The sequence below is a fragment of the Musca autumnalis genome, unplaced genomic scaffold, assembly GCF_047663935.1.
Source record: "Musca autumnalis isolate F117 unplaced genomic scaffold, ASM4766393v1 scaffold_2, whole genome shotgun sequence".
Taxonomy (NCBI): domain Eukaryota; kingdom Metazoa; phylum Arthropoda; class Insecta; order Diptera; family Muscidae; genus Musca; species Musca autumnalis.
In genome coordinates, this window is record NW_027411755.1 from 198235448 (window position 1) to 198307536 (window position 72089).

A 72089-nucleotide genomic window follows, 5' to 3' on the forward strand; every position below is an offset into this window, starting at 1 on the left:
TGGTTTTGAAGACTGCCATGAATGTAGCATCATATTCGAGGGTGTTTATATAATGGTGGTCCCAAACAATCTTTAAAAAATCCAAGTCTATTTTTGGCCCATAGGGTCCTCCAAAAAAATTTTAAAAAATCCAAGTCTATTTTTGGCCCATAGGGTCCTCCAAAAAAATTTTAAAAAATCCAAGTCTATTTTTGGCCCATAGGGTCCCCCAAAAAAATTTTAAAAAATCCAAGTCAATTTTTAAAAAATCCACGTTTATTTTGATAATTGGGTCTTGCTAAAAATCTTTAAAAAATCCACGTTTATTTTGATAATTGGGTCTTGCTAAAAATCTTTAAAAAATCCACGTTTATTTTGATAATTGGGTCTTGCTAAAAATCTTTAAAAAATCCACGTTTATTTTGCTCATTGGGTCTTGCTAAAAATCTTTAAAAAATCCACGTTTATTTTGATAATTGGGTCTTGCTAAAAATCTTTAAAAAATCCACGTTTATTTTGATAATTGGGTCTTGCTAAAAATCTTTAAAAAATCCACGTTTATTTTGATAATTGGGTCTTGCTAAAAATCTTTAAAAAATCCACGTTTATTTTGATAATTGGGTCTTGCTAAAAATCTTTAAAAAATCCACGTTTATTTTGATAATTGGGTCTTGCTAAAAATCTTTAAAAAATCCACGTTTATTTTGATAATTGGGTCTTGCTAAAAATCTTTAAAAAATCCACGTTTATTTTGATAATTGGGTCTTGCTAAAAATCTTTAAAAAATCCACGTTTATTTTGATAATTGGGTCTTGCTAAAAATCTTTAAAAAATCCACGTTTATTTTGATAATTGGGTCTTGCTAAAAATCTTTAAAAAATCCACGTTTATTTTGATAATTGGGTCTTGCTAAAAATCTTTAAAAAATCCACGTTTATTTTGATAATTGGGTCTTGCTAAAAATCTTTAAAAAATCCACGTTTATTTTGATAATTGGGTCTTGCTAAAAATCTTTAAAAAATCCACGTTTATTTTGATAATTGGGTCTTGCTAAAAATCTTTAAAAAATCCACGTTTATTTTGATAATTGGGTCTTGCTAAAAATCTTTAAAAAATCCACGTTTATTTTGATAATTGGGTCTTGCTAAAAATCTTTAAAAAATCCACGTTTATTTTGATAATTGGGTCTTGCTAAAAATCTTTAAAAAATCCACGTTTATTTTGCTCATTGGGTCTTGCTAAAAATCTTTAAAAAATCCACGTTTATTTTGCTCATTGGGTCTTGCTAAAAATCTTTAAAAAATCCACGTTTATTTTGCTCATTGGGTCTTGCTAAAAATCTTTAAAAAATCCACGTTTATTTTGCTCATTGGGTCTTGCTAAAAATCTTTAAAAAATCCACGTTTATTTTGATAATTGGGTCTTGCTAAAAATCTTTAAAAAATCCACGTTTATTTTGCTCATTGGGTCTTGCTAAAAATCTTTAAAAAATCCACGTTTATTTTGCTAATTGGGTCTTTCCAAAAATCTTTAAAAAATCCACGTTTATTTTGCTCATTGGGTCTTGCTAAAAATCTTTAAAAAATCCACGTTTATTTTGCTAATTGGGTTTTGCTAAAAATCTTTAAAAAATCTACGTTTATTTTGCTCATTGGGTCTTGCTAAAAATCTTTAAAAAATCCACGTTTATTTTGCTCATTGGGTCTTGCTAAAAATCTTTAAAAAATCCACGTTTATTTTGCTCATTGTGTCTTGCTAAAAATCTTTAAAAAATCCACGTTTATTTTGCTCATTGGGTCTTGCTAAAAATCTTTAAAAAATCCACGTTTATTTTGCTCATTGGGTCTTGCTAAAAATCTTTAAAAAATCCACGTTTATTTTGCTCATTGGGTCTTGCTAAAAATCTTTAAAAAATCCACGTTTATTTTGCTCATTGGGTCTTGCTAAAAATCTTTAAAAAATCCACGATTATTTTGCTCATTGGGTCTTGCTAAAAATCTTTAAAAAAATCCACGTTTATTTTGATAATTGGGTCTTGCTAAAAATCTTTAAAAAATCCACGTTTATTTTGATAATTGGGTCTTGCTAAAAATCTTTAAAAAATCCACGTTTATTTTGATAATTGGGTCTTGCTAAAAATCTTTAAAAAATCCACGTTTATTTTGATAATTGGGTCTTGCTAAAAATCTTTAAAAAATCCACGTTTATTTTGATAATTGGGTCTTGCTAAAAATCTTTAAAAAATCCACGTTTATTTTGATAATTGGGTCTTGCTAAAAATCTTTAAAAAATCCACGTTTATTTTGATAATTGGGTCTTGCTAAAAATCTTTAAAAAATCCACGTTTATTTTGATAATTGGGTCTTGCTAAAAATCTTTAAAAAATCCACGTTTATTTTGATAATTGGGTCTTGCTAAAAATCTTTAAAAAATCCACGTTTATTTTGATAATTGGGTCTTGCTAAAAATCTTTAAAAAATCCACGTTTATTTTGCTCATTGGGTCTTGCTAAAAATCTTTAAAAAATCCACGTTTATTTTGCTCATTGGGTCTTGCTAAAAATCTTTAAAAAATCCACGTTTATTTTGATAATTGGGTCTTGCTAAAAATCTTTAAAAAATCCACGTTTATTTTGATAATTGGGTCTTGCTAAAAATCTTTAAAAAATCCACGTTTATTTTGATAATTGGGTCTTGCTAAAAATCTTTAAAAAATCCACGTTTATTTTGATAATTGGGTCTTGCTAAAAATCTTTAAAAAATCCACGTTTATTTTGATAATTGGGTCTTGCTAAAAATCTTTAAAAAATCCACGTTTATTTTGATAATTGGGTCTTGCTAAAAATCTTTAAAAAATCCACGTTTATTTTGATAATTGGGTCTTGCTAAAAATCTTTAAAAAATCCACGTTTATTTTGCTCATTGTGTCTTGCTAAAAATCTTTAAAAAATCCACGTTTATTTTGCTCATTGGGTCTTGCTAAAAATCTTTAAAAAATCCACGATTATTTTGCTCATTGGGTCTTGCTAAAAATCTTTAAAAAATCCACGATTATTTTGCTCATTGGGTCTTGCTAAAAATCTTTAAAAAATCCACGTTTATTTTGCTCATTGGGTCTTGCTAAAAATCTTTAAAAAATCCACGTTTATTTTGCTCATTGGGTCTTGCTAAAAATCTTTAAAAAATCCACGTTTATTTTGCTCATTGGGTCTTGCTAAAAATCTTTAAAAAATCCACGTTTATTTTGCTCATTGGGTCTTGCTAAAAATCTTTAAAAAATCCACGTTTATTTTGCTCATTGGGTCTTGCTAAAAATCTTTAAAAAATCCACGTTTATTTTGCTCATTGGGTCTTGCTAAAAATCTTTAAAAAATCCACGTTTATTTTGCTCATTGGGTCTTGCTAAAAATCTTTAAAAAATCCACGTTTATTTTGCTCATTGGGTCTTGCTAAAAATCTTTAAAAAATCCACGTTTATTTTGATAATTGGGTCTTGCTAAAAATCTTTAAAAAATCCACGTTTATTTTGATAATTGGGTCTTGCTAAAAATCTTTAAAAAATCCACGTTTATTTTGATAATTGGGTCTTGCTAAAAATCTTTAAAAAATCCACGTTTATTTTGATAATTGGGTCTTGCTAAAAATCTTTAAAAAATCCACGTTTATTTTGATAATTGGGTCTTGCTAAAAATCTTTAAAAAATCCACGTTTATTTTGATAATTGGGTCTTGCTAAAAATCTTTAAAAAATCCACGTTTATTTTGATAATTGGGTCTTGCTAAAAATCTTTAAAAAATCCACGTTTATTTTGATAATTGGGTCTTGCTAAAAATCTTTAAAAAATCCACGTTTATTTTGATAATTGGGTCTTGCTAAAAATCTTTAAAAAATCCACGTTTATTTTGATAATTGGGTCTTGCTAAAAATCTTTAAAAAATCCACGTTTATTTTGATAATTGGGTCTTGCTAAAAATCTTTAAAAAATCCACGTTTATTTTGCTCATTGGGTCTTGCTAAAAATCTTTAAAAAAACCAGGTTTATTTTGATAATTGGGTCTTGCTAAAAATCTTTAAAAAATCCACGTTTATTTTGATAATTGGGTCTTGCTAAAAATCTTTAAAAAATCCACGTTTATTTTGATAATTGGGTCTTGCTAAAAATCTTTAAAAAATCCACGTTTATTTTGCTCATTGGGTCTTGCTAAAAATCTTTAAAAAATCCACGTTTATTTTGCTCATTGGGTCTTGCTAAAAATCTTTAAAAAATCCACGTTTATTTTGCTCATTGGGTCTTGCTAAAAATCTTTAAAAAATCCACGTTTATTTTGATAATTGGGTCTTGCTAAAAATCTTTAAAAAATCCACGTTTATTTTGATAATTGGGTCTTGCTAAAAATCTTTAAAAAATCCACGTTTATTTTGATAATTGGGTCTTGCTAAAAATCTTTAAAAAATCCACGTTTATTTTGATAATTGGGTCTTGCTAAAAATCTTTAAAAAATCCACGTTTATTTTGATAATTGGGTCTTGCTAAAAATCTTTAAAAAATCCACGTTTATTTTGATAATTGGGTCTTGCTAAAAATCTTTAAAAAATCCACGTTTATTTTGATAATTGGGTCTTGCTAAAAATCTTTAAAAAATCCACGTTTATTTTGATAATTGGGTCTTGCTAAAAATCTTTAAAAAATCCACGTTTATTTTGATAATTGGGTCTTGCTAAAAATCTTTAAAAAATCCACGTTTATTTTGATAATTGGGTCTTGCTAAAAATCTTTAAAAAATCCACGTTTATTTTGATAATTGGGTCTTGCTAAAAATCTTTAAAAAATCCACGTTTATTTTGATAATTGGGTCTTGCTAAAAATCTTTAAAAAATCCACGTTTATTTTGATAATTGGGTCTTGCTAAAAATCTTTAAAAAATCCACGTTTATTTTGATAATTGGGTCTTGCTAAAAATCTTTAAAAAATCCACGTTTATTTTGATAATTGGGTCTTGCTAAAAATCTTTAAAAAATCCACGTTTATTTTGATAATTGGGTCTTGCTAAAAATCTTTAAAAAATCCACGTTTATTTTGATAATTGGGTCTTGCTAAAAATCTTTAAAAAATCCACGTTTATTTTGATAATTGGGTCTTGCTAAAAATCTTTAAAAAATCCACGTTTATTTTGATAATTGGGTCTTGCTAAAAATCTTTAAAAAATCCACGTTTATTTTGATAATTGGGTCTTGCTAAAAATCTTTAAAAAATCCACGTTTATTTTGATAATTGGGTCTTGCTAAAAATCTTTAAAAAATCCACGTTTATTTTGATAATTGGGTCTTGCTAAAAATCTTTAAAAAATCCACGTTTATTTTGATAATTGGGTCTTGCTAAAAATCTTTAAAAAATCCACGTTTATTTTGATAATTGGGTCTTGCTAAAAATCTTTAAAAAATCCACGTTTATTTTGATAATTGGGTCTTGCTAAAAATCTTTAAAAAATCCACGTTTATTTTGATAATTGGGTCTTGCTAAAAATCTTTAAAAAATCCACGTTTATTTTGATAATTGGGTCTTGCTAAAAATCTTTAAAAAATCCACGTTTATTTTGATAATTGGGTCTTGCTAAAAATCTTTAAAAAATCCACGTTTATTTTGATAATTGGGTCTTGCTAAAAATCTTTAAAAAATCCACGTTTATTTTGATAATTGGGTCTTGCTAAAAATCTTTAAAAAATCCACGTTTATTTTGATAATTGGGTCTTGCTAAAAATCTTTAAAAAATCCACGTTTATTTTGATAATTGGGTCTTGCTAAAAATCTTTAAAAAATCCACGTTTATTTTGATAATTGGGTCTTGCTAAAAATCTTTAAAAAATCCACGTTTATTTTGATAATTGGGTCTTGCTAAAAATCTTTAAAAAATCCACGTTTATTTTGATAATTGGGTCTTGCTAAAAATCTTTAAAAAATCCACGTTTATTTTGATAATTGGGTCTTGCTAAAAATCTTTAAAAAATCCACGTTTATTTTGATAATTGGGTCTTGCTAAAAATCTTTAAAAAATCCACGTTTATTTTGATAATTGGGTCTTGCTAAAAATCTTTAAAAAATCCACGTTTATTTTGATAATTGGGTCTTGCTAAAAATCTTTAAAAAATCCACGTTTATTTTGATAATTGGGTCTTGCTAAAAATCTTTAAAAAATCCACGTTTATTTTGATAATTGGGTCTTGCTAAAAATCTTTAAAAAATCCACGTTTATTTTGCTCATTGGGTCTTGCTAAAAATCTTTAAAAAATCCACGTTTATTTTGATAATTGGGTCTTGCTAAAAATCTTTAAAAAATCCACGTTTATTTTGCTCATTGGGTCTTGCTAAAAATCTTTAAAAAATCCACGTTTATTTTGCTAATTGGGTTTTGCTAAAAATCTTTAAAAAATCTACGTTTATTTTGCTCATTGGGTCTTGCTAAAAATCTTTAAAAAATCCACGTTTATTTTGCTCATTGGGTCTTGCTAAAAATCTTTAAAAAATCCACGTTTATTTTGCTCATTGGGTCTTGCTAAAAATCTTTAAAAAATCCACGTTTATTTTGCTCATTGGGTCTTGCTAAAAATCTTTAAAAAATCCACGTTTATTTTGCTAATTGGGTTTTGCTAAAAATCTTTAAAAAATCTACGTTTATTTTGCTCATTGGGTCTTGCTAAAAATCTTTAAAAAATCCACGTTTATTTTGCTCATTGGGTCTTCCTTCCTAAAAACTTTAAAAGAATCCGTGGTTTTTGTCCTCCTCGACCTGGCTATTGTAATTATATATTTTTTATTTTCATTTTTTTCATACTACCTACCCTCGTTCTTATTTTCCTCAAAACAATGATTATAGAAGAACTTTGCTCACAAATCATTCTACCACGGTACGGTGACAGCAGCGATCCAGCCATTGTTCTTTGTTCGACCATAAAAAGGGCTATGTTAATGTGTTGAACTTATTTTGAATTCTGTTCTTATTATGTTGTTTCCCTTTAGCCGTCATACTAAAAGACGTTCTGGTAATGCTGATCGCCTGGTCGAAAATGTTTTATTAAAATCTGTGCTACATGATGATGTCATCATTAAAACGAAAATGGACGGACGACATGGCATCACAACAAATGTTGCCTGATGTCTCTCCTCATTTTGTTGGATTTGTAGACAGATGTAGAAATTTTAAGGAGTGACAGAATGAAGCAAATACTACTGGCAAAGTTTAAATATGCTGACGCCTTGTCTTCTGTTTGTTGCATACAACAAATGTTTCCCCTTCATCACCCAATGTTTTAAGGAGAACATTAAGAAGTTTAAAAATGTGTTGAAACGTTTTTATTTTGTGTCAACTTTATAAGTAATAATTAGTGGGAAGTTATTAATGAGTGAAATGAGTGAGTATTTTGTTAAGCGGAAAAGACTTTCTTTCTTCGTGTGAGCCTAGTAATTAATGATGTTTTGTTACATTATTAATTAAGAATTTTGACAAACTAAGTAATTAATTTTAATAATATATATAAAAATGGTGTAAAAAATGTATAGTAATTCATAAAATGAGAACGGCTAGGCCGATTTCTGTAAATTTTTTTGTCAGTTATTCGTATTTTCGAGGAGAAGGTCTTTACGGAAGAAAATTTTGGAAAATCTCTCTGGAAAAGTCGGAAAATTAGAAAAATCGAAAACTGAGTTTTTGTATGAAATTTTATTCCTTAATAGCGAGACGAAGTTCGCCGGGTCCGCTAGTTTTAACTATTTATAACCCTAAACCACAAAGTGGAAAGAAAGTGTATTTATTATAAGTTTGCTTTTCCGATAATTTATGTAACACCGAGAAATATTAGTCGTAGACCCCCTTTGTGGTACACCACAATTCATACCACGACGAGATAAAGCGATTTAGCGATGTGTGTCCGTCCGTCCATTGAACATTGTAATCAAAGTACCGTTCGGCACGAACATAGGGAGATCAGCTTCAGACCAGAATAGACACATATTGTTATTGGTGATGATCGTGAAATATTTAGGGGGTGAAATGGACCAACAACTTTTTTTCGATTTTGTAGCGGCTCTGTAGGTCGTAATGATAGTCTAAACGGTACGAAATTTTAATTAAGGTTTAGGTTTATGACAAAGAAGATGGTTGTAAATTAACATGATGATCTGATAATATTTAGCGGGTTAAATGGACCAAAACTTTTGTGTGACAATTAGTAAATTATTTAGTGAAATGACTGGAAAATATGTTAAACCCAGTCTAGTGTATACAGGGATCCCTCAATTTTAATTGTGGGTAGTGTAACTATAATCACGCAAGAGGTCGCAGTTATAATTCAATGCTGACAAGTGTTTACACGAGGTAATATTTTTGGTCAAGGATTATGCGAATAATTTGTGATAATGATCGGATAGTCTTTAGCGTGCCCATAAATTTTGTGGGAAAAATATCCAAGTGGGCGGACAAATTCGGACAAATTACGAAAACCGAACTTGAAAACCAACTCTTGACCTCACTTTATAATAAAGCTTATGCAATTCTTCATATCGACATATTTGAATTTAATGTTGTTCATAATTTGCATTTCCTGTTAAAACATATTTTCCATTTTATCACTTTTCAATTTCCCCTCAAATAAATAAGTTGTTCTATTCTATAATTTTGAATAAAATATTTTAAAACTATTAACAAACGGATTGATAAATTAGATTAATCACCAAAAAAACATTACTCGCGTACCATTTTAAGAAATATTTTCTGAACTTTTGTCGGGGAGGTATCGGAAGTAGTGGACATATAAGCACCACCTTGAGTATAGATAATTGCAAAGAAATCAAAAGGATTTGAGAGGTGGTCCTAAATTTTTTGAAATTTTGTCCTGATGTATGTCTCGTAAAAATATCATGATATGCAAAGTATGGACCAAATCGGTTACTGCCTTCGAGAGTTATCGTGCGCACCATTATAGCGAAAAGTTTTGAACTGTTATGAGGGAGGTACCCAAACCACTTTACCGATATGACCCATCTTAGAACTTGCTTTAAGTTTGCGCAAAATATTACGTCTGCCAAAATTTTTGAGCCTTAGCTTGTTTTTACAGGTTTCGGGCCATTTTATCAGAAAGTATTAACTTGCCCCTGAGAAAATTTGTACCGTCGTAATGGGGGCAGCAAATACAAGTTGTTAAAACAAAAATTAAAACGATTCGAGAGCAGCACTTTTCCGCATTTTTGTGTAACCGAAAGGGTGGACCGATATAGTCCATATTAGAACTTGATCTATGCCTGGTAGAAATATTACGTAAAAGTGTATGGACCAAATCTGTTAGCTCCTGCAAGAGTTATCGTGCGGGAGGTATCCGAGGGAGTAGACCAACATGGCCCATGTTTAAACTTAAATTATGTATGGGCAAAATATTACGAAAGCAAAAATTTTTGACCAAATCGGTTAATCCGTTCTAGATTTATCGTGCGCTCCATCCAGCCAGACAGAGGGACGGACATTGCTAAATCGATTCCAAATTGTCTGAAACGGATTTCGTTCAAACATACTTGGGGTTTAAAACAATTATTTCGATGAGGCACTTTTTATCCATATGAAAGTGTATATTAGGGTTATCATATCCCTGTATCATATTTTGATGAGTTTTTACCTAAGATTAGATAAAATCTTAATTATAAGGTGATTCGATAAAACAAACTTTTGACAAACTTTTGAAGTCACTATAAGCAGATATATAATTGAAAGTAAACTTTGGAGCCACACGACTTAACTAAAATTGCATTACCTTTCGTTTCTCACTAGATTTATCATCACATCACTTCATATATATCATATTATATCATATATAATTTTATTTCATATATCCTATCCATTAAAAATAGTTCGTGCGGGACCGTTTTCAATACTTAAAGGGAATAAAAGTGGTTTGTGTGTAGCCTTTTTTAATACATACTTAAATAGAATAAACGTTATTTTAGTCATTAATAGGCAAAAGTTCATTCATTCTTGCTACAGGAAATCATTTTTGAGAAAAAATATAAATACATACCCTCGTTAGCATAAATACTGAAGGTATAATCATGATAGAGGAATTCCCATTTTTTTTAATTGATGCAAATTACGATGTTGTTTTAAAGTTTTTATGCTATACTTTATTAAAAGTAATGTAATACCTCGAAATATTGATCTCATTCATTGATCGAATCAGTTAAATTCACCAAAAGCTATTTCTAAGGGCCTGTTTCTCTAAGACGATTCGAATTCAAATTCGTTATAAAAACACAAAAATGAATCAAATGTTTTTCAAAAAAAAAAAAAAAAAAAACAGAAGTTTGGTAGTAAGTAGTTCGTACGAATTTGTATTCGAATCGTCTTAGTGAAACAGGCCATAAACACATACAGTGGTGGCCAATACATTTGCAACAAAATTACACGTTTTAGGAAATTTTATTTAAAATATTTTTTTGAAAGTAAAATTAAGTATTTTTTTTGCAATTATTTATAGTTCATTGTCTCAAATATAAGAATATACAAAGTTTTGACATGTTATACAACAAAAAATTTAAAAAATATGAAAATACATAACACGCCAAATCCGATGCAAAAATCTTCAATATTTTGTAAAATATAATTTTTTTGTATGATTCAATTCATTTGTATTTGTTTTGGGAAGATTAAAAGAGAATAAAACTTCCAAACGGATATCAGTCAAACGTACTTATTCGGGGGAGTGGCAGGTCGTACGGGAGAATCATGGATATGGGACCAAGGGTCAAAAATTTCAAAACTAATGGAAATTTCTTCACATTTTAGTTATCAATTTAATAAAATTCAAGGTTTAGAGTGCAGTTGCATCATTTATTTGCAAAAGCCAGAAATCTGGGTCCTGAAAAACATATGATCGTAGGGATTTGGTCCATATCAGAATGATGGATACTGATGTATTGAAGTTATAACGTGCGGTATCATTTTTTAAAATTTTTTGTTGTATAACATGTCAAAATTTTTTATATTCTTATATTTGAGACAATGAACTATAAATAATTGGAAAAAAATACTTAATTTTCCGTTCAAAAAAATATTTTAAATAAAAATTCCTAAAACGTGCAATTTTGTTGCAAATGTATTGGCCACCACTGTAGGTACATAAAAAATTCCAAAAAATACATAATAGACTTTTATAAAAAAACTGAAAGAAATAATTTATAAAAAGTCACACTTTTAAAAAGAAAAATTATATAGAAACATCCTTGAACGCTTCTCCTTAGTTGTGAAATAAAACACATTTTCCTCAAAGCTGAAATCATCAGCAGGAAATCGGCATCTGAAATCAAATGATTATATAATTTGAAGCATTGTGGCGTTTTTTTATTGGGATAGCGTTTGCAATTTTGTTTTTTCAAAATAGTCTGGCTTAATCCCATTGTTGTTGTTTTAATATTTTAAAACAACTATTTTATTAGTGGAAAAGATTTGGCATTGCTCGCCAAGGGGTAAGGCAGGGAATACTATAGACACATACAAGTGGAAGAGGTTTGAATTGTTTTCGCAGACACTTTCGTCGGAGTTGTATGAGGTTGCCAAGGAAAAACTTCTCATTGAACTTTTTTCTTTGCTTACCTTTATACTTCGAGCTGACGATTGATGTTTGGGTATAAAAAGTTTCTTGTTGAAAATAACTTCGGTGGAGAATATCCACAAACAAGAAACAAGGGAACTGATGAGATCCAGTGGCGTGGATCGAAACTATAGTATTCCCTGCCTTACCCCTTGGCGAGCAATGCCAAATCTTTTCCACTAATAAAATAGTTGTTTTAAAATATTAAAACAACAACAATGGGATTAAGCCAGACTATTTTGAAAAAACAAAAATGATTATATAATGTAACAAATAGGTACATCCATATTTCAAATATACATACATATGTATATGAAAAATGTATTGATGTAATTACCGATATTCAATGCGATTTCTTCCTTGTCCAATAAAATATTTCCATTCACTTTTTTGATTCAATTATAAAATGTATTGGACATTTAATTTACTAAAAAGCACAATTTCTTTAAGAAAATACAAAACACTGATTTATTCATTCACTTTACCGTCTTTACTAAACGATTGTATTTAGAAAACTGAATAAAAAAGAACTACATAATTAAATATCATTTTTTTCCTCTTCGCTTCCTACGTTGGTTAACAAAAACAAATCACGAAACTGGTGTGTACCGCATACACACCACCAAAGCTTCGGCGTCTCCTATTACACCATACACACAGCTCTTTATTACAAAACTGCATTCTGACGCCGCGAGAGCCCTATTGTTACTCTCTTTGACAAAAATCCTCTCTCCACCCATAAAAAATATGTTCTAACATAAAAAATATGTTGGTACCCAAACAAATAAAATTGAGATATATTACACAATGTTGCAAACATATATTTGTTTGGACACCACTTCAGGGGAAGTGGTGTAGTGTATCAGATGGTCGGCCCTGTCCGACTATAGCCCTCTTTTACTATTTTTAGAGATGTTGATAACCCTATTAACAGAACTAGTCATGGAAATCTCATCTCAAAGTTTAGCACGACGATGACCTTCCGAAGCCTCAATTGGATATAAAAAATCTGTAGCGACAAAGAAGTTGGTGAATAATACAGTACCATTGCTATAGTATTTCCTAGTATCTACTCAAGGCATATTCATATTAGATAAATTTAAAATATAATAAAAATGTATATAATATATCTATATAAATTTGCCTTGTACCTACTTTTGTTTTTACAAGTTTTACCACTTTTACACATTTTGCGTTCCCGTATACAAAATTTATATGAAAATCGTTTACGACTTTTACAACTTTTAACACTTTATAAAGTACGGGAACAGGCCATTTATTTTTAATTTTGAAGTTTTTTTAGAGACCAATTTTTCAATTTTTTTTCCTAACTTTTTTACTTCGCATTCCGTAATAAATGGCATCCCTTAATCACAGCATAGCAGATATCCGTGAGAAGGCCCACTATGATCGTCAATATTATAGCACAAAGGGTAACAAACCACCACGTTTTGATAATCTAAATCCCAAGAGGATTCAAGAACTTTTTGACAAACGTCCTTCCTTTGCCTTTGTAAAGGACATTGCATTGGAACGCTTACACCAAACAATTTCAGAACAATTGGAATTTCTCACCAATATTGATTATTGTAGGGAGTATGACCTAACAGAAGTAGAAAAAATATCACACAATGTTTTCAGTTGGTCAAAAGAGGACTTTTTGAAACGACGACAATTGGAAAATTGTATTTGGGTTGATGTTTTGCTCATGGAAAGTACGTTAACATGTTTGGAAAAACAAAAAACCAAGGCCGATATAAAGGAGATAAAGGACTTCATTGATTTAATCTTCAAAAGTGCCAATAATAAAGATTCAGACGGTTTATGGAAGTATTTACGGTAAGAACCGTTTTTTTTCCTTAGAAAAAAAAAAACAGCAAAAAAGTTTTTATATTCAAGAGACATCCAATTTTATCACAACTTACCGGAATCACTTACAACTGAGAGAGAGAAATTATTGAAGACATTAAAACAAACCCAGGATCGCGTCATAGTTGAAAATGTCAATGACCACTTGGAGAAACAACAGAAACGTTTAATGGCCCTTGAGGATGTTTTCATGAATTCCGATGGTATTTCAATTATAATATTCCTTGCTTTATTGGAAATTAAACGACTTGTTTTATTGCCTTTAGTTTGGGATCCCATTGAGGTTCGTTATGAACTGAAATGGCAACAATCCATGGTGAAACAGAATCAATATCGCATCGATCACCTGGTCGCTGAGTACACTGATGAAATTGAAAAACTCAAAGAGAAGATATTAACGGAAAAACATTGTGGCGATAGCATTATGGATACCTACTACTCTTTGGTGGAGGTAAGAAGTGAGATCTAAAGATAGAACCAGTGGGGTCTTCTAAAAATTAATATAAATAGATACTACTGAAGCTGTCGAAAATTAGAAGTATTTTGCAGATAAAAGTTAAGTGCGGTTTTTGTAGACACAAGACCAATGAAGTCTTCTCCAGATAGAAGATCAGTTAGGTCTCCTTTATATGAAAGAGTACAGGGGTTTTCAATAATAAAAGACCAGTAAATTATTCTCTATCTATCCCCGTGAAGTCTTCTCTAGATAGAAAATTAGTGAGGTCTTCTGTATATCAAGATAGAAGGCTAGTGAAGTGATAGAAAACCAAAATAACGAAAATTGCGATGAGCCGTTCTATGTGGGCTATGTCTAAACGTGGACCTATACTGACAAATTTCCGGGGGAAGGTTTCAAAGCCCTAATGTAATATTTTAGCCAATTCGGTAAGATAATGTGGCTAAAACCTTCAAAACACCGAAAGTCTGGAGGTAGCATTCCATGGGGACTATATAAAAACCTGGACCTATACTGACAAATTTCTGGGGGAAAATTTGGAAACCCCAATGAGTACTAAATACAAATGTTTAGCCACCAAATTTTAACCACTTCGTTGAGATAATGTAGCTGAAACCATAAAAAAGTTAAAAGGGTGAAAGTTTCAAAGCCCCAAGGAAGACTATATGCCAAATTTCAGCCATTTCGGTTGGATATTGAGGCCTCAACCGAAAATCGGGAGGTACCCTTCTATGGGGGCTATATGAAACTGTGGACCTATACTGATAATTCCCATCTGGAATATTTTATACCTCCATCGGTGCGACACTGAAATGGCTGAAATTCCGTTCCGTACCGTTCTATGGGGGCTATATAAAAACGTAGACCGATACCAAACATCCTAGGAGTAATTATAGAGAGCTCTATCTAAAATATTGCGAGCGGTATCTAGACAAACAGGGGGACGGACATGATTATATCGACTTAAAGTTTTATGCTGATCAAGAATATATATACTTTATAAGGTCTATAGGGTCTCCGACGAATATTTCGTTATGTTACAAACGAAATGACAATATAATTATACCCTCCATATTATGGTGGATGGTATAACCAGAGATTAGATAAAATACCAGATATATCTTCCAAACATAACATAATGTCTTCTCTGAATAAGAGACCAGTGACGAATTCTATAGATAGAAGATCAGTGAAGTCTACTATGGATGAAGTATTATCTAGATAGAAGACCATTGAGGACTCTCTACACAGAAAACCAGTGAGGACCCTCTAAATAGAAGGCAATTAAAGTGAATAGCAGGGAGACCTTCTATAGACATAAGGGCAGTAAGGCTTCGCTAGTTTGAAATGAGGTATTCCTATTAATTTTCTCGTTTAGAGTTAAGCTTGATGATCGAAAAATTTTTGCAAGTGAAAAAGGAAAGCCTAGGACTCGAACCCACACAGTCACCAAATTACGTGTACTGGTTACGCTGTTAGTTGAGCAGCTCTTCAGACGTATCGACTGTGGGATGGCTTCTCTGTATTAGGTATTCTATTTGATCTCCTCAGATATAAGACCAGTCAGATCTTCTCTAAATACAAGACCAGTGAGGTATTTTTATATAGAAAATCAGTTAGTCTTCCCTATATAGAAAACCAGAGATTAGATAGGTCTTCAAGACACGACAAGTTACGGTCATCTCTGGATAAAAGACAGGTGACGACTTCTATAGATAGAAGACCAGTGCGGTCTTCTACAGATAGAAGACCAGTGAAATCTTCTGTAGTTAGAGGACCAATGAGGTATTCTATCGATAGAGGACCAATGAAGTATTCTATGGATAGAAGGCCAGTGAGATCTTCTATAGAAGAAGATATTTTATAGGTGGAAGACCAATTTAGTAGCGAGACTTGGGAGGTATTTTCTATATAGAACATAGTGAGGTTTCCTTTATATAGAAGGTCGGTGAGTTCTTCTATAGTTAGAAAACCAATGGAAGTTTTTCCAGAGGGTATACCTCTGAGTTGTTCTCTAGATAGAAAAACAGGGTTCCTTCCTTAGGTGGAGGAGTGTCCTCTACTGATCGAAGATCTATGTGGCCTTCTATAAATGGGGAAAACAGTGAGGTCTTCTCCTATAGGTTGACGACCAATGAAGTTGTCTCTATATAGAAAAACAGTGAGGTATTTTCTAGATAAAAGAAATAAAAAAGTATGAGTCAGCTTTGCCTACGTGAATTGGAGGAGGTACTTGAAGGAATGCACCGATATAATGGACTATTATGGAAGTGGATCTTATTTTGGGAGTCATATCTTTTCGATTGATATCGCGCACACTAGTGATTTCAATTTGTCATCGTATAACTTGTAGGCCAGTATGCCAGGAAGCATGGACTTGTCCACGAAAAGCATAATATCGCTGTAAACAGGACCACAACTAACAGCATCGGTATACATTTCCAAAGGATCTTCGAACAGACCCTAAACTGCACTTATTTAGAAATGTTGAACTTGTGTGGGGGAGGTTCCCTAAGGAGAGGACCGATATGGGCCACTTTAGAAGTTAAACTTAATTTGGACAAAACATTAGGAGATCCAATGTTGTGACCAAATTGGTTGCCCCGTCATGCCATTTTAGTTTCGGTATTGTCCATCTTCGAACTAAAACTAACCCGGCGTTTATAAATTTTTAAATATGTATAGAGAAAAGTATGAATGTATTGGTGAAAATGGTTTGTAACTTTGTAATTGTCTTCCCAATTCTGTCTGTGTGTAAACGCCTAGTAAGTTTGGACAAAGGCCAAATTTTGGACCAAATCGGTTGATCAGTTCGAGAGCCATAGGGCTTTTTTACACATTTCGGCCTGTTTTCTCAAGAAGTATGGACTTGCCCCAGAAAAAAATTTTACCGTCGTAATTGAGACAGCGAATGCAAGTTGCTTAAACAAAAATCAAAGTCATTCGAGAGCAGATCTTAAAGTGAACTTATCCTAAAGTTTGTGTGGGAGGTACACGAAGAAGTGGAAAAATATATTCCATATTCGACCCTGATCTATATCTGCTTATAATTTCGGTAATTAACGATATTAATCGGTAAGTTAGCGACCAATAAAAAGTACTCGCAAAGTTCTACCGGTAGCAACAGTGACGCCAACTTTTATTTGAACTTTTCATTCATAATTTTACGAATTAATTTAACCGATTTTTGTCGGTAACCAAAACATGCCCCTAGAGAATCACACTACTGACAGATATATCAGGATGTTAAAGTATGGACCAAATCGGAGGTACCTGAAGGAGTGGACCGATATGGTTTATCTTCACACTTAGACTAAGTTTGGACAAAATATTACGAAGGCCAAATTTTTGACCGAATCAGCAGATCCGTTCGAGAGTGTCATAGGGTTTTTTTTGCAACTTTAAGGCTGTTTTCTCAGGAAGTATGGACTTGCCCCTGATAAAACTGGTACCGTCGTATGGGGGCAGTGAATGCAAGTTGTTATAAAAAAATCAAAGCAATTCGATAGCAGATCCTAAACTGAACTTTTCCGAAATTTTGTGTGAAAGGTACCCGAAGGAGTGGACCGATATGGCCCATCTTCGAACATAAACTATGGTTAGACAAACTATTATATAATTGTTCCACAATCATCCCTGAAGGGGCGAGGGAGACTTCTCTCATATCAATGAGTGCACCCCGATTCATGTTGGCTCAATGAAATGGGACATACTTTTTTTGCCGAGTCCGAACGGCGTGTCTTAAGACACCACTTGTAGAGAAGTTTTTCATGGTTTATATACTCGGGAAATGTCGCCAACATTACTGAGGGGTATTTTGCCACCGTTGAAAATTTGATGTTGCCTGCAAGGGGGGTGTGCATACCATTGCACCACGGTGGCACCCTTAGGCAAAATATTACGATAACCAAAATTTGGTTTGAATCGGTTGATCCGTTCAAGAGTTATCGTGCGCACCAGCCAGCCAGACAGACGGACAGACATTGCTAAATCCACTCCAAATTGTCTGAAACGGATTTCGTCTAAACATACTTGGGGTCTAAAACCATTATTTCGATGAGGCACATTTTGCCCGTATGAACGTGTATATACCCTCGTTAGCATAAATGCTGAGGGTATAAACACAGTGAGGTATTTTATAGAAGAATGATAAGGTAGGACCAGTGAGGTTTTCTAAACAAATTTGTTCTTGACACATTTGGGGTAACTTATTGCAATAAGATACATTTCTGATCTTTCTGATCTTTTGATCATTTTTAAGGTGATCTTGTGCAAACAATTCGAACTGTTTATTGTAGTTTAGGGCTACAAGATTGCTAAAGACAGCAAGGCCAAATTCCTATTCGTTTCTGAGATAAAGGCCTGATAAATGCAAAAAAGTGTAGATTTAGCCCGGTTTAGATGAGGCCATAAAATCCGAACTGGATCTGACAGGACAAAACCCAACTAGGGTTTTTGTAGTCTAAATATGTACATACCATGGATTCCTTGATGGAGGTCTCTGGTATCCAAGTATTGGTTTTGCGGCTGTTTGCATGGAGTGGGCAATATTTTGCCATTGTGCTGATATGTTATCGGGACGAGAAGTGTTTTGATTAAGCAATTGGGCCAGTTGAGTGGAATATGCTGTGGCTATTTGTTGTGATTGCAGCTTACCGATGTTTAACTTTCGTGTTGTGTCTGTTCGTACTTTGTTTGCTACGTTTAATCTGGTACATACCTTTGCTGTTTGCACCTCGGAACGAACGTACATCCAACACGCTCGATGAATGTCTTCCATCGATCACAACGTGATCAATTTGATTTCTTGTTTTCTGACCTGGCGACAGTCAGTTCCCATATGAATATCGAAATGCTTAAATCTGGTACTGCTAACTACCATGTTTTTGCAGCTGCGAAGTCTATCAGCCTCATCCATTGTCAGATGTTTCACTATGGATACTGAATTTCCCAACTGTTGGGCCAAAGATATTATCCTTTCCAATTTTGGCATTAAAATTGCCTAGAATAATTTTAACGTCATGGGCAGGACAACGGTCATATGTTTCTTCTAAGCACTCGTAGAATATATTTTTGGTCTGTTCGTCATTGCCTTCGGTTGGGGCATGAACGCAGATAAGGCTAATGTTGAAGAACTTTGCCTTTATCCATATTGTAGCAAGTTTTCATTCACTCGTGTGAAGCTGGAGACCAGATGTTTTAACCTCCGACCAACTACAAATCCGCAAACAAACTCATGCTTTGTGTTATGGCAGCTAGAATACAGTTCGTCACCTTTAGGTGTTGTAGTGACGCTTTTCCCATTTCATCGTATTTCCTGTATGGCAGTAATGTCGTCCTTGTACTTTTCAAGTACATCTGCCAATGCGTAAACTGCACCTTCTCTATAAAGAGTGCGAACATTCCAGGTGCAAATTCACAGATCATGGTCCTTAAAAAGTTTGAGGGGGTCTTCAACTTTAGAGGGATTTGTTTTTATTCTCTTTTGTTTTTTCATAGTAAGCTGCTTTTTTCTGGAGGAGGGTTGCTAACCCGGCGCCCAAACCCAAGTTTTTAACGTTCTTATAGGTGAACACGCGGGACATTTTAGCTCACTTCCTTTAACGGGTGTTAAAGGCAGCTACCCCAGGTAACACCACGGGGAGGTCAGTGTCCACTTGAGATGAGAGAGGGACCAAGAAAAATCATGGACTTTGCCATGTTAAAGCCGGCCAGGACCGTTCCTTGGTATCTTCCATCCCCTACGAAACCCCCCGAACGAAGACTAAACACCAAATTTCAGCCGTTTCGGCGGGATATTGAGGCCACAACCTTTAAAATACCGAAAATCGAGAGGTACCGTTCTATGGGGACTATATGAAGACGTGGACCTTAAGGTGGTTTTATCTCAAAGGGAAAAATCGAAGTCGGATTTTTTAGGTAGCACCCCGTAAAGTTTTTACTTTTGTTACACTTTAATATTGCCAAAAAATTGAGTACGATTGGAATATGTTAACACGTGCCACTGGGGCCTCGAAGTTTCCATAGTACTTTTTTACGGAGCCAAAAACGAATTTTCACGAAATCGCTCACAGACCACATTTATTGTCCAATCGATGGAAAAATTTTACCAGTTCTTTGTTGTGGCAAAATCCAAATTATTCCGACCGTGCTAAATTTTTGGCAATCCTAAAATTTAAGTTTTGCTAAACACTTTAGAGAGGTGCAGCCTAAAAAATCCGACATCGACTTTTTAAAACCACCCTAGTGGACCTTTACCGTCTAGTTTTAGGTGGAAATTTGTATACCCTTAACAAAGGATAAATACTATTTCGGTGTGATAATGAGGCAAAACCTTCATTATAACGAATATCGGCTGGTACAGTTCTAGTAAGACGTGGACCCACACGCAGAGAAAAAAATATGATTGATCCAACAATATTCGAAGAGCAAAATATGTATTGTAAATATATTGTTAAATTCCAAATGTAGTATTGTGATTCCAACAATTGGTTGGTTAAATTCAAAAATTGTTTTTGTCAACTGGACAATAGTTCTCTCTTTTCTTCGACAATTTTTTCTCTTCTCTCGCTATTCGATGCCGTGTTGAAAAAAACAATTATGGTGAGTTTTGTTTGTATGACATGATACCTTTATCTTTGTTTTTGTGTGTATGTATACCAACAAGGAGACTCTTGTTATACCCTACCCCACTATGTGGAAAGGGTATTATAAGTTTGTTTTGGGAAAAATTCATGTAACACCGCGAAATATTCGTCTGAGACCCCCAATGTGGTATACCAATCTTCATATCTCGGCTAGATAAAGCGATTTTGAGATGTGTGTCCGTCCGTCCGTCCGTGTGTCCGTCTGTCCATTATAAATTGTAATCAAACTCCAGGCCGCAATTATGGACCGATCGTCACAAAATTTGGTATGGGGATCGGTTTCACATCAGAATAGATCGCTATTTTAATTGGCGATGATCGTGAAATATTTAGCGGGTGAAATGGACCAAAAACATAATTTTTATCCGATTTTGTTGCTGTTCTGTTGGTCGCAATAATAGTCCGATCGCCTCGAAATTTTAAGTGAAGCAAGAGTATATGAAAAACTTGAAGCTTGCAATTTGAGATGGCGATCAGATAATATTTAGAGGGTTAAATGGACCACAACTTTTGTGTGAAAATTGTGAAAATTTTTAATAAACACCTTATATCTTTGTTCCTAAAAGACACATTCCCCACTTGTGAGTTATATTAAGAAGGCGATCTCTTGACCTTTTAATTGATGCCAATTATGTTGATGTACGTGATCAGATAACAGAGTTACAGCCTAATATATCCAGTTTTTTGTTTGTTGTGTAATCATAAAGCCGCTAGAGGTCGCAATTATAGCTCAATAGTCACGAAATTTTGCACGGGGTAAGAGTTTAGGTTGACGAAAATACCTATAATTTTGCATGATGATCTGATATTATTTAGCGGTTGACATTGAAAAAATAATTCTCAAATATTTCCAAAAGTCAGATTTTAGCTTACTAAAATTGATTTGGTATAGCCCCATATTACGATACCTACAGATTCCACGCGTTTTGAAGCAAACTCGTGTTAAAAAATAAATATATTTTTAGAGGCTGAAGGTATATCACCGTTAGCGCATCTGACTTATACTATCTTCTTTGTTGTATAATTGAAGATGAATATTTTTGGGATTTAGAAATTTGTTTGCATGCAACATTTTTGAATTTCTATTCATTGTTAGTTATTTCTACCGGTATAAAATATAGTTTTGATATCACAATATGAACTACAATAAACTATTTTCGAATCATATGTGAGGTACAAGTGCTCAATTTTTGGACCATAGATCTTCAATAAACTCGTAATATTCCCAATTATCAAATATACCAAATTGCGTGGTATATATTTACTTATTTTAGGTGTATTCCAAAAAAGAACCTGATATTCAAAGACAATTGAAGATATAGCAGGAGGGCTAATCAATGTGAATTTTCCAATTTTCGAATATTATTTAGAAATGTATAATTTATATAATTTTCCACAAACATCCCAGTAAAGACAAGGGAGGCTTATCTTATATCAATGGATTCATATTATGTTATTGATATGTGACCTAGTTGTCACTTGTAGAGACGTTTTTCATTGCTGAAATACTCAGGAAATATCGCCAATATTACTAAGACGCATTTTGCCACCGTAGACAATTTGATGGGAATCGAAGCCGGACATGCAACGTGCGAGGCGGTTGCACATATCTAATACCTATACCTACAGGTTGTGGTGTAGGGTATCACATGGTCGGCCCCGTCCGACTATTGCCTTTGCTTACTTGTTTTTATTTGTTTTTGTTTTGTTTCATTCTTCTATCTTCATTGTGCTTTGAGGTTTGGTGTTATACCGGAGTTTGTTATGGTGTTTTATTATTCCTTATGTTGTGGTGGGTGCTTGTTGCTTTTTGTTTGTCTTTGTTGTGAGCCAATGCAGCAAACCATGTATTGTGTTCATCAATGATTGCAATATTATACGCGACATTTATATCCAAGTTTTGCGAAAAGTGTATATGAGAAGTATATACACTCAAATCAAAAATTTCTGGGCTGGTTTTCTGGGTTGACAATACTTTTTGTAAACAAAATTAGATTGTGATAGTTCCTACAATCGGTATTGTTAACGATTTTTACAATATTGCGGAAATTCGAAAGTTGTTTTTGTTTTCTATGTTTGGAACAAAAGATGGTATTTTTGGATTTGGATTACAATGTTTAAACAAAACAAATACATTTTTGGAACCAAAACAGATATTTTTGTTCCAACAAAAGCGAAAAATATTTTTCTCTGCGTGCATGTACCCCATTTTCAATACCAAACTTCTATACCAAATTATAAAGCTCTATCATACATAGCGAGCTGTATCTTTATTTTAACAGACAGAGGAGAGGACGAACGTGATAACATCGACTTAGAATTTTATATTAGCGATTTGGACATTTGAACTTGCCGACAAAAATGTGGATTAGGAATTAACGGCACTAAGACACAAATGTTGAACTTTTGTAGGGCAGGTACCCTTAGGGCCATTTTAGAAGTTAAACTAAATTTTGATAAAATATAAGGAGACTCAAAGTTTGGACCAAATTGGTTGCCCCATTCAAGTGATATCGTCCTTGCATTTTAGTGACATTTTTTAAATATTGGGGAATAGTACCGAAAGTTGTGGACCGGTATTGCCCATGAAACTAAGTTTGGATATGATATGACGAAGACCAAATGTTGGACCAAATCGGTTGAACAGTTCGAGAGTTATCGTGCTCTCCGACCGCCACATATGGTGACATAGGAGTTTTTTACACCTTTCGGGCTGTTTTCCCAAGAAATATGGATTTGTCCTGAAAAAACTTTTGCTGTCGTAATGGAGGTAGCGAATGCAAATCGCTTCAACAAAAATCAAAGTGATTCGAGAGCAGGTCTTAAAGTGAACTTATCCGAAATTTTGTGTGAGAGGTACCAGAAGGAGTAGACAAATATAGTCCATATTCGAACCTGATCTATATCTGGTAGTTATTTTAGGATGTACAAAGTGTGGATTACATCGGTCACTCCCTTCAAGGGTTATCGTGCGCAAAATTTTTCCGAACATTTTTGAAGTTTTGTGGGGGAGGTACCTGAAGGATTGAACCGATATAGCCCATCTTCGAATTTAAACTATGTTTTGACAAAATATTACGAAGGCCAAATTTTGTACCGAATCGACAGATCCGTTCGAGAGTTATTTAGCGCTCCAACCACTACACAAGGTGTCATAGGGGCTTTTTTCACCTTTCCGGCCATTTTCTCAGGAAGTATGGACTTACCCCTGATGAAACTTGTACCGTCGTATGGGGGGAAGTGAATACCAGTTGTTGCAACAAAAATCAAAGCGATTCGAGAGCAGGGCCTAATCTGAACTTATCCGAAATATTGTGTGGGAGGTACCCGAAGGAGTGGACCGATTAGGTCCATATTGGAACCTCATCTAAGTCTGATAGATATTACACGATGTGCAAAGTATGGACCAAATCGTTTGCTACCGTCAAGAGTTATCGTGCCCATAAATTTTCCGAACATTTTGAAACTTTTGTTGGGGAGGTACCGGAAGGAGTCGACCGATATAGCTCATTTTCGAACTTAAACTAAGTTTGGACAAAATATGACGAACGCCAAAATTTTAACCGAATCGGTTCATCCGTTCCAGAGTTATCGAGCGCACCAGCCAGCAAGACAGACAGACGGACGAACATTGTTAAATCAACTCCAAATTGTCTGAAACACATTTCGTCCAAACATACTTGGGGTCTAAAACCATTAATTCGATGAGGCACATTTTGCCCGTATGAAAGTTTATATACCCTTTCTAGCCTAAAGGCTGAGGGTATAAAAATCTGAATTTATTTCCGAAAGTTACGTTTCCCAATTGTCAAATGCATCTTCTTTTCAGCAATATAAACGCCGCATTAATGAACTGCAAGAACGTTTTGACAATGAATTCGAAGTAATGGAAAATAAAAATAATTACATCCAGGCCCAGATCGATAAGCTGCGAGATGCAAAGAAATTTCATTGTCAAGAAATTGAACGATTTCACAGAGAAATACAAAAACGTCTCGAAAAAGAGGAACGCGAAAGGCAAGAAGCTGAGTTAAAACGACAGGTAACACCGCAAACAAAAATTACAGCGTGAATTCGATTTAATGTTATTTTTGTGTAGCAAGCGGAAGCAGAAGCCTTGGCTCTTTTGGAAGCCCAAAAATTGCGAAAACTTAAGAAGGGCCAGAAAAAGGGTCGCCCTAAAGTAAAGTAATGTTGGATTTCTTCCACATATAACTGAGTTGGCAAATATTTCTCGATTCAACATAAAGAACTTTTTAATAACATCACCTTTAATCCTACCAGCATAAATCGTACATGCTGATTGAATAAAATTCTCAGGATATTTACAGACATTATTTCATTTCTTAGTTCATTCAAATTTTGTGTATCTTTTTTTCTAGCATGACAAATATTTAGAAAATATTCTATTTACTGAGTTGAAGCTAATTTCAATTTTAATTGAATATTTCACTCGAAAAATGAAGCCTACTTTTAGGCATATAATAAATTTATACACGATCACTGCGATCACAAAAACTAAGCAGCAGCAGCGGCAGGCTGTGGTTGTTGTTGTTGGAGAGCACTAGCAGCATTATTGAGAATATTCTGAAAAATATAAATCCATATATTTTTTATGTATTTACAATTTATAAATTAACCTATTACCTTTAGTGTTTCATCACCGTTTTTTAAAGTCTCCTTTAAACGTTCCAATATCATATTACCCAAGGCATTAATATCAATATCTTGAGTTTTTGCCGTATCTACAGAAGATTCATCACGTTTCAAACGTTCCATGTAAACAAACTTTAAACAAAGAGAAAATAGTTAATTACCACTTTTATATGACACTGAAGTTCACTTACTTGCAAACAGCACACCACCATAAACGTCATAAGGAAGAATTTTGCAAGGAAACCCATTTTTTTAATTATGCGCACTAAATTTAATGTTGTTGCTTTAATGAAGTCCTCTTTTGAACTGATGATTTATTAATAAAAAAAAGCACAAATATAATAAATTGTCATTTAAAAAAAAAACTGATTCATCAAATCATGTCATGCTATTTGATTTTATTTGCCTTTCTTTATTCACGGCGTAAATTCTGTTATCAGTTGAGATTTGTATGACTTAAAAATAAAACACTGTAAAAAAAACAATTAAATGAGCTATGCACAGTTAGGAAAACCCAAGCTTTCGATAATATGAAAGGTACATATCGTCATTGGGTGACGTAGGGAATGAAAGATACCAAGGAACGTTCCTGATCGGCTTTAACATGGCAAAGCCCAGGATCTATCTTGGTCCCTCTTTCATCTCAAGTGGACACTGACCTCCCCGTGGTGTCACCTGGGGAACTGCCTTTAACACCTGTTAAAGGTGACGTAAGGGGTGTAAGATACCAAGGAACGGTCCTGACCGGTTTTAACATGGCAAAGCCAGGATTTATCTTGGTCCCTCTTCCATCTCAAGTGGACACTGACCTCCCCGTGTGTCACCTGGGGTAGCTGCTTTTAACACCCGTTAAAGGTAGTGAGCTAACATGTGCCGCGCGTTCACCCATAAGAACGTTAAAAACTTGGGTTTGGGCGTCGGGCTAGTAACCCTCCCCTAGAAAAAACAGCCTACTATGAAAAAAACGAAAGAAAAGAAAAACAAACCCCTCTAAAGTTGACGAATTCCGCAAACGTTTTAAAGACCATGATCTGCGAATCTGCACCTGGAATGTTCGCACTCTTTATAGAGAAGGTGCAGTATTCGCATTGGCAGACGTACTTGAAAAGTACAAGGCCGATATTACTGCCATACAGGAAATACGATGGATTGGGAAAGGCGTCACAACAACACCTAAAGGTGACGCACTGTATTATAGCTGCCATGACGTAAAGCATGAATTTGGTTGCGGATTTGTAGTTAGTCGGAGACTAAAACATCTGGTATCCAGCTTACCCCCAGTGAATGAAAGACTTACTGCAATTCGAATAAAAGCTAAATTCTTCAACATCAGCTTTATTTGCGCTCATGCTCCCACTGAAGAAAAGGACGAACAGACCAAAGATATATTTTACGAGCTCTTAGAAGAAACATATGACCGTTGCCCTGCCCATGACATTAAAATCATTCTAGGCGATTTTAATGCCAAAATTGGAAAGGAGAATATCTTTGGCCCAACAGTCGGGAAATTCAGTCTCCACAGTGAAACATCTGACAATGGTATGAGGCTGATAGACTTTGCAGCTGCAACATGGTAGTTAGCAGTACCAGATTTAATCATCTCGATATTCATAAGGGTACCTGGCTGTCTCCAGATCAAAGAACAAGTAATCAAATTGATCATGTTGTGATAGATGGAAGACATTCATCCAGAGTGTTGGATGTACCATCGTTGCGAGGCGCAAACATTGATTCGGACCACTACCTTGTTGCAGCAAAGGTACGTACCCGTCTAAACGTTGCAAATAAAGTACGAACAGACACAACACGAAAGTTAGACATCGGTAAGCTGCAATCACAACAGATAGCCACAGCATATTCCACTCAACTAGCCCAATTGCTTAATCAAAGCACTCCTCATCCCGATAACATATCAGCGCAATGGCAAATGATTGCCCACTCCATGCAAACAGTCGCAAAATCCATACTTGGATACCAGAGACCTCCACCAAGGAATCCATGGTATGATCAGGAGTGTCGTGCTGCCACCGACGAGAAAAATGCGGCATATAGGGCTACTTTACAATCCGTAGCAACGCGTAGCGCACGAGAGAGATACAGGGAGAAAAGGAGAGAGGAGAAACGTCTTTTCCGCAGGAAAAAGAGAGAGATGGCAAAGCGGGAGTGTGAAAAAATTGAGATGTACAGGAGCCAGAATGAAGTCCGAAAATTCTACCCAAGAGTGAAACATCAAACAGATGGCTTTGGTACAGGCACATCCTCCTGTAGAAACCAGCAAGGTAATTTGGTAACAGATACAGATAGCGTGCTCAGGATAGGGAAGGAACATTTCTCCAATCTGCTGGTATCCAATACTAGCGAAGACGATGATACCACAGATCCAATCCCAGGAGATGTTATATAATGTATACCGCCCGGCCAAGATGAGGTAAAAACAGCAATCAACCGGCTGAAGAATAATAAAGCAGCAGGGGCCGATGGCTTACCAGCCGAGCTGTTTAAAACCGGAGGCGACGCGCTGATAAGGTGTATTCATCAGCTAGTTAGCACCATCTGGCAGGAAGAACGCGTACCCGACGATTGGAACCTGAGCATCCTATGTCCCGTCCACAAGAAAGGAGATAAGACTGTATGCTCTAACTATAGGGGCATAAGTCTACTCCCTATTGCCTACAAGATCGTGTCAGGGATATTGTGCGAAGGACTAAAGCCTATGGTCAACGAGATAATTGGACCATATCAATGCGGCTTTAGACCTGGCAAGTCCACCATTGACCAGATATTTACCCTACGACAAATCCTGGAGAAGACCCAAGAGATGCAGATCGACACCTACCACCTTTTTGTCGATTATAAAGCAGCCTTCGACAGCCCGCTGCGTTCAAAGGTATTCCAAGCCATGTCTGAATTTGGTATCACCGCAAAGCTCATCCGCCTTTGTAAAATGACTTTAACTGACACGAGGTCCTCAGTTAAAATAGGAAAGAACCTCTCCAAAGAGTTTGGAACCAAAAGAGGTTTCAGACAAGGAGACAGCCTTTCGTGTGATCTCTTCAACATCCTGCTGGAAAAGGTTATACGAGAGGCAAACGTCAAAAGAAGTGGCACAATCTACACCAATAGTCACATGTTACTTGCTTATGCTGATGATATAGACATCATGGGCCGATCAGTAAAAGAAGTAACTGATACCTTTATGAAGGTCGAAGGAGAATCTGCTAAAGTGGGTCTGGCGGTAAACGGTGAGAATACCAAGTTGATGGTGTCGACGCGCAATGCGTCCATTGAGCTCGGACCGACTGTGGAAGTTGGTTCTTATAATATTGAGGTAGTAAAAGACTTCGTCTACCTCGGCACCTCCGTAAACACAACAAACGACATCAGTTGTGAAATAAAAAGAAGAATTGTATTGGCCAACAGATGCTACTTTGGTTTAAGTAAGCAGTTTAAAAACAAAGCCACATCTCGTGAAACAAAAATAACGCTCTTCAAAACACTGATACTACCCGTGCTGATGTATGGCTCCGAAGCCTGGGTACTTGCGCAAGCAGACATGGCAGTGCTTGGTGTGTTTGAGAGAAAAATTCTTCGAAAGATCTACGGACCAATCTGCGTTGACGGTGAATATCGACGTCGCATGAACCACGAGCTGTATCTGCTATACAACGACATCAATATTGTTAAACGTATCGAGATGCAGCGATTGCGTTGGCTAGGCCATATCATAAGAATGAGCGATGATGAACCCGCTAAAAAGGCGTATAAATACGGACCGCTTGGCGGTGCACGCAGAATTGGCAGGCCAAGGAATAGATGGCGCAAACAAGTGGATGATGAGATGAAAAGGCGCGGTATTCCAGAGTGCGAAGCAACAAATAGAGAGAAATGGAGATCTTTTCTTAGTTCGGTCTATGGAACAAATGTTCTGTAGTGGGCCAGCTAAGTAAGTAAGTAAGTAAATAAAAAAATCAGTAAAAGTCCCTTGTGGAAAAAAGAAGTTATGCCAGTTTTATGTGGGAAATCCAAGAAACCCCGTTTTTCACTACATTTACCGTTATAAAATCAAAAAACGAAGTGACCCAAAGAAAGGTATTTTCGTCTTCCATGGATTCCCACAATACCGAATTTATGCATCAGAACCCCTGCAAATTTTCACTGTAGCACAGTGTAATTATGCCTATGACTGCATATTTATTGCTACTTGTTGTTGTTGCTACTTTTCGATGTAAGATACAGCAGAATCAATACGAAGCACTATTTTTACCTTAGGCTACATTACAAAATACCTTTGGGAAAACATCATATTGGGTCCAAGCATAGGAAACATATTGAATATTTTATAAATTTTCAGTGGTATAGGAATAGCTGCCATGAAACGAAATATGAGCTAGGTGTTGGATTTACGGTAAATAGGAGGCTCAAAAATCTCGTCTCCAGCTACACTCCGGTTGATGAGAGAATTGCCACAATCCACATTAAAGCAAAGTTTCAGTCTCACCTGCGCCCATGCCCCGACCGAAGAGAAAGATGAACAGACGAAGGATATATTCTACGAGCGCCTAGAGAGAGCATATAACTGCTGCCCTGGCCATGACATTAAGATTGTTCTAGGAGATTTTAATGCTAAAATTGGGAGAGAAAATATCTTTGGTCTCACGATCGGAAAGTTCAGCCTGCATGAGGTAACATCCGACAACATCGATGTTCGATTGATGATGGATGAGCGGCAAAAAACATGGTAGTGAGCAGTAACCGATTCCAATACCTCGACATACACAAGGCCACGTGGATATCCCCAGATGGGAAAACAAGAAACCAGATTGATCATGTTGTGATAGACGAAAGACACTCGTTCAGTGTGTTAGATGTCCGATCAATTCGAGGAGCGAACATCGATTCGGACCATTTCCTTGTATCAACAAAGGTACGCACTCTCCTTAATGTTGCGGCAAAAGTGCGATCTAAAACAGGACGGAAGCTGGATGTCGAGAAGCTGCAAACACAACAGATAGCACAAGCCTATCCCGCTCAACTGACTCACATGCTGGAAGACAGCACTCCTGTCCCGATAATGTGGAAGCGCAGTGGCAAAGAATAGCCCACTCACTTCAAACTACCGCAAAATCTGTCCTTGGGTACCAAAAACCACCACCTAAAAATCTATGGTACGATCAGGACTGAAGAAAAGAACGCGACATACAGAGCAACCCTGCATTCAGTAGCAACACGAAGCGCGAAAGAAAAATATCGGGAGAAGAGGAGAAAGGAGAAGCGAATTTTCAGAAGAAAAAAGAAAGAGCAAGAAAAACGTGAGCTTGAGAAACTCGAGATGTTCAGGAGTCAGAATGAAGTCCGAAATTTTTACCAGAGTGTAAAATACCAGACTGAAGGGTATGTTGCAGGCACATTCTCTTGGAAAGATCATGAAGGGAATCTGGTAACTGATACAGATAGCGTACTGAGGATCTGGAAGGAGCATTTTATGAAGCTCTTAGTATCGAATATGGGCGGCGATGAAGGTACATCAGAACCAATCGGAAACAACGACGTTGAATGTCTTCCACCTAGCCAAAGTGAGGTCATGACAGCAAGTAATCGGCTGAAACCCCATAAAGCAGTACGAGCTGATGGGCTGCCCGCCGAACTGTTCAAGACCGGTGGCGAAATGCTGATAAGGAGTATGCATCAGTTAATTACCGAAATTTGGCAGGAAGAGAGCATACCCAACGATTGGAACCTCAGCCGCCTATGTCCCGTACACAAGAATGAAGACAAGACGCTGTGTACAAACTACAGAGGCATAAGTCTGTTCCCAATCGCATACAAAGTGCTGTCGAGCGTACTGTGTGAACGTTTAAAACCCATCGTCAATGAAATAATCGGGTCATATCAATGCGGTTTTAGACCTGGTAAATCGACAATTGACCAAATCTTCACACTGCGCCAAATACTGGAAAAGACCCACGAACGACAGATCGACACATACCACCTGTTCGTTGACTATAAGGCCGCCCTGCCCAATTCGATTAAAGGTGTTCCAAGCCATGTCTGAGTTTGGTATCCCTGCAAAACTTATACGATGATGCAGGATGACATTGGCTAATACAATATCAGCTGTTAAAGTAGGAAAGAACCTCTCGGAACCTTTTGAAACAAAACGAGGTTTCAGGCGAGGTGACAGCCTATTGTGTGACCTATTTAACATTCTTTTGGAAAAGGTCATACAAGAAGCGAATGTATATACCGATAGAGATAAAAATAGCACTATATACAAAAAGGATATAATGTTACTGGCCTACGCAGATGATATTGATATAATATGCACGGTGCGCCTTAACTAATTTTAAATGGAAGGTGCTTACACCTGGGAAGTTTTTGCAGATTCTGAAACTACAATGCTCATAGATGAAAAATATCGAGAAACAAAAAAAAATCGACGGAGGGATTTTCAAATAAATCGCGATTTAAGTTCACATTTTTAGGGGTTATTTAGGTTTTCAAGATTTTGCTTGGAAACCGCGAGTCCTATGTAAATGGGCCTAAGGAAAATGTTGTAGCTGTGAAAATTCTCCACAAAGTGACCTTAATGATATTTTCGTAGGTTTTAACGTTTTTGAGATATAGAAGTTCAAAATTGGACAATTCACTGACTGTATCGCCTCCTTATAAAACAATGCCATTACTGCAATTTCCCAAATTAAACTTATACATATATCTTGAAAATGGCACAACCTAGGAAAAAATAAATCATCCAATCATCATAAATAAATCATCCATTTTCTTTAGTCCCATTTTGATATGACTTGCGGTTTCCAAGCAAAATATTGTAGGCTTAAGATAAAAACCTAAAAATTTTAACTGAACCTCTATATCTCAAAAATAGTAAAAGATACGAAAAAACCTAAAGACCAGTCTTGTAGAGAATTTTCACAGCTACAACATTTTCTTTAGACTCATTTCGATACAACTTGCGGTTTCCAACAAAATCGTGAAAACCTAAAAAACCTAAAATTGTGAATTTTGATCGCAATTTATTTAAAAATCCCTCCGGCGATTTTTTCGGTTTTTTATTTTTTCTTATCTATGAACATTGCTGTTTCAGAATCTGCGAAATCTTCCCATGTGTAAGCGGTTTTCATCAAAAGTTAGTTAAGGCGCACTGAGCATGATATTGTTTTAGAAAGAGGCGATACAGTCAGTGCATTGTCTCAAGTTGAACTTCTATACCTCAAAAACGGTAAAACCTACGAAAATATCATAGAGGTCAATCTATTTCACTGCTACAACATTTTCTTTAGGCCAATTTACATAGGACTCGCGGTTTCCAAGCAAAATCGTGAAAGCCTAAAGAACCCCTAAAAATGTGGACTTAAATCGCGATTTATTTGAAAATCCCTCCGGCGATTTTTTTGTTTCTTGATATTTGTCATCTATAAGCATTGTAGTTTCAGAATCTGCAAAAACTTTCCAAGTGTATGCACCTTCCATTTAAATTTGGTTAAGGCACACCGTGTAGGTCGATCAACTCGATCCGTAACAGTCACCATTGCGAAAATTGAAAAAGAGTCTGCCAAAGTGTCTCTGGCAGTCAACGGCGACAAGACAAAATTTATGATATCAACACGCAATATGTCCAGTAGACTCGGACCAACTGCTAATGTTCAGAATTACAATTTTGAGGTACATAGTTAATGACTTTATCAACCTCGGCACCGCCATAAATAAAACAAGCAACATAAGTTTTGAAATAAAGCGAAGAATAATATTGGCCAACAGATGCTGCTTTGGTCTAAGTAAACAGTCTAAAAGCAAAACCACCTCTCGGCAAACAAAACTTACACTCTACCAGACACTGATACTACCCGTACTTATGTATGGACCTGAAACATGGGTACTTGCGAAAGCAGATGAGGCAGAACTTGGTGTGTTTGAGAGAAAAATTCTTCGAAAGATTTATGGACCAATATGCGTTGACGGTGAATACCGGCGTCGTATGAACCACGAATTATACCAGCCGACCGACATCGATATAGTAAAACGTATCGAACTACAATGATTGCGTTGGCTTGTCAGGAGGATGGATAAAGATGCCCCCGCCAAAAAGGCATTTGAATACGAGCCACTCGACGGTATACGCCCCAAGGGAAAGCCAAAACTCCGATGTAAAGACCAAGTTGAAGAAGATATCACAAAACATGGCATCCAAAATTGGACGAGTAAAGCAAAAGATCGGTGCGTTTGGAAATCTATTCTTAGTTCGGCTTATGGAACAAGACGTTGATATAAAAGCCATCTAAGTGGTATAGGAAATTACCCTGGAGTTGGAATCAGAATCGTGAAAAAACTGGCCTGGAGTCAGAGTCGAGGGAAAAATGGGTCGACTCCAAAGCCCTGTTTAAGCGTACTTTCATCTTCAAATTAATATAGACCCCTAGTATGTTTGAAAGAAATCCGTTTCAGACAATTTGGAGTTGATTAAGCCATGTCCGTCCGTCTGGCTGCAGCGCACGATAACTCTCGAACGGATCAACCGATTTGGTCCAAAATTTGGCCTTGGCAATATTTTGTCCAAACTTAGTTTAAGTTCGAGGATGGGTTATATCGGTCGACTCCTTCCGGTACCTCGCCTACAAAAGTTTCAAAATGTTCGGAACGAACGATAACTCTTAAAGGTAATAACCGATTTGGCCCATACTTTACACATCGTGAAATTTCTACCGGACATAGATGAGGTTCTAATATGGACTCTATCGGTCCACTCCTTCGAGTACATCCCACACAAAATTTCGCAAAAGTTCAGTTTATGACCTGCTCTCGAATCGCTTTGATTTTAGTTGTAACAACTTGCATTCTCTGCTTCAATTACGACGGTAAAATTTTTGTCAGGGGCAAGTCCATACTTCTTGAGAAAACAGCCCGAAAGGTGTAAAAAACCCCTATGGCACCATGTGTAGTGGGTGGAGTGCAAGATAACACTCGAACGGATCTGCAATTCTGTCCAAAATTTGGCGTTCATAATATTTTGTCCAAATTTAGTAAAAGTTCAAAGATAGACCATATCGGTCCACTCCTTCAAATACCTCCCCCACAAAAGTTTGAAAATATTCGGAAAAATTGTGCGCACGATAACTCCTCGAGCTGCCTATTCAGACCCCATGTTATGCCTCGCCTCTTCCGGCACACCTTTAACATTATGTCATCCAACACTATTGCAAAAAGTAGTGGTGATAATGGACAACCTTGACGTACACCAACGTTTGTTTTGAATGGGATACTTAGTGTCCCATTATGAAGTACTTGTAAGTCGGCGTTGGTGTACATAGCCTTTATTATTGCTATTAATTTGTTCGGAATACCCCGTTTTTCTAGCGATCTCCATATAGCTGCTCTTTTGATAGTTTCGAAGGCCTTTTTAAAGTCGACGAAGAGCAAGTACAAGGGTGTCCGCCATTCCGCAGACTGTTCGATAATTACTCTTAACGTGTTTGATTGGTCTAGGCAGCTGCGGTGTGGACGAAAACCAGCCTGTTCATCTCTAAGATGGTCTTCGACGTTAGCTAGTCTCGTCAGGATTACTGTTGCAAGTACTTTGTATACGCTGTTTAGCAGTGTGATTCCTCTCCAGTTTTCGCAAGTACGAAGATCGTCTTTTTTCGGGATTTTGACAATTATTCCTTTTGTCCATGCAGCGTCCACGTATTCCTCGCTCCAAAATTTTGAGGTGTAGAAGTGGATGATGTTAGCGGTCACTTCAATGGCCGCTAAGAGTAGTTCTGGGGGTATGTTGTCCTCTCCGGCTGCTTTATTTTTCTTTACTTTAGCAATAGCTATCATTACTTCCTCTTTGATCGGGGCTTCAGCATTGACTTCCTCGCTTCTTTCTGTGTCATTAACATTTTCAAACGCAGTGGGTTCGTCAGCATCTTCGGTATTCGTAAGTCCTTCAAAATATTCCCTCCATCTGTTGAGTTGCGCTTCTGGAGTTGTCAGTAGAGTTCCATCTCTGTCCCGCACTGGTTGATGTGTATTTTGTTTTTTATTGTTGATTTTATTTATAAGTTGATGCAATTCTCTTGTGTTGTTTGCACCCGCTGCGGCTTCTGCTTCTTTTGCCAAATTTTCCATATATTTTCTCTTGTCTTTTCTTGCCGATCGCTTAACAGCTTTAGCAATCGCGTTGTATTGAGGTTTTTGTGAACTGTCCTCGTTCACCCGCGCTTTCTGTTCATTTCTTTGTTTTATCAAGATCCAGGTTTCTTCGCTTATCCATGGTTTTCTGTTTGACTTTTGGATGGGTCCAAGTGTTTCCGTTTCAATTTCGTTTACTAAAGCTCCGGTTTCTTCCCACGTTTCTGGTATGTTATTTAGGATACGTTCTTTCATCTTTGTGCTGAATTCCGTTGATGTTTCTGGCCGCTTCAGTTTGCCAGTGTCCCATCGTTTAGTTTTTTTGATTTTGTGCGAGTTCCTGTGGGCTCTTAGTTTAATTTGTATTTTCGCAGTGAGCAATTCGTGGTCTCTATCGATGTCCGCGCCTCTCTTTGTACGCACATCTAACAGGCTTGTCCTCCACCTTTTACTTATACAAATGTGATCTATTTGGTTTCTTGTCTTTCCATTAGGGGAGGTCCAGGTGTACTTGTGTATATCCTTATGTGGGAATATCGTTCCACCTATTATCAACTCAAATGTTTGGCACAGATTCACTAAACGCTCGCCGTTGTTATTCCTGATGCCTAGCCCATGTGTACCCATGACGTGGTGCAGCCCCATGTTCGTGCACCCTACTTTCGCATTGAAGTCGCACATTAATACCATTACGTCTTTTCTGGCTGTAGAGTTGCATATTTTTGTCAATTGCTCATAGAACACGTCCTTACCGGTATCATCGGCTTCCTACGTAGGCGCATAGCATTGTATGATTGTGATGTAAGTTTTTCTAATAGCACTACTTAATCGGGCAGTTATGATCCTGTCATTAACGGGACACCATGATATAAGGGCATTTTTCATTCGTTTGACTATTATTATTCCCACACCTTTTTCGTGCCTATTCATGTGACTGCTGTGGATGATTAAGTTGCCATTTGCAGAAGTTGTTTGGTTGCTGTCCGTCCATCTCATCTCACTCACCTCAATGACGTCGATGTTAAATTTGTCTATCTGTTTCTCAAGTTGAGCCAGCCGGGTACAATCGTTCCATTGTGCAAAGCATGTCCTTTTTCGTTTAGCAGGTTTCATCATCAGATTTTGATCCGTAGTATTATTTGTATTTGTTTCTGTTTCGTAAATCATGAAGTTTTCAGATGAATAGGTGATTGGTCTATTGCATCCTATTCTGATGCTGGGGCTGCCAGCTTGTTGCCTCCAGACCGGCAATTGTAGTTCGAAAAGGCCGCCTCTGACATGAGGAACCGACTCCTTAGGTATAATACAGCCGTCCCTAACCTGGGAGTACAGACGCTGACCTTAGAGCCGCTCGCTCCGAAACAGACGCTCTAAGGATTTACATAGGGTCCGCGGGGTCGTTAAGCCCGTCATCCCTTTTTTAAGGGATGCCCCTGCGGTGGGACAATTATATACTGTTCGAAAGGTGTAAAAAACCCCTAAGGCACCATATGTAGTGGCTGGATAGCACGATAACTCTCAAACTGATCAACCGAATTGGTCTAAAATTTGGCCTTTGTCATGTTTGTTCAAACTTAGTTTCAGTTCGAAGATGGGTAATACCGGTCCACAACCTCCGGTACTTCCACCTATATTTAAAAAATGTCACTAAAATGGTATGCACGATATGTCTTCAACAGGGCAACCAATTTGGTCCAGACCTTGGATCTCCTAATATTTTGTCCAAATTTAGTTTAACTTCTACAATGGCCCATATCGGTCCTCTACTTAGGGTACCTCCCACACAAAAGTTCAACATTTGTGTCTAAGTGCAGTTTGGAGTCTGTTCGAAGATCCTTTGGAAATGTATACCGATGATGTTCCTTGTGGTCCTCTTTACCGCCATATTATGTTTTCTGTGGACAAGCCCATGCTTCCTGGCATACTGGACCAAAAGTTATACGATGACCCACTGAAATGACTAGTGGGCGAGATATCTATAGAAATGATATGACTCCCCAAATAAAATCCACTTTCATAATGTCGGTCCATGCCTTCAAGTACCTCCTTCGCAACACTTTTGAACTTTAATCCTAATCCACAGTTTTGTCGGCACGTTTTGTCGGCACGTTTTTTCGGCAAATGTTCTAAAAGGGCCACAAAATTCTGAAAAGACCCTAAATAGATTCGATCTGTCCGTAGATGAAAGTTTCAAATCACATAGGCTGAGGTATATGTCTGTCGGCAGACCAGAATTGGAGAAAAAAGTGTAAAAATTTAATATTTTCAAAAGTTTTTTGCTATTTTCACCTTTAAGAACCATTCATAGACATTTCGCATGTTCCAGAAAGTTGTTCATTGATGTCTTTGCTACATTATTGTCGTTTTTCTTGAATATTGAACGGTTTAGTATCTGTGGACCAGAACCAGAGAAAACAGGATAAAAATCCCATTTGCTTTGTTATTTTGACCTTTAAGGACCGTCTATACAGAGATCGTATGTTCCAGAAAGATGTTTTTTGGGATCTGAGGTACATTTTTGTAGTTGGTTGTTTGCTTCAAATTTGATCGGTTTGATAGCTGCAGACCAAAACTCGAGAAAAAATTTAAAAGAAATTTGGCCTTGGCGATTTTGACCTTGCAGATGAAGTTTGATGGATTATATGTGTTCACAATTTTTGTTCCTTAATACAAGATCTACAACTTTGCCTCTGAGATCAATTCAAAACTCCTAACGGTTTGGAAGATATAGTCTTGAAAAATGACCCCTTTTTACATCAAAGCATCAAACCTTTCGAGGCCTACAACCGCGAAAGATGATGAGATAGGGAAAAATGGCGAGACACGTGTCTTCTATTTTTTGGTCTTCTATCACGCTGCGGTGTCAGAATATGGTTAATAAACCATGACTCAAAAAAATGAGACAGTGTTATAAAGTGATTCCATAAAAAAACTTCCTATCAAAAAGCTTTTAACGTTTTTATTTTTCGGAACTTTTGACAATTGTCACTGTAAGCAGATATTTAACAACTGAAAACAAGGTATAAAAATAGAATAGAGACATTTTGGTCATTAATAAGCAAAAGTCCATTCATTCGTGCAACAGGAAATAATTTTTTGAGAAGTATTTTTTCATTCCATAGAATTTTTTATTTTTTTCAAAGTGGTTTGTGCGCAACCTTTTTTTAGAATAAAATGTATGCATGTGAGTATATTACAAAAAATAGTTTTTGATTAAAATATCTCAAATCGTTATCAACGTTCACATTTTTTCAGTGACACCCACTGTAATTATTTATTTTACATTAAACCAATAGTACTAAAAGGTACCCTATTATTTCTAATCTAGTAGGAACTGTTCTAAAACCGGAAAACCTTATCATTTGAATACTGACTCAAAAGTTCATCACATGACCTTGTATTTTTGCATATTAAATAAAGCACGAGAACGCTTCCTTATCTATTCTTGAAAAAATTTGCAATATTTTGAAATCCCAATTAAATTATACAATTGTTTTGCCAAATTTAAGAATAGCAACTTTGTATAGATTGAATAATATTTTAGTGGTTTAAAAAATATATATTTTTAAGCGTGTTTATTTCACATTTTACTGATAAGCGCATTGTGATCTTGAATTGATTTAAAAGTTCAATGTTCATACTGAGAATCACAAGATTTTCTTTAAATGTAATTGGGAGACAATATGATGAAAGACAAGTAAAGTATGTCTAAGACTATTGTTAAACTTTGTCTTGTGGAGGAGGACACTATCGCCCACATTATGTTCAAAGATTTAAAAAAGAGGTTATCGCTTGCTAGCTACACACATCGTTGATATTTTCGTTAAATTTAGAATAATATAATTTTTTAATTATAATTTTTTCGTATGTACACGATTTTAAGGCATGAGTTTAAATCTTTCTTTATGGGATTTATCAAATAATCGATTGGATTTGTGGGAAATTTGTGTTTTCTCAATATCAGGGAATACAAAAAATGTCTGAAGAATTAAAACAAGACTTACAAGGAACCGACAATATGATACCATACCACTATACATGTGTATTAGGCTTTCACTTGGAATCCGTACGTTATATTATAAAGCTTAAAGAATGATTTCCTAGGATTACAGATAATGCTTGCGACACACAAGTGAAAGCATCAAACTATAGTATGCCGTAGTGCTTTTCGTTGTATTTTAATTAAAATTACATCCATACACAGAAAAATTTTTTTCCGATAAACAGATTTATCAAAATTTGTATGTATTTTGTAACTAACTAAAATGAAATATCTGTTTTAAAAGTCGATGAAATAAAAGTTATGTTTTCAATAAATAACTACGTGAAAAAACGTCAAAAAACTAAAAATGTTTGGGGAAATGTTTGATAAACACTTTTGTAAATATGACAATTCGTTTCACGGCAAAAAATCAATCAACATTTAATTATACCCTACATCACTATCGAAATAATGGTCGTAGACCCATACTTATATATACCAAAATTATTGTCTCGACGAGCTGAGTCGATCTGGCTATGTGTGTCCGTCCATCTAAACCTTGTAATCAGCTACAGGTCACACTTTGATCGTATCATTACCAAGACCTAATAAAAGTAGAATATATCACCTTTCTAACGATGTAAAGGAGGTTGTCGTAGGTGGTCAAACATCGAAGATATCGCAATAGCCGCAAACTAAACCCAACTTTTCTTTTTTGCGATTCTAGTTATAATGACCAATATCACAGCTTTGGTTGGGGATCTTCCAAAAACAAAGTCTGACTATGAAAGTAGAAAATTCCATAACGTATAAACGTACTGTAATGGAATGAATGCGAATGAGATATCGCAATAGTCGGTAATACATCCCAGTTCTTAATTTTTTTGTAATCACGCTACACATCGCAATTTTGATCGTCACCAAATTTTGGGTGTTAATGGGCGTCCCACAGAGGAAAAAACATATTGATTTTCTTAATGGTCGGATATTCTTCAGGGGTCGGAATTTGAGAAAAACTTGTTTGGAGAAAAGGCCAATGTTTTATGTTTTATTTCAAAGCGAATATCTCTCTTCTGTAATAGGTATATCGAAAGCAAAACCTGGCAAGGAAAGTAGAAAATATCACCTTCACAACGATGTCAAGTAGGTTGTCATAGATGGTCCAACAACAGAGATATCGCAATAGTCGATAATGCATTCCTTTTTCCATTTTTTGTGCAATCACAGTACAGGTCGGAATTTTGATCGGACCTTCACGAAATTTTGGAGGTTGATGGGGGTCTCACTGAGAAAGAAGCGTATTGATGGCGTACATCCCACTTTTCCATTTTTTATTTGAAGTGTACTGACGATGCACTTAAATGCGTTTCAACAAAGTTGATCTGTATTAATGAAGACATTCAGAGCAAAGGCGCTAAGCTATCCCAATTTTAATATTTTGAATTTTACCAGTCAAAAGCTTATGTACAGGGGTAGTGGTGTAGGGTATCACATAGCCGGCCCCGCCCCGACTATAGCCTTGCCTCACTTGTTGAATATTTGAATTTGTTTATCAAATCGTTGTCCATTTTTTTCTGTATACACAGCAAAGTGTTCGATGTCAAGTGATTTGCATGCCATTTTTTCAGCATCTTCACTAATCCTATTTACAAGAACGCGACCCCCACAAGATTCATGTTTGGATCCTAAGCATGGCATCTTCACGAACTCTTTGGCATGACCTCTTAACCAATTCCCTAGAATAGTATTTTCACGAACCCTTTGGCATGTCATCTTTACCAACACTTTGGCATGCGATCTTAACCAATTCCGTATAATAGTATTTTAAGGGGTCACCACCATTTGTAAAGCCCAAAAAGACCATTTTTCAAGAATTTTTATACCCTAAGCAGGTATATACACTTTCATAGGGCAAAATGTGCCTCATCAAAATAATGTTTGGACGAAATCAGTTTCTGACAATTTGAAGTGGATGTACGTCCTCCCTTATGTCTGTCCATGCGCTCCAGCCAGCCGCACGATTACTCTTGAACGGATGAACCTATTTGGTCCAAATTTTGGATTTCGTAATATTTTGTCCAAACTAAGTTTAAGTTCGGGTACCCCTCGGGTACCTGTCCCACAAACATTCAAAAATGTTCGAAAAAATTGTGCGCACTACAACTCTTGAAGAGAGTAACCGATTTGGTCCATACTTTGCACGTCGTGAAATTTCTGCCAGACATAGATGAGATTTCAACATGGACTTTATCGGTCTAATCCTTCGGGTACCACCCACATAAAATTTCAGAGAAGTTCAGTTTAGGACCTGCTCTCGAATCGCTTTGATTTTTTAACAACTTCTATGCGTTGCTCCATTACGACATTACAAGTTTCATCAGGGGCAAGTCCATTCTTCCTAAGAAAAGAGTCCGAAAGTGCTCGATAACTCTCGAACGGATCGGTCGATTCGATTTAAAATTTGGCGTTCATAAAATGTTGTACGAAGGTAGCCCATATCCGCCCATTCCTTCAGGTACGTCCCCCACAAAAGTTCAAAAATGGTGCGCACGAAAACTCTCAAATGCAGTAACCGATTTGATACATACTTTTCATATCGTAATATCTCTACGGACTATGTATATAGGTTGACTTCTTCGAGTACCTCCCACACAAAATTTGGGAAAAGTGCAGTTTGAGGCCTGTAGGACTATTCAATAACTGCTGCCCTAGAATCGTTTTGCTTCGTTCTGTAACAACATGTATTCGCTGTCCCCATTACGACTGTATACGTTTTTTTTCAGTCCAAACGTTGGCCTGCGAATCCCTTTGATTTTTTGTAACAAATTGTATTCGCTTTTCCAACGACTTTTTAAAAAAGTGGCATATCTCTCAAACCTGCGCGAACCTGCAGCTATTTTGTGGTTTGACCTCTCAGAAAATGTGCGATTTATTCTCCAACTCACCACAACTCATGTAAAAACCTCCAAAGATTACAAAAAAAAAAATGGTATAGCCACAAAACTAAATTAAATATTACAATTCTATAAACGCCAAATAATTAAAAACAAGTAAAAAAGTAACGGTCGGCTTGGCCGACAGAGATGTACCCTCAGCCTGTGTATATTGAAACAATTTTTTTTCCCAAAAAACGTATGTCATATATAGGGGGCTTTACAAATTTTCGGCGTATAAACCGACAAAATTGTTGATTAGGATTAAAGAGCAAAAGTTTTGCGGAGGAGATACTTAAAGGAATGGATCCACATTGACCATTATGGAAGTGGATCTCCAGCCACTACATATGGTGCCATAGGGGGTTTTTACACCTTTCGGGCTGTTTGCTCATGAAGTGTGGACTTGCTCCTGAAAAAACTTTTACCATCGTAATTGAGCAGCGAATACAAGTTGCTTCAACAAAAATCAAAGTGATTCGATAGCAAGTCTTAAAGTGAAGTTATCCGAAACTTTGTGTGGGAGATACCGGATGGAGTGGACAAATATAGTCCGTATTTGAACCTGATCTATATTTGGTAGAGATATTAGGATGTGTAAAGTATGGTCCAATTCGGCCACTCCCTTCAAGAGTTAACGTACGAACAATTTTTCCGAACATTTTTGAACTTTTGTGGGGGAGGTACCTGAAGGAGTGGACCGATATGGGTTATCTTTGAACTTAAACTTTGATTGGACAAAATATTACTAAGGCCAAATTTTGGACCCAATCGGCAGATCCGTTCCAGAGTTATGTTGCGCTCCAACCATCTCACACGGTGTCATAGGGGTTCTGTGCAACTTTCAGGCTATTTTCTCAGGAAGTATGGACTTGCGCCTGATGAAACTTGTACCGTCGTATGTGGGCCAGTGAATACAAGTTGCTAAAATAAAAATCAAAGCGATTCGAGAGCAGGTCCTAAACTCAACTTATCCGAAATTTTGTGTGGGAGGTACCCGAAGGAGTGGACCGAGTCCATATTGGAACCTCATCTAAGTCTGGTAGCCGTTTCACGATTTGCAAAGTATGTACCAACTCGGTTACTTCCTTCAAGATCTATCGTACGTACAAATTTTCCGAACATTTTCGAACTTTTGTCGGGGAGTTACCGGAAGGAGTGGACCGATATAACCCATCTTCGAACTTAAATTAAGTTTGGACAAAATATTACGAAAGCCAAATTTTGGACCGAATCGGTTGATCCGTTCAAGACTTATCGTGCGCTCCAGCCAGACAGACAGACGGACGGACATTGCTCAATCAACTCCAAATTGTCTGAAACACATTTCGTCTAAACATACTTGGGGTCTAAAACCATTATTTCGATGAGTCACATTTTGCCCGTATGAAAGTGTATAGCATAAATGCTGAGGGTATAAAAATTCAATAATTACTCGTATAACAGCGACAAACAACTATAGTCAACTAGCTTACCATTTGTTTGTATCACTCTATTAATTAAGCAAAGTTAAAAGCAATTTTTAAGGAAAATTAATTTTGTAAAACAAAAGTGCAATTTTTATGTGCATTTGTAGTCGTTTCGCGGGGTAAATCGCAAAACTGAATATGAGGCATTGGTCATGGGATACATAGCAATGGAATTCAACAAGAATCTCATTAGTTCTATGTACTTTAATTTTTGAGTAAACTTCCACTAAAGTTCCCATATTTCGCACTGTGAGACGGTTCAAGTTTTTTCAGGGCCAAGTCTATATTTCCTGAGAAAATGGCCTGAGAGTTTTTTTGTGGATGGATCGCGCGGTAACTATGGAACGGATAAACTGATTTAATGGCAATCGTAATATTTTGCCCAAAGTTAAATCAAGTTCTAAGATGGACCTTATCGGTCCACACCTTTGGGTACTTCCCCCACAGTAGTTTACAACTTTTCACTAAAATGGTGCACACTATAAGTCTCGAAGGCAGTAACCGATTTGATCCACACTTTGGACATCGTAATATTTCTACGAGACATAGATCAGGTTAGAATATGGACTATATATTTCTACTCCTTCGGACACCTCCCACCCCAAATTTCGGAAATGTGCAGGTTAGGGGCTCCTCTCGAATCGTTTCGATTTTTCTTGCAACAGGTTGCACTAAAGGCCCCTATTACAATGTTTTAAGGTTTTTTTTCAGTAAAAAAATTACGCGAAAAGTGTAAAAACCCCCTACGGCCAGCAGTGTAGTAGGGCTATGGCTTCCTATTCTTGTATGACATTATGATGAGTTTTTACCTAAGAGCAAACGTTCATTCATACCTAATGTGTAGTGACTGGTGCGCACGACAACTCCCGAACAGAATACTGCGTTGGTCCACACTTTGCATATCGTTATATTGCTTCCAATATTAGATGAAATTCGAAGATGGTGTATATAGGTTCACTCCTCGCCAACAAAAGTTCGAAAATGATCGGAAAATTTGTTTAGAGTATGTTTGTTCTCTCGGTTCCTTCCCACACAAAATGTCGTATAAGTTCAATATAAGATCTGCTCTCGAATCACTTTGATTTTTGTTGAAGCAACTTACATTCGCTGCCTCAATTAGCACGGTAAACGTTTTTTCAGGGGCAAGTCATACTTTTGAGAAAAAAAATCCTATGGTAGTGACTGGAGAGCACGATAACCCTCGAACTGATCAACCGATTAGGTCCAAAATTTGGCCTTCGTCATATTTTGTCTAAACTTAGTTTCAGCTCGAACATTTGTGTCTAAGTGCAGCTAGGGTCTGTTCGAAGATCCTTTGGAAATTTTTACCAAAATTACTCCTAGAGTAGTCCTGTTTACAGCGATATGATGTTTTTCGTGGGCAAATCCATGTTTCCTGATACAAAGGTCTTATCGATTAGAATGTCTCCTATGGACTACGCCTGTTCATTCCTTTTAAAAATTTAACCGAATCTTTGTCGGCAAGTTTATACGCCCAAAATTCTGAAGACCCCCTAAGTACATACGTTTTTTGGAAATAGGTGTTTCAATTCAAACAAGCTGAGGGTATACCTCTGTCGGCAAAGCCGACTGATCATTTTTTACTTGATTGTCTTGGACCTATCCATAGGAGAACGTTTTAATATTTAATTTTACCAAATTTTGTTGGTAACTAAAAATTGAATTGAAAGTTAATAACTTGCATTCATTTTCTCTTTGGGGTTGAGCTTGATGATCAAAGTTGTTTTGCAAATGAAAAAGGAAAACTGAAGATTCGAACCCAAACAGCCACAAAATTATGTGACAGGTTTCGCTGTTGGTGAACCAGCTTATCAGACATACCGGCTGTGGGAGTTGGTTCTCTGTCATCGAATTTTGTTTTCTCAAATGCAATGTGTTTTTACAGCGACGGATATTTGTCCAGTTTCTGTTGGGAAAAGCAATATAATTCAATATAAAGAGGGTCCCGCGCCGGGAGGCATAATTGGGACTACATATTTGGCAAATTATAATTTAGTCATGAATTTTATAAATAAAAATAAAATGATTTTACATTACACTGTACGTAATTTCAAATATACACAAGTAATCGCAAATAACATAAAAATTAAAATATTTCATTCATTAATCAGTACTATATCAGAAGTGACTTAATATCATCTGAAATGTACTTTTTTGAAGCAGATTTAAAACTTGAGATCGTTTGTAACATTTTCAAGTTTAAAGGAAGATTATTATAAGTCAAGCCACCAACATATTCTAATCTATATCTCGGTACTCTTAAGTTTATCATATTTCTAGTATTGAAATGTGTTTGATTCTGACGGAAAAATAGCAATGTGCAACAAAATTCAATTTTTTTAAAAATGATGGGAAAAATCGTGTAGATTATGAAAGTAGAGCTAAAAATATGAGACACGTGTATCGGCGTTTTTAAAGTTTACGTCGGAAAGTAACCAAAATAGGCGGGGCAAGTTCCGCCCATTTTTAATTTCTTCGAAATATTCGAATTAAGATATCTTGGAATCCTTGCATTTCAGGTATATAGTGTCTTTGGCAACTTTACTCAGGAGGGTATGGCGAATATTTTTGATATAAATTTTAACCCTCATGCGGTTCATCAAAGGGGTCTTTTTTGTCCTTTTTTTGAAAATCTTTCAAAAACTCCTTAAAAATGTGATCATATCAAAACCAAATATTCTACAAAATTGTTCGCTATAAAATTTTACTATAGGTCTCAGAATACACCAAATCATAAATAGGAAGTATATTAACACTCTTAAGCAGTTGCAAAGTAGAATAATAGAATAATATAGTGGTAGATTGAAGACTAATTTCAACGATTTGTTTTGCAATCTCTGCAAGGCTTTAAAATTGACATTATTTCTGCTGTAAGCATAAGCCGTTATCAAATAGTTTAAGTGCGACTGTATCAAGCAATAGTATATCATCAATTTAGACTTAACATCCAATTTATTTTTAAACTTGTACAGCATCCCTAATGCTGAGCCAATCTTCATCCTAATTGAGTTGATGTGCTTATCCCAAGATAAGTTGTTCTGTAATATAACACCAAGGTACTTCACACTATATGTTTCATGCGTTAATTCGCCATTAATGAACGCACTAAAATCGTTATTTGTAGGACTCGATCTAAATCTTATAAGTTTGGTCTTACCAGGATTTAGCAGATTTAGCAGATTCTCGTTCAACTCGAACCTTTAAAGACATATCATATTAGTACGGATAGAAGAGATAAACGTCATCTGCAAACATAAATAACTTTCCACTTAACTGGCCTCAGCTAAGTTTTGGTTGGCAAAGCTGATATTTTTAAACTTGTTTATTTTATTTATTTTTATTTATTTAATAGATTTTAAAATATTCATTACATTATAGAAATTGTAAAAATATACAAAATGTTTTAATCTATAAACGACTTAACATGAACGTTGTGAGTCGGAATGGCATGGAAAAATTTCGATTGTATATTAATAATGATTTATATTAAAAGTGTATAATACTGTAATTCTGTTATTAAGAGCATTAGCAAAATTCATCCGATATTTTAAACAGGATATTAAATATTTGTATAAAATGTTAAAGCCTCTGGTATCATTTAAAATATTTAATACTTCATACATTGCAAGTGATGATTTCAAAAAGTATTTATATCTGAATTCCTTCAATACAGGACAAATTCCAATAAAGTGATATGTATTATCTACGTCACCTACATTACATAATGTACATGTACCTATGGTAGACCGTTTGAAACAGCGCGAGTTTAGATCTAATAAGCCGCTCCTTGCCTTGATCAAACAAAATACCAACCATGTGAGATGAGAAATTGAGTAAAATTGAGGATTCACCAAAGTAGTTCAATTGCGGATATAAATCGTGAAATTGTGAACCTCTTGCCAATCTAATATTACTGCTCAATTCATGTGTTTTGAGTGTTTTCAGGATACTTTGTGAGTACCTACATAAGGGAGCAATTTGATTCGGAGGAGTATATTGAATTTTACTGCATAAATTTGTCCATTCTGACGCCCAATATGTTGAATCACTAATAACCTTGTTTGCCAGTTCTCGAGGTATTCTGTCAATGGGAAGATTTAATGCTCTGTTTATGTAGTCGAAGTGGAGTTTCAATGTGTCTAAATATAAACTTTTTAGGCCTGTTTCAAGGAACAATATATAGTTAGGTGTGTTTTTAGGTAATTGTAACATTTTTTTAACAAAAAATCTTAAAAGTTTTTTTTTTTTTAACTTGTTTATGTTAACCTTAAATTCATCTCATTAAGGATGTTAAAAATATTTAAAAAAAATACTATGCTTTGAATTACGTTTAAATTGAATTGATGAATAGAAATATGTTTCACTATTTTCGTTCATTTTTCAGCGATAAGAAGCCTCTAAAAGTTCAGCACTGGAAGATGCTGATGAAATTCTACATGCACTGTATTATGTGCTAATACGCAATATTAAGCATGTACATACGAGTATGTTTCGACATGAGGTAGCCAACCTAAGTCAATGTCAGGGAAGTAATCGCAAGTTCTGATAGGCAATGATAGAAACTTAATCGCTGAGCTATTTTTAAAACACCAAAAAATCTAATGTGTTCATTCTAATTTTAATTGAAATACGATTTAAAAAAAACGAACTATTCAGGGGGTCTTTAGGAAAAACAAAATTCATAGAAATACCCATACATTAACACAAAACAAATATTTTTTTATATGCATAGATGCAATATACAAACACAGAACCAAAAATTAAATAATCATTAGGGGAATATTTACCAAACCAAATCAAATGTTTACTTGAATTAAATTATTGAGAAAACAGAAACGCTGAACATATTCAATACCGGTGGCAGCGACAGCGATATCGTAAAACTGTTGTGAAAACTTGGATTAGTATAGAATTCAGTGCTATTCATATTAGGCGACCAAATCGTATTCCGAGTTCAAAAAGTTTATCAGCTGTTGAAGGGCGGCAGGCAGGCTTACTCAAAAACACTGGAGAAATTTAATAGTTATGCTTTATGTTTTCGGTTTCGGCTGTTGTTCTTGTTGTTGTTGTTGCTGCTGCTGTCTAAAACATAATGCTGATAAGAATACCATGGCGTAGTTCTGCATTTTTAGTTTGAATATATTTTTTTGTACAAAATTTTTGACTATAAAAGCCGCTGTCGGATTTCAGTTCAATCAGAGTCAATTCCTTTTCAGACCTTCAAACAACTCAAAAAATACCAAAAAATGTCCGGTGCTTTGAAATACGTTTTTGTAGCTGTAGCTATCTTCTGCTACATGCAGGTATGTTTGTGAAAATCAGTGAAGTGATATGAAAACAATGTCCTGCAAGGATATTTTCGAAATAAAAAAAAAATAAAAATGAAAACAATGGCAAAGGAGTCACAGTGGATAATTGTTGGTTATCTTTACTTTTCAGCAAGCTGAGATGGCCCGCTTGCCACGCAACACCGCTGCCGAACCTGCTCTCCCCGCCAACATCTTTGAAACTTTCACCAAGCCTGAATTCTGGGTAAGTTGTAGTGAATGTCAAACAGTGAAAATTTTAGGGTTTGGTTACAAACGAATTGGGAGGTGATATAGAGGGGCACAAAGTTGTAAAAAGATTCAGCTGGAAGATTCCCAATTCGATTTTGAACCATATATGTATATTTAATAATTATTTTTTATTAAGTTCTGCGATTAATTTATTCTTTCTCTCTTTCTTCTTTTTTCACCTACTTTTAGAACTCTCTCAGCAAGAACTTCACCGATGCTTTCACCGAAGTAAGTATAACCTTTAAAAGTTTTTCAACATTAGTTTTTATTTAATATCCCAAAATAGTAAAAAATCGTTTACTAATGTATTTCTTTCGTGTTTTTCTTTATCTTTATAGGAAAACTTGAAGAAATACGGCATCCGCCCGGTAACTCTTGTAATTTCATCAACACTTTACCCCTTTTATTTGACATAAATTTATTTTTTCTTCTCTATTTACTCTTTTCTACGAACTATAGGAAGACGTTAAGGAAAGTTTCGCCAAGGTCGAAGAAAATGTCAAGACCGGTTTCGCTGAATTGCAAAAGAACTTGAACTCTTTGGTTGAACAAACCCAACAAGCTGCCACCGAAGTCAAGGGCAACAAGAAGCCAAAGGCCAACCAAAAGTAAATCCGTCATTCAAGAGGCTAAATATTTGTTTATGACTTTTGTTTTATAAATAAATGTTTTTGTTTTTAATAAATAACTAACTTTAATTCAAAAATTTTTCTATTTTTTACTTATTTTTTATAAATGATTACTAATAACAAAAAAACGAAGTAAACATTTTATTTATGTTCTATTTTTTTATGTATATAAAAAAACCTGAAAGCTCTTTTTTAGATATAGTTTTTAATAAATAAGAAAATTGTTTAAACTTTACTTACTGTGGTTTTTAATATAATGGGAACAAATAGGGGGAAGCATGGGACAACTCACCATATCAAATAAAGTTCAATATCCAATACAACTTGAAAACAATAATAAAAAATGGTATATTCAGAACTTATTTTTTAAAAATGCTTAAAAAATTCTTGCAATGCACAAAAGTTTTGTGAGTTTTCTTTACATGGAACATATAATTTTTGGCACATTAACAATGCTCAAGGACCTCGCCAAATAGTTCAATTAAGGTATAAAACAAATTCTTAAGTTGAAAATGAATTTATTTAAAATGTCTGTATATAAAATTTAAACATTTATATTTAAAATACAACACATCACGTGTTCGATGCAACAATTCATGGATGAACTCCAAATATTGTATTCCGAAAGAAATTGAGATTCTCGAATTTCGAAAAATGCCGGCAGGAGCACAACTTTGGTAAGTTATATCCAAAAATGTAATAGAATCAGTCGAATATGACTGCTGAAATTAACAATAATAGGAGGGATGGACCCAAATGTCCAATGAACTCCAGTATTTAGGTTAACGAGAGTATTCGTATTCATGTGACTGTATATGGATTAGTATACAACTCTATTCATATTAGGCGACCAAATCATATTCCGAGTTCAAAAAGTTTATCAGCTGTTGAAGGGCGGCTGGCAGGTTTACTCAAAAATACTAGAAAAAATTAATTGTTATGCTTTAAGGCAACGTCGTTCTGTGGTATTGTTGAAGTTACGAAGTTTTTCGGCAATTCACACACACACGACCTGAACGCAACGTAGGAGCACACAAAAGAGAGCAAATGTTTTGATTTGTTTTTGTTTTGCAGCATGCGTGCATACAACCTTACTAACACACTGTCAAAAGATGCCAATATTCAGAATTTGGTGTGCCCTCTTCTTGGTCGGCAGTGCTTTAAGACAGCGCCGACCAAAGGAATACAAACAAACCCAGTAGGAAATTGAATCTGCGATGACAATATCTTACTTACTTACTTAGCTGGCCCATTACAGAACATTTGTTCCATAGACCGAACTAAGAAAAGATCTCCAATTCTCTTTATTTGTTGCTTCGCACTCTGGAATACCGCGTCTTTTCATCTCTTCATCCACTAGTTGCGCCACCTATTCCTTGGCCTGCCAATTCTGCGTGCACCTCCAAGCGGTTCGTATTTATACGCCTTTTTAGCGGGTTCATCTTCGCTCATTCCTATGATATGGCCTAGCCAACGCAATCGCTGCATCTCGATACGTTTAACAACGAGTATATTGATGTCGTTGTATAGCAGATACAGCTCGTGGTTCATGCGACGTCGATATTCACCGTCAACGCCGATTGGTCCGTAGATCTTTCGAAGAATTTTTCTCTCAAACACACCAAGCACTGCCATGTCTGCTTGCACAAGTACCCAGGCTTCGGAGTCATACATCAGCACGGGTAGTATCAGTGTTTTGTAAAGCGTTGTTTTTGTTTAGCGAGATATGGCTTTGTTTTTAAACTGCTTACCTAAACCAAAGTAGCATCTGTTGGCCAATACAATTCTCCCTTTTATTTCACAACTGATGTCGTTTGTTGTGTTTACGGAGGTGCCGAGGTAGACGAAGTCTTTTACTACCTCAAAATTATAGGAAACAACTTCCACAGTTGGTCCGAGCTCAATGGACGAATTGCGCGTCGACACCATCAACTTGGTCTTCTCACCGTTTACCGCCAGACCCACTTTAGCAGATTCTCTTTCGACCTTCTTTTACTGATCGTCCCATGATGTCTTCATCGTCAGCATAAGCCAGTAACATGTGGCTATAGGTGTAGATTGTGTCCCTCCTTTCACGTTTGCCTCTCGTATAACCTTTTCCAGCAGGATGTTAAAGAGATCACACGAAAGGCTGTCTCCTTGTCTGAAACCTCTTTTGGTACCAAACTCTTCGGAGAGGTACTTTCCTATTTTAACTGAGGACCTCGTGTCAGTTAAAGTCATTTTGCAAAGCCGGATGAGCTTTGCGGGGATACCAAATTCAGACATGGCTTGGAATACCTTTGAACGCAGCGGGCTGTCCAAGGCTGCTTTATAATCGACAAAAAGGTGGTAGGTGTCGATCTGCATCTCTTGGGTATTCTCCAGGATTTGCCGCAGGGTAAATATCTGGTCAATGGTGGACTTGCCAGGTCTAAAGCCGCATTGGTATGGTCCAATTACCTCGTTGACCATAGGCTTTAGTCGTTCGCACAATATCCCTGACACGATCTTGTAGGCAATAGGGAGTAGACTTATGCCCCTATAGGTAGAGCATACAGTCTTATCTCCTTTCTTGTGGGCGAGGCACAGTATACTCAGGTTCCAATCGTCGGGTACTCGTTCTTCCTGCCAGATGGTGCTAACTAGCTGATGAATACACCTTATCAGCGTGTCGCCTCCGGTTTTGAACAGCTCGGCTGGTAAGCCTTCGGCTCCTGCTGCCTTATTATTCTTCAGCCGATTTATTGCTGTCTTTACCTCATCTTGGCTGGGCGGTATACATTCAATACCATCTTCGGGGATTGGGTCTGTGGTATCTTCGTCGTCTTCGCTGCTATTGGACACCAACAGTTTTGAAAAATGTTCTTTCCATATCCTGAGCACACTATCTGTATCAGTTACCAAATTACCTTGCTTGTCTATATAAGAGGATGTGCCTATACCAAAGCCATCAGTTTGATGCTTGACTCTTTGGTAGAATTTTCGGACTTCATTCTGGTTCCTGTACATCTCGATTTTTTCACACTCTCCTTCTTTTTCCTGCGGAAAACACGTTTCTCCTCCCTTCTTTTCTCCCGATACCTCTCGAGCGCTACGCGTTGCTACGGATTGTAAAGTAGCCCTATATGCCGCATTTTGCTCTTCGGTAGCAGCACGACATTCCTGATCATACCATGGATTCTTTTGTTTTTATACCCTACACCACTATGTGGGGAGGGTATTATAACCTGGTTTTGGCCAAAAAGTTTGTAACGCATCGAAATACTGGTCGTAGACCCATACTTATATATACCAAAATGAATGTCTCGACGAGCTGCGTCTGGCTATGTGTTTCCGTCCGTCTGTCCGTCTGTCCATCTAAACCTTGTAATCACGCTACATGTCCCAATTTTGATGGGATCGTCACGAAATTTTGGATGTTGATGGGGGTCCTGGAGGGGAAGAAGCCTATTGATTTTGGTGATGGTCGGATAATATTCAGGGGTCGGAATGGGCAAAAAACTTATTTGGAGAAAAAGTCAACGTTTTATTTCAAAGCGAATATCTCCGCTTCTATATCAAAAGCAAAACCTGCTAATGAAAGTAGAAAATATCACCTTTGCAACGATGTTACGTACGTTGTCGTAGGTGATCAAACAACGAAGATAAAGCAAAAGCCGCTAATAGAACACAACCTTTCATTTTTGCGATTTTAATAATAATGACGAATATCACAGCTTTGGTTCGGTACCTTCCAAAAGCAAAGTCTGACAATGAAAGTAAAAAATCCCATCATTACAATGATGTAAAGCAGGTTGGCGTAGGTATCCAAATAACGGAGATATCGCAATAGTCGGTAATACATCCCACTTTTTCCACTTTTTTGGAAATCACGTTACAGGTCGCAATTTTAATTGGATCGTCACGAAATTTTGGGTGTTATTGGGGGTCCCACAGAGGAAAAAACCTTTTGATTTTTGATAATGGTCGGATATTATTCAGGGATCGGAATGTGACAAAAAAATATTTGGAAAAAAGACCAACGTTTTATTTCAATGTTAATATCTCCCTTCTGTAGGAGGTATATCGAAAGCAAATATCTCCTGGCAAGGAAAGTAGAAAATATCACCTTTACAACGATGTGAAGTAGGTTGTCATAGGTGGTCAAACAACAGAGATATCGCAATAGTCGGTAATGCATCCCTTTTTCCATTTTTGTGCAATCACACTACGAAATTTTGATTGAATCCTCACGAAATTTTGGGGGTTGATGGGGTCTAACAGAGAAAGAAGCCTATTGATGGTTGGCATACATCCAACTATTCCATTTTTTATTTGGGTTGTACTGTCGATGCACTTAAATGCGTTTCAAAAAATTGACCTGTGTTAATGAAGACATTCAGAGTAAAGGCGCTAAGCTATCCCAATTTTAATATTTTGAATTTTACTAGTCAAAAGCTTATGAACAGGGGTAGTGGTGTAGGGTATCACATAGTCGGCCCCGACCCGACTATAGCCTTGGCTCACTTGTTTCATAGTAAGCTACTTTTTCTAGAGGTGGGTTACTAACCCTGCGCCCAAACCCAAGCTTTTAATGTTCTTATAGGCGAACGCGCGGCACATTTTAGCTCACTACCTTTAACGGGTGTTAAAGGCAGCTACCCTAGGTGACACCACGGGGAGGTCAGTGTCCGCTTGAGATGAAAGTGGTACCAATATAAATCCTGAACTTTGCCATGTTAAAGCCGGTAAGGACCGTTCCTTGGTATCTTTCATCCCCTACGTCACCATATTTACATTAGGTCCATATTTACATAAGGCAATTTTCCTTGCGGCAATTGTCAGTTTGATGGAGATAGGGGTGAGGAGTATGGTAACACTTTGCCCCTCAACACCCTCTCTCACCGACAAACTGACAATTGCCGAAAGGAAAATTGACTAATGTAAATATGGAGATGAAGCAGGTTATGTACTAGAGTTGGGCAATTGAACGACTTAGTTCACTGTCTTAGTTCAAAAACGTATGAGTAACGTCATACAAACTAACGTCTGATATTAAGTATACTCAGTTTGTTCATACAAATAACCGGTTTCCATTGAACTAGGTAGTGAACTAGGCCTTCAATATCGTTCAATTGGCACAACTCTATTATGTACCCAGGCCTTTATGTTTTCGGTTTCGGCTGTTGTTCTTGTTGTTGTTGCTGCGGCTGCCAAAAACATAATGCTAAAATGCTGATAAGAATACTATAGATTAGTTCTGCATTTTTAGTTTGAATATAATTTTTTGACAAAAGTTTTGACTATAAAAGCAGCTGTCGGATTTCAGTTCAATCAGAGTCAATTCCTATTCAGACCTTCAAACAACTCAAAAAATACAAAAAAAAAAAATGGCCGGTGCTTTGAAATACGTTTTTGTAGCTGTAGCTATATTCTGCTACATGCAGGTATGTTTGTGAAAATCAGTGAAGTGAAATGAAAACAATGTCCTGCAAGGATATTTTCGAAATATAAAATAAGTAGAAAATGAAAACGATGTCCTGCAAGGATATTTTCGAAAAAAAAAAAATGAAAACAATGACAAAGGAGCCACAGTGGATAATTGTTGGTTATGTTTACTTTTCAGCAAGCTGAGATGGCCCGTTTGCCACGCAACACTGCTGCCGAACCAGCTCTCCCCGCCAACATCTTTGAAACTTTCAGCAAGCCTGAATTCTGGGTAAGTTGTCGTGAATGTGAAACAGTGAAAACTTGAGTGTTGTGTTAAAAACGAATTGGGAAGTGATATAAAGGGGTTCAAAGTTGTAAAACGTCTCAACAGGAAGATTCCCAGTTCGATTTTGAACCATATATATTTAATAATTATTATACCCTCAGCCTTTAGACTAGAAAGGGCATATACACTTTGATACAACCAAAAATGAGCCTCATCGAAATAACGGGTTTAGACCCCAAGTATGTTTGGACGAAATTTGTTTCAGACAATTTGAAGTCGATTAAGCCATGTCCGTCCGTCTGTCTGTCTCTCTGTCTGGCTGGCTGGTGCGCACTATAACTCTCGAACGGATCAACCGATTCGAACCAAATTTTGGGTATGGTAATATTTTGTCCAAACTTAGTTTAACTTCGAAGATGGGCCATATAAATCCACTCCTTCTGGTACCTTCCCCACAAAAGTTCAAAATTTTCCTTTAAAATGGTGTGAACGATAACTCTCTCGAAGGGTGCAATTGATTTGGTCCAAACTTCGCACATCGTATTATTCCTTCTATATATATATCGGGTTCGAATATGGTCTACATCAGTCCACTCCTTCGGGTACCTCCCACACAAAATTCGGATAAAGTGAAGTTTAACAGCTCCCCTCGGATTGTTTCAGTAAGTTGTCCATGCGGCTCCCTTTACGACGGTACAATTTTTTTTCTTGCGCAAGTCCATACTTCCTGAAATATTGGGCAAAATGTTCCAAGAAACCCTGACTGCACCACCCAAAATGGCAATCCGCAAGACTTTGCACATCATATTATTTCATCCAGACATGTATTAGGTTGGAATATGGACTATATCGGTCCACTCCTTCGGGTACCTCTCACCCAAAATTCGGATAAAGTGAAGTTTAAGAGCTCCTCTCGGATCGTTCTGAAAAATTTTTTCAGTAGGTTTTCTTTGCGGTTCCCTTCTTGCGCAAGTCCATACTTCCTGAGATATTGGCCTAACCAGAATGGCAAATCCGCAAGATAATTCTGGCAGGGAGTTTCTGATTGGTGCAGACTTTGCATATCGTATTATTTCATTCAGTCACGTATTAGGTTGGAATATGGACTATATCGATCCACTCCTTCTTGTACCTCCCAAGGAAAAGTTAAGTTTAACATGTCCTCTCGCATCGTTTTGATTCTTTTTTCATTAGGTTGTTCTAGCTGCTTCATTTACCAAAAGCTCCATAACACTGCCGGCACCTATTAAAATGGCTGTTGTGCAAGATAACTGTAAGACTAATTTAATATTTTGATTCCTTTAGGAAGAAATTTGGTTATTAAAATGTTTGGTATATGTCAGAGATTTGGTCCTAGCAAAATTTGAAGGAAGGGGTTCCATGCGATGACGTGGTTTCATGGCATCTTTTGCATTGGTTCAAATGAAGTCTTGAAAGATCCGATCTTTTCATTGGCATTTGAACCAATGCAAAAGAAGTCGTGAAAGATCCGATCTTTTCATCAGCATTTGAACCCATGCAAAGGAAATCGTGAAAGATCCGATCTTTTCATCAGCATTTGAACTCATTCCATCGATCCAATAGAGATGAATTTTGTGTTTTTATTTATACACAATTTTCTAAATATATAAGACTAATTATTTACAATAGGCTTGATGTTGTCGGAGACTCCTAATCACAGCCAACGTTGCTAAAACTCTCGTCGTAATGGTAATGTCATTGCATAGGGTTGGTGAAAATGACATGCCAAAGCATTGGTGAAAATGACATGTCAAAGTATTTGTGTAAATGACATGCTTTGGATCCAAAAATTATAAGCATCTTTTGGGGTCCACGCTCATATAAAATTCATCGATGAAGATGCTAAAAAGATGACATGCCAGCTCACTTGCACCCATGATTGAATGGCATCTTTGGCAACGAACATTTTGCGGTACCTACAGCTTTTAAAGCAAACTCTTGATTCAAAATCTTTATATTTTATATACGGCATAATTATTGTGTTTGGTTTGGCTTTGTTTTTTTTTTTTTTTTTTTTTTTTTTGTCTGCTGCTGAGGATATACATAACTCTGACAGCACAGTTGACTGATACTTTCTTACATGTTTTTTTATTAAGTTTTACGAATAATTTTTTCTTTCTCTCTTTCTTCTCCTACTTTTAGAACTCTATCAGCAAGAATTTCGCCGATGCTTTCACCGATGTAAGTATAACCTTTAACAGTTTTTCAACATTATATTTTATTTAATAACCCAAAATAGTAAAACAAGGTTTACTAATGTATTTCTTTCGTGTTTTTCTTTATCTTTATAGGAAAACTTGAAGAAATACGGCATCCGCCCAGTAACTCTTGTAATTTCATCAATATTTTACCCCTTTTATTTGACATAAATTTATTTTTTCTTCTTTATCTTCTCTTTTTTTCCGCAAACTATAGGAAGACGTTAAGGAAGGTTTCGCCAAGGTCGAAGAAAATGTCAAGACCGGTTTCGCTGAATTGCAAAAGAACTTGAACTCTTTGGTTGAACAAACCCAACAAGCTGCCACCGAAGTCAAGGGCAACAAGAAGCCAAAGGCCAACCAAAAGTAAATCCGTCATTCAAGAGGCTAAATATTTATTTATGACTTTTGTTTTATAAATAAATGTTTTTGTTTTTAATAAATAACTATCTTTAATTGAAAATTTTTTCTTTTACTTATTTTTTATTAAATGATTAGTCCATACCCAGCAAAATTTGAAGGAAGGGGTTCCATGCGATGACGTGATTTTATGGCATCTTTTGCATTGGTTCAAACGAAGTCGTGAAAGATCCGATCTTTTCATTAGCATTTGAACCAATGCAAAGGAAGTTGTAAAAGATCCGATCTTTTCATCAGCATTTGAACCCATGCATAGGAAGTCGTGAAAGATCCGATCTTTTCATCAGCATTTGAACCCATTCCATCGATCCAATAGAGATGAATTTTGTGTTTTTATTTATACGATTTTTTCTAAATATATAAGATTAATAATTTACAAAAGGCATGATGTTGTCGGAGACTCAAAATCACAACCAACGTTGTTAAAACTCTCGTCGTAATGATAATGTAATTGCAAAGGGTTGGAGAAAATGACATGCCGAAGCATTGGTGGAAATGACATGCCAAAGCATTGGTGAAAATGACATGTCAAAGTATTGGTGTAAATGACATGCTTTGGATCCAAAAATGAATAGCATCTTTTGGGGTCCACGCTCATATAAAATCATCGATGAAGATGCTGAAAAGATGACATGCCAGCTCACTTGCACCCATGATTGAATGACATCTTTGGCATCGAACATTTTGCTGGGTATTTACATTAGGCAATTTTCCTTGAGGCAATTGTCAGTTTGATGGAGAGAGAGGTGAGGCATATGATAACCCTTTGCCTCTCAACACCCTCTCTCACCTACAAACTGACAATTGCCGCAAGGAAAATTGCCTAATGTAAATCATAGCCGACCAAGAAGAGCGAGCGCTTAAACTGTTTATGTGTGGGTAAAATTACACTGACAGAACAGGGTGATGATTTTCATACTGAGTGTGAAATGAAAAATATATTGTTGGCGCGTTCGCTTTGTATGACTTAAATTAAAAATAATATAAATAACTTCACAATTTGAAAAGTATTTTTCTTCATATGTTATTTTTTTTGAGAGAAAAAACAAATTGTATATAAAAATGATTTTTTAAGACTTTCTAAGCATACATACATTTTTTATTGTTGCATTGCAGACAAGGCCAAAATATTAATACAAAACAAAAATCATTTTAAAATTCTTCCCTCCACATATTTGCTGTACAACTGCAAAATCTTTTCTGTGTACCCAAAAATAAACAAATAAAGCGGCATCAACCTGCTGGCATGAAATTCAGTACAAGACTGAAGTAAAAAAATCAAAACATTTGCTCTCTTACTTTGCGTTCGGGTCGCGTGTGTGTGATTTGCCGAAAAACTTCGTAACCAAATCAATACCCACGAACGGGTTTGATGTAAATATGTACTTTCTAATAACAAACAAGTAAGAAAAGCGTTAAGTTCAGGGCAGCAGGGCCGAACTTGTTATACCCTCCACCACGAAGTGTATTGAAGTGAATAGGAACAATTAGTTTTATTTCGTTTATGAAAGTACCAGGGTTTCGGAGTGGAGGTATTTTTGGCTCGACTCCGACTCCGACTCCAGGCCAGTTTTTTTCACGACTCCGACTCCGACTCCGAGTCGACTCCGAGGGTAAATTCCTATACCACTAAAAATGAATAAAATGTGGACAAATGTTTAACTTTTTCCGATATTTGGGCCCATATAGGCTAATCTGTTTGTTTTTCCTAACATATGCTTTAGAATGTTCATTAATACTCAACTACAGAACATAAATATAAAGTAACATTCATATTTATATTATTTCTACTGAATCTTATATTGAAAAATAGCAACAAAATACAACATAGAAAGTTTTTGTCAGATTTACCTTTTTCCCGAGTATATTCTGGAAGGAACTTTTCCGGGTGCGAAAATCTTTACGCCTTCAAAATATTTGAAAATGAAGGGCAATACAAATAAAAAACTGCATGCCGTCAAAATTATAAGCAATTTATGACCGGGTTTTAAAAAGGATGTAAGCCAAAATTTTACAGTGCTTCTAGAGCATTAACGATGATCCCCAGTTGAAAAGCATTTTTTCATGAAACTTACGAAACTACGAAACTTTTTTGGTAGATTTTTTCTTCATTTGAAAGAGTACTTAATATGCTTTCCGAATTTTTTGTTGAAAAGTATATGCGTTATGTGGTGCCAACTCTAGTTCGAAAACTAATAAACCGTTTGTCATATATTTTGTGGGCTTATCTAGGACTTACAAATCTGGTCCCATATCGATCCATTTTGTAACAAGTTTTAGATTTTACTGAAATGGTGGACAGGAAAAGTCAAAATTTAAATTTTTGGTTTAAAAACAGGCGTTTTTGATCATAAAGCGGACAAAAAAAAATTGAAAAATAAACTCGATCGACGATTTTCTAGATTTTTATGGAATCATCTTATAATAAATAATAATAAAATTTTATCTTATCTTATGTAAAAGCTCTTCAAAATATGATACAGGAATATCAGGTTGTAAAGAAATCATAATCATAATAACATCCGTATTTCATACATAGGTAATAACTAGACATCGGATTTTGCATATTTGCATATTTTTTATTAATAAAGATACGAAAATTCTGATTGGACCAAAATTCGTTTTGAAGAAAACTGAATGCAATGACAGGCTCATATTTTTTATTTTTTTGCATATTTGCATATTTTGCATATGCACAAAATATGCAAAAAATATGCAAAATATGCAAAAAATATGCAAAATATGCAAAAAATATGCAAAATATGCAAAAAATATGCAAAATATGCAACTAATTTTTTTGACGAAAGTCGTCAAATTAAATTTGGAAAGTCATCAAAAAGTGTTCTAACTTAAGTTTATTGTCGTTAAACGTCGATTTCTTAGCAGATTATTATGTTATTTTTTATTATTCCGCCACAGCAATAAATCTGGATTAAAAGACTTAGAAAATTTTCTATAACCCAGCCTTCTTATTACAACATAAGTTGCTTTCTAATACAAATTTGTTCAAAAACTCAATCAGAAATGTCAAAATGAACGTATCCAAATATGTTGATGGTTTCTGCTCGGCCAAATTGTCTGACAGAATATCAAATGAGCTAGAAATTAAGACTAAGACAATATTGAATATTACATAAAATCTTTCATATTTTACTAAAAACATATACAGGGCAATCATGAGTATTTCCCTCCGCATTTTCCGCACGGAAAATAATTTTAGAAACTCTTTTAAAATCAATATTTGTTAGAAGTTGAAAGTTGATGGCATATTCTAGTCGAATCGACAAAAATATTCCCTTTTTGGGCATAAATATGGAAAAAAATTGTGACATTTGGGAAAGGAAACAAATTATGCACGGAATTTTTATTCATGATTGCACTGATAACAATATTTTAATACCCTAAGGGTATTATGTCTTAGTGAATGAGTTTGCAACATGCAAAAGGAAACAAAATAGACCCACAGTTCCTTTTTATTATCTGCATAGATTCGCACTTATCCATCTGGCCAGGTCATTTTGGAAACAAAGTACAGGTCACATTTATAGACCAATTCGCATAAAAATTGGGGATTTTTTTGCCCTAGGGCGATCCTTGTTTATTTTGGTAAGAATCGATTCAGATTTGGATATTGCACCCATATATACAGTATAATCTCGATAATCCCTACACCACAGGTTTCGGCTTTCAAATTGTCCGGATTAACGAATAGTAAAGAAACTAATTTATTTTCTATGATTAAATAATTCGTGGTAGTTATATAATACTCTACGTACTCTAAGTGTTAAAAATAGTGAGATTTTTCTATACGTCAATCCGGACATTTTTATTGGCATTGCCCGTAATTGTTCCTTTCCTTACTTTTTACCAATTTACCATGCAACAAAACACAATTTTCCCAAATTACAGAAAACGCCAATCAGATTGTGAAAGTAGAGCTAGAAATATGACGTTTTTAAAGTATACATCAGGATGTAAGCAAAACACGGGACAGGTTTGAAATTTCATTTTTTCTGAAAATTAAGATTCCTTGAAATCTTTGCCTTTTAGGTGTATAGTGCCTTTGGCAACTTTAATGACAATATTGCGGAGAATATTTTTCTTAATATTTTATTTATATCCTAGACAACAAGACTAATGTGTTATAAAATGTGTTATATCCTTGTACTCGACAATTTTTTCTAAATGTTGCTGAAAAAATGTATACAGCAACTCCTCCATTAAACAACTGTTCAAATTCGAAACATTTGTAATAATTAGTTCAAATTATCGAGTACACGGTCAGGTATAACCCCCTGTTTTTGTAAAAATTTTTATTCTTCTCACACGAATTGTCAAAATTTGTATATTGATTTACTCGCCTTAGCGCAAATTCAGAGCGCTGATTTTTAAATGAGGAATTCTTATATATATATGGAACTCATATACAAAAAATTAAGTCTGTATGTCACCTGTGGGCTGAGCTATGGATGCCTAAATTATTACGAATATAGACGAACGAACAAAAATAAGTTACAAAAACTGGGGGTAAGTTAATTAATTGTATAATTTCTTTTCGACTGTGTTATCAAAATTGCTTTCCTGAGCAGGAATGAAAGAACTATATTTTTTAGCATTCCAAATGCTTTTCTAGAAGAAATATCTGAGAGGTTTTGCCATGTTAAAGATAATTCCAAGGGCTTGACTTATTTTACCACTACCAGCCAATGTGTGGTTTTTCTGAGTGATGTCATTTTGCACTAATCATTTGGTGTTCTTCACATCAATTTTAACCACATCCCACTATAAATAAAACTTGTTGTTTTTAAAAATTTGAAAACAACAAAACCCGAGATTAAGCTGAAATTATTTTACAACAATAAAATAATGCACATCTCAACAAAAATGCCAAAAGTGAATCTAAAAATAATGCATTACTTTTCGCCGAGGAGTGAACATTTCCCAATTCTGCATTAAGCGGTTGTATGCTTGCAATATACATATAAAATTATGTATTTTTAGTGCATTAAACTAAAACCATGTCATCAATATTAAAGCGGCAGTTAGAGCATTTGTCCAAAGAAGCTTTTTGACCACAAATATAGGACTAAACACTATAAAATATATTCAAATCTAATATGTGGATATTCAAAACGTATACTTCTAATTATAGTTATATTCCAGAACCTTTTTCCCATTTTGCGCTAAAAAACGAACCCTATTTCCAAAAACTAGAAAAAATTGCGCTTTTATCTAAACAAAAATAGCGATGACTAACTCTAGCTCCTTTGTTTTTCTGCTAGACAATTTTGGCCGATTTGAAACTATCACCATATTTGGATACGTTGATTTTGACATTTCTGATTGAGTTTTTGAAATTTTTCCATTATCTATCTACATTTGTATAGGAAGCAAATTATGTTGTAATAGGAATGCTGGGTTATTTGACATTTTCTCACCTTGTGAAAACTGATTTAAGTCTTGTTAGTCTAGATTTATTGCTGTGGCGGAATATCTGGAGAGTCTTAATAACATAATAATCTGCAAAAAACTATGTTAAATGTCAAAAAACTTAATTTTGAATGCTTTTTTGATGATTTTCCAAATATAATTGACGATTTTTGTCAAAAAACACTTGCATATTTAGCATATTATTTGCATATTTTGCATATTTTTTGCATATTTTTTGCATATATTTTGCATATTTTTTGCATATATTTTGCATATTTTTTGCATGTTTTTGATATGACCCCAAATATCGAAAAATTGACCCTCAAAACGCCTAGATCCAAAATTTGAGTCCAATCGGATAAGAAATAAAAAACATGCTAAAATCCGATGTCTAGTAATAACTTAAACGATATGTACCGAAATACAGAAACATACGGATTTTTTGAGAAAGGAACTGGTAAAACTGTTAAAGGACAATGAAAACGGGACAATATCGATTTTTTAAAACTTACATAAAATTCTAGGAGGCACATTTTTGTAGATAATCCCTTCTTGTTTTTCTTTTTCATTTCAAGAACAAAACGGACATGGAAGATACTGAGCTATAAGGTCAAAATATTCTACAAATAGATTCCTCATTCTATTTAACTGAAAACATGTCATCTCAAAATGATGAAATAATATCGTCAAAAAAGCTATAAAGCAGTTTTTCAGGCGTTATTGGGAGCCAATCAAAAAAAATCATTACGTCATAACTCAGAAATATCAGCTATGCGATCCTTTGGGTTACTTAATATACTCAATATTGGCTTTAATTCCCAAAGCGAATTTTTCACCCCTAGACCTTGACTTCCATTTGGTGTCACAGTGTAATCAGTAGAATATCCGAAGAGACCACAATGTCTTTTGACGGAGCCCAACAGGTCCTTTAATAGAAGACAAGGATGATTTCTCACAAAAGACAAGATGAAAAAAACCAGTAGACCTTTGTAAGAAGACCAGTAGGTGTTCTAACAGAAGACTTGTATATAAGACGTAAAATATTTATAACTCGATTATTATAGATCTCTTCTTTTGCTTGCAAAAAATTGAAGTATCAATTGGACCAAAAAATATTTTCCACATGAATTTTGTAGTCAAAATAGAGATGAAAGGATAGTAAATATCCTGTGAATCATCCTCTAACTACCGTTCGCTTATATTTTTTCTTATAGACTTCTTTTCAAATAAATAATGTTTTTTGAAAAAAAATTGGTGTGCTGAATTTAGTGCTATCTTTCTATAATGTAGAAAAAAATACCCGGAGTCGGAGTCGAGTTATTTTTTTCGACTCAGACTCCGACTCCAGCAAAATTGCTCGACTCCGACTCGTAGACTCCGACTCCGACTCCGAAACCCTGGAAAGTACTAAACTCTTCCTTTTATTACAGGAGTAATACATATATCTCAACTGATAATACTCCCTTCAAAACAGTTAATATGGGGCGACATTTTTGTTCTTCCTAAAACATGGACCAATATTTATAATTTTCCGAATTCGTTCTATGGGGGGCTATATAAAGGCGTAGACCTATACCGAAAAATTTCATATGGAATGTTTTATACCCCAAATGAAGACTAACCACCAAAATTCAGCCATTTCGGTGGAATATTGAGGCCACAACCTTCAAAATACCGAAATTCGGAAGGTACCGTTCTATGGGGGCTATGTGATGGCGTGGACCTATACCTACAAATTTCTGGGGAAAGTTTTATACGCCTAAAGAAGACTTAATACCAAATTTCAGCCATCTCGGTGTGATAATGAGGCTAAAACGTTCAAAATATCGAAAATCGGGAGATATTGTATTATGGGGGCTATATCAACACGTGGACTTATATAAACATTTTATGGTAGAAATGTTTCTTAGCCTCTGGAAACACAAAATACAAAGTTACAACCGATTCTTTGGTCAAATGGGTCTAATACATTCAAAATATATTAAAAAGACGCGTACTTTATAAGGGGCCTTATGTGGGGGCTATACCAAAACGTGGACCTATATAACCCAACTTTGGTAGGAATGTTTTCTGGCCTCTGAAGACACAAAATACCAAATTACAACCAATTGTGTGGTCAAATGGGTCTAATACATTCAAAATATATTAAAATGACGCGTACTTTCTATGGGGCCTTATATGGGGGCTATACCAAAACGTGGACCTATATAACCCAACTTTGGTAGGAATATTTTTTGGTCTCTGGAGACACAAAGTACAAAATTACAACCAATTCGGTGGTAAAATGGGCCAAATATCTTAAAAATTCCTTAAAACGACGACGCGTCACGCGTCATTTTGTATGGGGGCTATACGAAAGCGTGGACCTACATAGCCCGCTTTCAATACCAAAAGTCCTACGTAAATATAACATATTTTCCCAAAATTTCATCAACCTACGAGTTAAGTAATTGTAAAATAAAACAACTTTGTTATTTAGTATTTTCAAATTTTGATATCCGATGTACAACTTTATTCATTGAAGGTAATCATAGAACTAGGCTTAGAAATAGAAATATGACAATATAAAAGAGATTATGAATATGTACTAAAACTAAAGATTAAATATTAAAAAGGAATTATGATGAATGTGATTTAAATACAGAATTCTTGATAATGAAAATAATGTAATATAACAAATAAAGATAAATGAGTAAAAAGAAGATAAACAAAAAGTAAAAATAGATTTGGAAGGAAAGTTATAAGACATGTTTGATACAAATATGTTGTATCATAACTACCCCGCCACTTAAATTTGGACACTCTTGTGTTTTTTTAAACTATATTATTAATTCATGATGACTTACAGCTACAAAGATTTTAAAATACATATTTACATTTTATTTAATATTTGCACATAAAATTTCATTTACATTTTATTTAATATTTGTACATTCATTTTTTTGTTGTTGTTTCATCTTTATTTATCAAAAATTTTAGTGTCAACATTGCCACTGTACTTTTTCTCTCTCTGTATGTTAGAACAATGTACATTTTTCAATTCGTTAAATCTATATTTCGGTTGTTCTTTGTGTCTTACTGAACGGTAATTTTTTAATATATCCTTCTTCTCTTGTCTCTATATAATCCTCCCTGCTTTTATTTCTCTTATCTAAATATTCAAGTTTAGCCTTTAAAATATTGTCATGTACTTTATTTTTGTCACAGTTACCACGTTCAATATCAAATGGTCTTTGCTTTGTTACAGAATGTATACTACTATTGTAAAACTCGATGGATTTGTTTATTTTATCCTTTATGCTCATACCAGAATTTTCAATTATTAACGTCCTTATTTTTTCACTGATCGTATTATGCAGTCTCTCTATATCTCCATTCCCAGTATGACTGTTAGGTTTCGCTAAATGAAGAATAATATTTTCATTTTTTAAAAAGTCCTTAATATTAATGCTCTTAAATTCGTTGTCAGTAATTAATTTTATAAAATGTCCCTTTTGTGATATATATTGACGTATTTTTTCTATTATTGTCTGGTTGTTTCTATCTTCAAGATAAAACGCCGAAGCAAATTTTGAAAACTTATCTAAAAACGTTAAAAAGTTTGATTTTGAATTTGTGTATACATCCATATGAATTATTTGTCCTATATCAGTAGGTGTTTCAGTGAAATGAAATTTCGGTTTAATTGGTTTCCTATCAAATTTAGCTCTGTTGCAAACATCGCAATTATCTATGTACTTCTGAACTAAAACTTTCAAATTTGGGAAGTATATCCTTCTTTTTAATCCCTCATAGTTTTCGTTTATTCCGGTATGTCCTGTTTCATTTTTATGATACTGATGAATCTGAGTATACGTTTCGTCTTCAGAAGACATATCAATAGCATGGTACGAGCACCTAATAAATTTAAATTCCTTATTTCCTTCAAATAATTCAATTATTCGCTTTTGTAGTATGTTGTAACTATGGTCATCAATCTCTGTAAATATTCCAATTTTCCCTTTCTCCAAATGTTGGTTTAATATATTATCCAAATTCCCATTTATATCTTTTGAATCTATAAATATTTTCTTATTTCCATGCTTTATGTCTACATCTTTTAGTTTGGTGTTGGTTAGGATAAGCTGAGTCTTAAATCTGTTAACAACAGTGTCTAAAAGGGGAATGTGGTCATTCTTCTCTTCCTCCTGCGAATGAATAGTTTCTAGTTCACTTTCCACATTATTGTACAAAGAATCGATGTCATTCAGGGAATTAAACAAATATATTTCACCGTTATCATCGATTCTACTTAAGAAATCGGCAACAACATTGTCCTTTCCTTTTATATAATTTACTGTAATATTATACTCACTTAGTTTAATCATCCATCTATATAACCTTGGGTTTAAGTCTCTTGTTTGCGATTTTATAAAAAGCCAGCGTAACGGTTGATGGTCGGAAAGAATCTCAAATTTAGTTCCATACAAATATGGTCGAAAATAAGTTGTCGCCCAAACAATGGCTAATAGCTCTTTTTCCGTTGCGGAATAATTTTTTTCATGGTCGTTCAATGTCCTGCTGGCGAATGAAATAGGATGGCCATTTTGCTGTAAGACTGCGCCTAGAGCATTTAAGCTAGCATCAGTAACCAGCTGAAACGGCTTTTTGAAATCCGGATACTTTAGTACCGGTGTCTCTGTTATTATAGACTTAAGTTTCTCAAAGGCATTTATATAATTTGGGTCGGAAGTATTTAGTTTGATATCTTTTTTTAAATATCTTATAATAGGGTATGCTACTCGAGAATAGTCTTTTATAAATTTACGGTAATAACCAGTAATTCCTAAAAAAGACTTGATTCCCTTAATACTATTTGGAAGCTTCAGGTTATGAATTGTTGCAATTTTAGCCGGATCTGGTTTGACGCCTTCAGATGTCAAAAGGTGACCTAAATATAAAGTTTCTTTACAGAAAAATTTGCATTTGTTAATTTGTATCTTAAGATCGGCTTCTCTAAGCTTGTTGAATACTTTATATATATTATTAATGTGCTCTTGCAAACTCGTCGAAAATATTAAAATATCGTCTAAATAGACTACACAAATTTTGTTAATATGGTCTCGTAAAACAGAATTAATAAGCCTCTGAAAAGTGGCTGGAGCATTTTTTAAGCCAAATGGCATCCGAACGTACTCATAATGACCATAAGGAGTGGAGAATGCTGTTTTCTGCCGATCTTCTTCTTTAAGAAGAATTTGGTGAAAACCTTTTGCCAAATCGATCGTTGAGAAATACTGAGCACGTCCTAGCTTGTCTAATATATTTTCTATATTAGGGATAGGAAACTTGTCGTCTACTGTTATTTCATTCAGTTTTCTATAATCGATTACAATTCTCCATTTTTGTTCCCCGGAGTTATCAATCTTTTTAGGTACTATCCATAGAGGACTATTATATGGGGAATTACTTTCTTTTATAATTCCTTGTTTTAACTGGTCATTTATTTGTCTATAAATTTCCTTTTCGTGAATTTGAGGGTATCGGTACATCTTGGTATATACAGGTCTGTCATTCGTGGTAACAATTTCGTGTTGAATTATGGTGGTGTTTGTCAATGTCTGTCCCTCGGTGTATATTAAGTCGTTATAGTTTTCTAAAAGCAAATCTAATTGAGATGATTCCTCCTTATTTAGACCGTCGTATAGCTGTTCTAAGATTTTTTTGTCAATATTTGTTATCTCTAACTGATGAATCTCGTGGGGTAAATACGGAAACGTTTTCTCAAAATCTATTCTGTTCTTATTTATTGTAAGTGTCTCAGATTCCATGTCAATGATTGCTCCTAAAGGTTTCAATAAGTTTTGTCCTAGAATAGCATCGAAGTGTTTCCCAAAAAATTTTGTCAATTTCCAGGACATAGTTGCTACTTCATTAAATTCATTTGGTACTTCTGTTATGATTTCTTCTGTTATATCAGTTCGATTATTTAACGATGTGTACGATAAGGGGATTTTTAATGGTATTCTCTTATATTCTAGTAACTTATCTTTATCTAATAAAGACGTTGTTGATCCCGTGTCAACTAAAACCCTAATCTTTTGGTTACCTATGGTAAGCACCACTATTGGTAATGCTTTCGACGGGCAGTTATGTGAAAATTTACCTGTTCATTTTGAAAATGGTTAGTACTACCTTCCTGGAAATGTTCGACATCCATTTGTAGATTGTTACTTCGTCGGGAATTTGTACTATTAGAATAATTGTTTGATTGATATTTAGGTATTGCACCGTGAGAATTGTTAGAGTGGGAATTATTTGAATTATTATTAGAAAAATTTGATTGAAAATTATTATGCCTATTTTGAAATCTTTGAGTTGTATGTTTATTAAAAGTGGATCTATTTTGATATGTGTTATTATATTGACCGAAATTTTTATTTGATTTTGAGTTTTGTGGATATCTATGTACATTGTTGCCATTATTATTTTGAAAGTTAGTATGTTCTGATATTGTACTTTTGTTATAAGAGTTGCTGTGGCTATTGTTGATACTATAATTACTATTGATTTCGTTAACATTATTTCGAATTAAACCCTCTCTTTCCAATAAATTATATGCCTCTCTTAACTTTACAATATTTCGGTTAATTATGACAGATGCCAAGTTTACATCAATGTTATTCAAAAAGGTTTTTAATATTATTTTTTCGGAATTAATATTATTAAACTCAATTGGTTTCTCTTTGTCGTACTCAAATTTCTCATTGATTTTACATAATATATCTCTTAATTGATTATAATAACTCACAATGTTATTGTTTCTCGCAGCAAAAGCTTGTTGATACAATTGATGATAGCTTTCTCTTATGCCGAAATTACTTATCAGTGCCTCCTTGGTTTCTTCCCACGATGGATTCAGCCCCAATGTTCTTAGTATATGGAGAGCCTCTCCCTGGAGTTTGTTCAAAATTACTCTTTGGTATATGTAATCTCTTGTACGAGCAAAAATACTGTGTCCACTTCTCTTAAAAAAGATGACAGAGCATAATTATCATCGCCTCTAAACTCGTGGATTCTTTGGGCGTCTTTTAGTACATCGTTGATAGACAGCATTGTGTGATTTTTGTTGTTGTTGTTTTGTTGTTGATAAAAAGTTGATGATTTATTGTTGTTGATATTTTTTTCGTTGTTACTTAGTATCTCTTTCTTAGAGAGTCTTAAACCAGTTTTTTTGTTATTTCGATTCTTTTTTTAAAGTGAGAGTAATGACAAAGTGTTGTTCTTGTTTCCTTGTATTATTCTCAATATTCTTCTTCTTTTTTTATTTTTTGTTTTTGTAATATTTTTCAATCAGATTATGTAATCAATATTTTTGATGATGTAATATCATTTCAATTGTAGACCATTTTTTCTTTTTATAATTAATGTTTTTTTGAATGTTGTATTTGTTGGAGATTATAAATTATTGGTTTCACAGATTTCAATAGTTTTTTTATTGAAAATAGTTAGCATTTTTGTTATATTCCATAATGAATTAATGGAAGGATGATAAGAGTTTTACTTCAAAAAATATGACGTATTTTGTTGAATTTTTCATAAACATAAGATTTAGAGCGGTTAATTAATTTATTATTATTATTTTTTTTTAAGTATTGTTTTATTTTTTTGTAACACTTTCAATGGTGTTATGTAATCATACGCAAAGCATTGGTTTTCACTCAATACAATTGTTATATTATTCGTCTGATTTCAATGTAAAACACTGGTTTTGTTATTTTTTTATGTAATTTTAAAAGTTCATATATTTTCACTAAACTTTAGTTTAAACTTTGTTCGAATTAACGACTGCGCCAGTTAAGTAATTGTAAAATAAAACAACTTTGTTATTTAGTATTTTCAAATTTTGATATCCGATGTACAACTTTATTCATTGAAGGTAATCATAGAACTAGGCTTAGAAATAGAAATATGACAATATAAAAGAGATTATGAATATGTACTAAAACTAAAGATTAAATATTAAAAAGGAATTATGATGAATGTGATTTAAATACAGAATTCTTGATAATGAAAATAATGTAATATAACAAATAAAGATAAATGAGTAAAAAGAAGATAAACAAAAAGTAAAAATAGATTTGGAAAGAAAGTTATAAGACATGTTTGATACAAATATGTTGTATCATAACTTACGTGAATCCGTTCGGACGCTAGAGTGATTTCCACAGACGGACAGACGGACGGACATGGCTATATCGATGTAGAATTGCACGCTGATCAAGAATATATATACTTTGTGGGGTCTTCAATGATTATTTCGAGTAGTTACAAACGTAGTGACAAAGTTAATATACCCCCATCCTATGGTGGAGGGTATAAAAAAACCACGTAAATATTTTATTTAAG

General features: G+C 35.2%; 4 protein-coding genes across 6 annotated transcripts; 3 read left to right on the forward strand and 1 right to left on the reverse strand.

The window, feature by feature from the left end:
- Positions 1-12881: 12881 nt before the first annotated feature.
- LOC141395092 (uncharacterized) lies at positions 12882-24916 on the forward strand. The gene is made up of 5 exons (XM_073970514.1): positions 12882-13445; positions 13506-13678; positions 13742-13926; positions 24409-24621; positions 24679-24916. Exons 1-5 carry the CDS (start codon positions 12964-12966, stop codon positions 24769-24771), a joined length of 1146 nt encoding a protein of 381 aa, XP_073826615.1. The 5' UTR covers positions 12882-12963; the 3' UTR covers positions 24772-24916.
- A 9872-nt stretch (positions 24917-34788) lies between these two features.
- LOC141392488 (uncharacterized) lies at positions 34789-35618 on the reverse strand. The gene is made up of 2 exons (XM_073965426.1): positions 34986-35618; positions 34789-34941 (listed from the first exon to the last, which is right to left on the reverse strand). The coding sequence occupies exons 1-2, from the start codon at positions 35616-35618 to the stop codon at positions 34789-34791; spliced, it is 786 nt and encodes a 261-aa protein (XP_073821527.1).
- A 2670-nt stretch (positions 35619-38288) lies between these two features.
- LOC141395097 (uncharacterized) lies at positions 38289-58230 on the forward strand. 2 transcript variants are annotated; one of them, XM_073970522.1, is made up of 5 exons: positions 38289-38383; positions 55543-55635; positions 57796-57834; positions 57945-57983; positions 58069-58230. In XM_073970522.1, the coding sequence occupies exons 2-5, from the start codon at positions 55552-55554 to the stop codon at positions 58219-58221; spliced, it is 315 nt and encodes a 104-aa protein (XP_073826623.1). In that variant the 5' UTR covers positions 38289-38383; positions 55543-55551; the 3' UTR covers positions 58222-58230. The 2 variants fall into 2 exon arrangements, with proteins under 2 accessions (XP_073826623.1, XP_073826622.1); XM_073970521.1 differs by lacking the exon at positions 38289-38383 and adding an exon at positions 55271-55363.
- Positions 48129-50032, forward strand: LOC141395096 (uncharacterized). 2 transcript variants are annotated; one of them, XM_073970518.1, is made up of 5 exons: positions 48129-49071; positions 49208-49300; positions 49516-49554; positions 49665-49703; positions 49786-50032. In XM_073970518.1, exons 1-5 carry the CDS (start codon positions 49015-49017, stop codon positions 49936-49938), a joined length of 381 nt encoding a protein of 126 aa, XP_073826619.1. In that variant the 5' UTR covers positions 48129-49014; the 3' UTR covers positions 49939-50032. The 2 variants fall into 2 exon arrangements, with proteins under 2 accessions (XP_073826619.1, XP_073826620.1); XM_073970519.1 differs by having other exon boundaries at positions 48627-49071; positions 49665-49694.
- Positions 58231-72089: the final 13859 nt, after the last annotated feature.

Excerpts from the sequence above, each read along its gene's own strand:
- LOC141395092 (XM_073970514.1), top strand. The coding sequence starts at position 12,964 with ATGGCATCCCTTAATCACAGCATAGCAGATATCCGTGAGAAGGCCCAC. Across the intron at positions 13,446-13,505 it reads GGTTTATGGAAGTATTTACG|AGACATCCAATTTTATCACA; the intron begins GTAAGAACCGTT and ends TTTATATTCAAG. Across the intron at positions 24,622-24,678 it reads AAGCTGAGTTAAAACGACAG|CAAGCGGAAGCAGAAGCCTT; the intron begins GTAACACCGCAA and ends ATTTTTGTGTAG.
- LOC141392488 (XM_073965426.1), bottom strand. The coding sequence starts at position 35,618 with ATGAAAGAACGTATCCTAAATAACATACCAGAAACGTGGGAAGAAACC. Across the intron at positions 34,942-34,985 it reads TACTCTTAGCGGCCATTGAA|CGAGGAATACGTGGACGCTG; the intron begins GTGACCGCTAAC and ends AAAATTTTGGAG.
- LOC141395096 (XM_073970518.1), top strand. The coding sequence starts at position 49,015 with ATGTCCGGTGCTTTGAAATACGTTTTTGTAGCTGTAGCTATCTTCTGC. Across the intron at positions 49,555-49,664 it reads TCACCGATGCTTTCACCGAA|GAAAACTTGAAGAAATACGG; the intron begins GTAAGTATAACC and ends TTATCTTTATAG. Across the intron at positions 49,704-49,785 it reads GCATCCGCCCGGTAACTCTT|GAAGACGTTAAGGAAAGTTT; the intron begins GTAATTTCATCA and ends TACGAACTATAG.
- LOC141395097 (XM_073970521.1), top strand. The coding sequence starts at position 55,307 with ATGGCCGGTGCTTTGAAATACGTTTTTGTAGCTGTAGCTATATTCTGC. Across the intron at positions 55,636-57,795 it reads TCAGCAAGCCTGAATTCTGG|AACTCTATCAGCAAGAATTT; the intron begins GTAAGTTGTCGT and ends TCCTACTTTTAG. Across the intron at positions 57,835-57,944 it reads TCGCCGATGCTTTCACCGAT|GAAAACTTGAAGAAATACGG; the intron begins GTAAGTATAACC and ends TTATCTTTATAG.